The following is a 72089-nucleotide window of genomic DNA, read 5'->3' as shown; positions in this document are numbered from 1 at the left end:
ACCTGATATAAGGTCATAGGTCATAGTTATGTCTGAAAGTAGGACATGTTTTATCCACTTCTGCCCACTGAAGACCGTGTGACTTTTTTAAGGTTTTGTGCTTCATTTTCTCCTAAAATCTAGGCCATAATCATACATGTTTTTGACATTGTGCACTTAACATTACGAAAGACACAATGAGGAACATAGTGGTCTACTTTTACACTTTTACCTTTTTTTTTTTCTATTTATAATTTTTTTTTAAACAAACGGCAAGGATATTTGTCCTATTAACCTTTTGTAAATTGTCATTTCAAATCTGTACATGTCCAAGCACATCTTGTCACAGTTTTCCTTCATAATGAGAGGCAGCAACTTTAAAAAGCGAACGTTTAACAGGTAACTCTTAAGCAGATGTTTTACTTTTTGGTTCAGGCCGACAGGAAACGCATCCCAAAATGCTCTAATCAAATAGAGACAAGCAGATGCAACACACCCATTTTTACTTGATTATCTTGACATGTTAAATTGTCCTTCACATATTGTTATTGATGACCACACAATGACGATGCTCTGTCTCACAGGCCTGGAGTTTCTGTAAACATTCATAATTAACACTTAGATTTAGTTACAATAAGCCACTCCTGTTGTTCATCTGCATTTTCCATCTGCATTTCTTTGTTATTTATAAAGCACAGTTGTAGCAGTGGCATATATTCTATAGCATTGTCTTACTAGTCGGTCAAAAACCTCGAGCACAAAATATCGATGCTATTTAAAAGAAGGGCACACACACTTTTGAGACTTTTAACAGGACTTTTATCCACTTTTAGTCGTATTGAGCTGCAGTTGTCCTCTGTATTTGTAAACCATCTGGGACACATGCGCCTCCACATATAGCTCGTCCTTTGCATTATTTTTAGTCACTGCAGGTGATTGTCTGTGTGTTTTTTGCCCGCGCTCTGCATCTTCTTCCTCGGTGTGAAGGAGGCACATGTGTTCGCGCCATGTGACATACTGTAAATGAGGAGAAAGAGACTGGGATGCTGCTTAATGTAAAGCTCTGTTGTTTAGTGGGAAGTAAAAGGTTTTGACTTTTTAATAAATGTAAGTATGGCTTTGAATAACATCACATAATGCCCCTAAGCTACTCTGTATCCGTGCACAATGAAATGAATGTGACATAAGGCTATGGTGTATTAGGTGGTGAGGAAGAAGTGTCAATGTCCCTTTCACAGCAAAAATAGAATAATAGATAAACTGTATTCCTTATTTTAATTAATTATTTATTTATTTATTCATGTCATTTTGAGTTATTTCCACCAAAGATGATGCATAGGAGTTGTATTGTAACAAGGATGGACTTTAAGTGGACAGTGATTTGTACAGGGATGATACAAAGGCATAATAATTACGGATGTTTACACTGCTTTTCTTTTGTCTTCGACACTAGTATTCAATTTGACTTTAAAACCACGTATCTCAGATGTAAAACTCCAACAATGGAACAATAGATGGATACCTGTGGAGTGTACTTTTGGCTGCAGAAAAAAGCAAATAACGATGAGAGATGGATGTCAGGGACAGCGCCAACTGTCAAGGATTGGATTGAAATAACACATTTTGCTGTGATTTAAACATTTACAAATTTGCTGGACATTGGCACAAATGGGACATAGAAAAGGGAACATATCCCAGACTGACTTTAAATACTATCGGTATTCTTCTTGTTTTTGCCTTTTCACTCTTTGTCTGGTTCTGTTTGCTATAAACACTAAAACAATAAAAAGAAAGAAAGAAAGAAAGTCCATGGCGAACATGAAGATATTTTACTTTGATAAGAACCTGACCATCCATCCTACACCGTTAATAAACTCGATCTGACAAATCAAGGCAATACAATGCGCTTCATCATTCAACTTCATTCAATGTGCCACTACAAATAATGCTAAAAAAACAACATTGAATTTCACTATTGAAAGTGTCTTTTATTTTGTACCACATGGGTATGAACGGGCTCCACCGTTTGTGTTGTGTGATTTTCTTCTGTTAAACTGATTTTTATTGTCTGACTGATCATGCAACTTTAACCAACATCGTTTGGTGAATAATTTACAACGGTTGCATCAAAGTCTGTGAGCTGCCAGTTTAGACATTTCCTTTAAGTGGTTGCCATGTTACAGAGCCAGTATTGATGCTCAGAAAGAGACTAAAGAAGGGATTGCAATTAAAAATATTGACTTGTGGTTTCCTGTTTGCATCCCTGATTTATCTCCCTGCTGTTCTCATGCCACTCGGTTCACCTCTCCCCTTTTACCATACTGCTGCGTTGTGAATAATCCTGCTATTTTGTGTGTACAGCGAGAATACAGGTCCATCAAACATGATTCTTCCAGCACAGGGCCCGACTCGTCCACACACACGCTCCTCTTGTCTCCCTTGATCTCAGTGGGGTCCCGGTCTGATGGACTGAAATATTGATAGGAGGAGACTATGGAGTAAATAAGAAATGGCAGGAGTCGGCGCAGGCTGTGCGAAAAGGAGATCAGCGTTAAGAGTATGATGGGCCAGCGGGACAGTGAGGGCTCCTGCTGCCATGTTAGACCGAAAGAAACCCTGTCTATCCATGCTATTCAGTGTGCACTTTCTGAAACATACGCTATGAGGTCAACTTCTTTAGGTTAGGCAAGCAAAGTTTCCCATTTATTTTGTTTAATTATACAAGAGCACAGTACAAAGTCATACCTTCAGCCAGAAGCACTTCAACGGTAGAAAAAAAAGAGTAGGACAAGACGAGACATAAGGACTGGGTTCACGAGAACAAGACGTGATTTTGAGATAATTTACAATAAATATAATAAGCTCACAATTTGATATATTTTATTCAACATAATATTTTAGTTGTCATTGTAGCGCTACTTTAATGAACTGCAGCTTCTGAAGCTTCAGTAACTCACCAGCGCTTAACAAGATTGTACAATACTGAGGCAAACACATCTTGTGAGATCTTCTCGTCTCATTCCCAGGCGTGATACAAAGGTGTTTGTGTGTTTTAAGCTATGGCAACGGTCCTGACCTCTGACCTTTTATAGTTATTTAAAATACTGTATTTAAAATTGAGTTTCAGACAATGATTCCTTCTTTGATTCATTTAATTTACAATGCATTTGATTTTGAATGAGAGATTTCCTCATAAAAAAATTCAAATCAATAACATTTATTACCTGAACGATTAAATGTTTTGTTCATATTGCCCACTCCTATAGTTCGATGTTAATATGCATTTGTGACTTGTTGTTTGGTAAGGATTGCGAACACATCATATCTCAGACACTGTAAGTGAGACAGACAGATTGTACATGATTAGTTGCTTTAACACTGCATCCCAAATCCTCCTAAATCATCACAGTTGAAAACAAGTTGGAAAGAAAGTGTCATTTCAATGTAATAATACATTGCCTGCCACTCTAGTTATATTTGTCATCGATTGTTTTGGTATGTTTATGTCTAAGTTTACTTGGGCTCTGAGTCATTTAAATCTGAACACGTCTCGTCATATTCAAATTCCATTATTCGCTTCTAAAAGTTACGTCTTATCAATATGTGAACAAGATCGTCTGACCTCGTACATGATGCTCGGCGGGAATGTATAAAGAGGTTTAAATCATTCTGACCCACTTAAAGTCCATAATAAGCAGATTATTATGCAAATGGCTACTCCTTATGCTACACAGCTCTTTGTGTTACTGCAAGAGTCACATTTCAGTTTGCGTCAGGGTTTATGGCCTCGGTTGTGTAAACTGGTTGAGCTGCTGAAGTGGCCGCGTCATCGTTAGAAGTGAAGATGTGTCTTTGATGGTGCGTTCAGGGACCAGGACTTGAGTTGAATTTGCAGGCGAGAGCAGAGTGCGCTGGCTCCCACCTGCAGCGCTCTGACTTTGGGACAAGGCCAGGTGCTCTTTTATACCACGAGTCAGAATATATGCCCAGTACTGTACCCAAAATAGCCCCTCTTTCTCCATAACTTAAGGAGAAGACTATGCTGTGCAGAGGATATGAACTTTATATTGCTCCGTCTAATTTAGTTGAATATTTAATCAAAGCCTTAACCATACTAAGTAAAATGGACTTGAAATCAGAATATTAATATATCTATTTTAGACGTTACTGACTTTTTATGAATATGTTGCCTTGTATTTAGTTTAAATGAAAAATTTAAATAACCAGTAGTGTTTAAAGAAGTCAGTATAGCTTTGTAGTTAGTATAGTAGTAGTATATGAGAATCAGAAACAGAATTTACAAACATAGTAACTTGTTTTGGTGATTCGGTGCAACATAAAACAATGAACAGTGATAAAACAACCTATATAAGTCAAAAAGAAAAACAATTAAAATCTGCTATAGGATTAAAAAAAAAAATGTACAGTTGAATTTCCTCATGTAGTAAAGCAGAAAGTGAACAGTGCGGTGAGTGATTTAATAAAAGTTAAAGTGACAGTATAGTTAAAATCTATGACACAAGTGGATCATTATTTTATATTCTGGACATTTTGAATCGTAATATTGATCTAAAATGACTTAATAAAAAAATAAACAAGTCTGCTGATTTCCAATTGAAAACTGCAGCGCTGACACTTTACTGTTTGTCACCGTAAACATCACAACTAAGTGCTGCTTAGCCAGATCATGCTGCAATGTTCTTTTTCCATTTGTGCTAAAACGACGATGCAACGCAGCAACATGTACCACAGATAAAGAAAGAAGAAAAAAAAACAAGAACATAAAGAACATGTCAGATGTGGTGGGAGTCTGTCAAAACACAGATTTTTGGAGTTATGGCGTTTTGAATGCAGGGGAACAAAGATTAAACATAGTTGCATAATCGGTGATACCAGAAATGACACAAATAAAATAATATCATCCTGAACAATATACTTTTTTTTTTTTTTTTGCTGATTGAATACATCACTTATGGATTTGTTGAAACTTATTTTCCATAATACGTTTGTCTATGGACATAAGGCTGCTGTTTAGATCTTTATTATGGCCAAATATCCTTATTATTGCTTTGAAAATCTAACCCGATCTACTATACCAGCCTGGATATGCAGCGTTACTAAAACTAGAATATTGGTTAGTCATTTGCTTGCTTCATATTACAAACTGAGCCCGTGCCCCCTCCGTCTCTGTCTCTCTCTTCTCTTGTAGTATATGAGTGTAGGTTCTCTCGGGAGCAGCTTAGCCTGGAGTCACATGGCTTGAAGGGCAGAGAGTGAAAAAATGAACGAGGGCAGCGAGAAGGAAAGAATTGATTTTTCCAGTCAGAAAGGCCGTGCCACAAGGAGCCAAGTCCACCCCGGGGCGGACGGCTGAGACGCTGGTGGAAAAGGCCAAACGCTGACCTCAAGAAGCGAGCTTGGGGTTGTTTTCTATTCTGAGATTCAGTGAAGTGGTTGAAGCGTTATTCGGGGGGAAATCTGTTGGCATAGAACAAGTTTGGGTTTTGAGATGCTCAAGACTCAATTTGATAGTACGGTACATTACTGTCCCCATGGGAAATTTGTTTTCTGCAGTTGACCCATTCAATGTCACGGGGAAAACCTGTCAGCAGCAGTGAGCGATCGTAGTGGGGCGCCTTGTCCAGATCCAGAGCTACATTTAATGCACAGGAGTTAGTGAATTTGTTAGTTTAAAGTTTATTTAGGGTTTTTAGCAAACTGATACCCAGACACGTATTAGTAATATACTCATATTCATAATTTACTCATATATACTAGTATTGAAATAAGAAAATAGTCTGAATAGGTAACAATGGTGAAAGCAGTGTTCATTTTCTCAAGAGCTGAGGAAGGCCACAGATTGCAGCCGTTTCATGGTATGATAAAAAATAGAAGTCTGTTCATAAGAAACTAGTTTATAGTTCCTGATCTGGTTTGAGGCTCTCAAGAGAAAACCTCGAGAGAAAATAATTTCTACATCGATTAAAAAGTATTTTTCAGGTCGCCCAGGGAATCTATGCACTGTTGACTTGTCGGTCACATGAATATTTTGGACATTTTACACAAATCAATCTACTTTATAGCATATTTTAGCGGCGAGACGCTTCCCTCATTCTCCCGCTGCATATACAACGGAAGTGCTGATCCGTAGAGACAAAAGTGGGCGGAATAAGGTGAATACAGATTTGCATTATGTCAAAAGGCCAATTCCAAACATTTCCGGTTATAACTTATTTCAATATAGTTGTTACATGTTTTTACTTCATGTTTGTCCATTTTTTTTAATTATTTTTTTCTTAAGACCTTCTCTGTGCACTTAAAGCTGCAGGGCAATTTGAGCGAGAACAGGAAGTACTAGACCTGAAGACACAAACCGGGAAGAAGACGAACCAAAACAAGTTGCCCTGGCTGGTGGCCATGACAGTCGGCAGTTCATGAGGGTTTCCATGGTAACGTGCAGCAGAGCCTCAGCCCTCAGCGTGAGCCCTGCTACAGTCTGCAGAGGAGGAGAGTGGGCAGACCGAGCCAGAGCTTCACTGTTGTTTATCACTTATTATTGTCGTTGTGCAATACCAACGTTCGCTCCGTGACTCATGCAAGTTCAGATGTTTTCAACCAAAAACCTAATTGAAGGAAAATAGCTTGCCACAATTGTCACGAGTCTTCAACATTAATTGTGCCAGTGAGAAATATGTGTCACTGTACATAAATAAAGGCAATTAGCTATCATAATTGTCCACTTTCTAATCTAGTTTAGTCTTTAGTTTGATCCTTTCTGGGTTTTAGTCCTAACTTAGTCCTGAAATTGACTTAGTTTTACATTTGATTTTTGGTTTTGGTCCAGCTTCAGTCCTGGTTTAGTCCTGGTTTCCTTTACTGCCAATTGTCAACAACAGCATTTGTGTCAGTTAAAAGCGGTACCATTCATCACAAGCCTCGTTTCCATTGAGTTACTATGGAGTGGATCGGTATGGTTTGAAAGTGTATCTACTGTCTTGAGTGAACTGGGCCATTTGAGACAGCAAAATGCAGATATAAACAGAACATAGTCATTTCTCACCGACTTAATCTTGTGTTAAAGTGATGTCATGTTTCCCGTGATTGAACTGTTACGTCGAGGCACAACACTCACAATTTTTCCTGTGCATAATGCCTATAACATAAGCCAAACCCAATACCTTTAAAGATGTTAAAAAGAGGTGTAGAGTTTTCATCAAAGCAAACTGTGCAGATAACATGCCTATAATTACACCAATATTAACATTTACATATTATTTTGAATCAACAGTCTCCACCTTTTAATTCTATTCTCTACAGATCATTTGCATTGCTCGTTTTTCTCTCACAATCCGAGGCTTTTTCTCCTTTTTCTGTGCGATTGCCGTCATCGATTCCGTTTAAGCGCTAACGAGGCAAAGAGCCCGTTCACCCAGAAACGGTCTAACTGCATGTGACAGCCACTGCAGAGCGACCCACAGCCACAGCTCTTTGCCCACAGACATATGGATCTCCGCTTCAACCGCGCTATTTATACATCCTCAGAACTGGGAAAAGGCACAGTTTAAAAGGGACGTGGACATAAGGAACTTGTCTGTCAAGGTTCAGAAACGTACTGAATTAGACAAAAGAGGACAAATCTCGACGAGGTGCAAAAGGAGAGAGGGTGACCACTGCTATGGCACTGATCATGTCACGCAATGGAAAAGATATTTAGACATTCTTGGACTAAAACTTAATCGTCTTCAGGGGTAAATGCTCTTTCCATCTCACAATCTAGTTAAGTGAATGTTGCAAATTTACTTCTTGTCTCAATCTTGTCCAGAATCTCATCAAGTAGTCTCGGGTCACTTGTGTCTCAAATTACTGGGTCAAAATGATGCTATTATGTGTTATGATGTGCTCATTTATTTACCTGCATGGTTGTCTACACACACTGCTAGAATCATTTACATACATGTTGTTTTCTGCTGTGTTCTCCTGTCCCCTTAAGCTATGATTTGGATTCATGGCATTCACATTTCCTTAAAAACGAATGTTCTCAGTGTGACAGTGTGTCAACAGAGTGCATAAAAAAGTAAAACATGTTATTCATATACCACAACACTGAAGTTCTTAAGATAAGATATTCCTTTATTGTCCACACATGGGGAAATTTCATTGTTGCAACGCAGGTAGATACAGAGGAAAAGGACAGATAACTTATAGGAAGTGTTAAAAAACACTCTTAAAGGTGGTATGGACAATTTTTTTCAGCAAATTTTTTATCATATTTCCTCGTGGCGTGGATAAATCATTTGTCCTGCCACGTATCAATCATAAAACGCACCTGCCGCTCACCTGCAGCCGCGTGCGGTTCGTCCCCACGTTTCCGCGTGCCTAAGCGCATGGATCTATCATAATATAGTTCCCTCAGTGTACGGGGCAAAATGAAGACGGAGAAAGACAGTTCGAGCTGACTCAGAAGTGGACAGAAATCTACGGGAGACGAGAGATGCGATGCGCTCCGTTGCGCAAATAAACAAACGCACGTGTGTGTTGTATCGGTCCGCACGGGGGAGTGCGCATGCGCACTGTGACGGAGCCAGTCCGTCTTTAACTGGTGTCGGCGCTTATTTGCCGAGCAGCCGCGGGGCCCGTCATGCCCGTGCGCACTTTCCAACACACACTCATACATTCCCCGCTCCCCGCGTTTCCCTCTGTTTCATTCATTCGCATCAGGCGCTACACACGCATCTTTCCCCGCACTCCTCCGTCACTAATCCGCCAAGGGTGCACACTTGCGCGCGTTAGGTTCATTCTAAGCATACACACGCCAATTGTTACCTGTTTTGTCACAAAAGCCGCGCTCCGCCGATGCGTCGCGTTGGGTCGAAACCGAGCCAGGACTTCCTGGAAGTTTAAATGGACGTTGTTCGCGCTGTGGTGCTGACCATGTGACACCGGGTATTTTATGTGTTTATATTGCTTTATTTTGTGTATATAATTAATGATGTATTATGTTGTAGGAAGAGGCCACAACAGTTTATTGTCAGTTTATTTGGGATTTGAATTATCTAGTTATTTTGCTCAGTGGGAGGGGCAAGTGAGGAATAAAGGTGAGCCGCTCTTGGCTGGGGAGGAGTCTGTCTCCAACAACAGAGAAGGTAATAGTGTGCGCAGAGAGAGTAAAAGAGAGAGAGTAAAGGAGAGAGAGTGAAGAGAGAGAGTGAAGAGAGAGAACGAGTTAAAGTTGAACTCATAGTTGGAACTCTGTAAATATATGTTTTTGGATTTTTGGACCTTTTTGCTCACTGTATATATTTTTGCACTGTTGCACTATTTTTGCACTTCGGTTTTGGCACAATAAATCCACCTGAGCACTTGAAATCTGACTTCGCCATTGTTTTGAGAGAGAGCCCCGCTACACGCACTTCCGCCTGCGTTCTCAAATCGACGAAAAATCGTCCATACCGCCTTTAATAGAAGAATTCTTATAAACAAAAACTGTTAGAAACAAACTCCTATAGACAAAACCTCTCATTTCCTAATAAGGAATGAAAGGGGGGAAATAAAAATAAAAATAAAAACAGCTAGTGTAAGACATAACACTAATAATATAATAATAATAAAAATAATAATAATAATAATGGTAAAAATAAACACTCCATTTTCATCAGTTATATGCACATGAATGTGACACTATTGCATGTGAGTACGACAGTAGTAGTTCTTATCATTTCTCTCCAACGGTACAATGTATTCAAGTATCTACATCGTTGTGTTTTGTTGATTTGAGCCTGTTTGAGTAATCCAGCTAATTTGTTTTATCATCTAGTGATAATCTCAAGAACGTGCTTCTCTTGTGTTTTAATTCAGATCTCAAATTGCCCCTCACTAAATAGTAATCAACATCACACCTAGCAGCCATTGTTGTTTGCTTTATTTAACATCTTGACTTGTACCCTTTTCGTTATACAATGCAAAATACCAAGACTTAAGTGCATCAGCGTGTGTGGATTCAATATGTGTGCGTTCTGTTCATCCTGATCCACTGGTTGAGAATCGTCTATCTACTAACTACTTTTGTCTATCTTGTTTTAATAAATCCTCTTGCACATCTATAGCGTGTCTTCTAGTGACTATAAAAGACCTAATGGTGTGTGAGAGAGGTGCTGAGCCTTTGCAGGAGGTGTGATTTATGGCTCCAGTCGCTGTCCCGTCCCGTATCCTTGTGTCTTCATTCAGGTTCTTTGTGTGTGCTGAAATGGAGCATTATGATTTATTGCCTTAGTAACACTATGATATTCGAATACCTTACATTCCAATTCCTACTCCCTTTGCTAATGGCTATGCATAGGTTAGGTAAGTGAATAGGTAAGTGAATAGGTAAGTGAATGCTTGATGAAGATGATGTACATTGTGGGTTTGTTCATCTGTACATGCCATATGAATCATCCACTACGCAGGAAGTATGAAGGCTTGTATGCTTCACACTTCAAGCCCGCAATCTTCTAGTATCTGTTACTTTACCGCCATTGCAGGAATATGGTGATGTTCTTTTTGTTAATGTGACAACAAAATGCCTTGTTTGGTAGTGCGTCAACACGGAGCCCGCTTAGAGTAAGGATGACTGTTTTACCAGGTTTTTCAGTGCAATAAATATAGAAAATGAAATAAAAACCTTTCGTATGATTCTATTTTTTGGCAGAAATGTTATGTACTGTGGCTGAAAGATGTGTTATGTCATGTGTTATGGTCGACTCACCCATCAATGCACTACATGCCAGGGCTGAGTGTTCGGAGGTAAAGTCATTGGATGTCCTTGATTTATAAGACTATTTGCGGCTGCGCTCCTTCATATTTATGCTCCCTTTGTCAGAAAGCTGAAAGCCTCTCTGCTCTGCGTTCATGTGACATTTATCATGCGTTTGTCCCTCGAGTGCGGACTGATATAAGGAGGCGAGCTTTTAGTTATGATGATCCCACAACTTGGACACTCAACAAAGAATGAGAATGCTGTGAATATGTGTTTGTGCCTCTAAATGTAGTTTTCTGGTGATTTTACACTGCTCTTATTCCAGTATCTCTTAAAAAATGTAAAATGCCTTTGTAACTTGTATGTTGTTACGCGTGCTGCTGACCAGGGCACTCTCACAAATTAAATTGTGATCTCAGTTGGTTTTAATCTGGTTGATTAAAAGGCTAATAAATGAATAACAATAATAGTGTACGGTAATGTCTTAAATAGCTTTTAATTTAGAGACCGCTCCTGCTTCAGAGGCTCAAATCAGTCCTCTTGTTGGTATACCACTGTTTGGTTCAGGGATAGTCCAAGGATAGTCCAGTTTTATTTCTGGTTTAGTCTGGACTTTGTTATTTTAAGCCTGTTTTAGACCCATTTTAGGTATAGACAGTTACTTGGTTGTTATGTTTTAGTGATTTTCATCCTACTTTCTTCCTGCTTTCAGTGTTTTGGACCTGGTTTAAGATGAGATGAGTACCTACTGTTTTACTCCTTTTTTCAATCTGGGTCCAGTCCATATTTCAGCTGCTTTAGTTCCTGGTTTGGACCTGAATTAGTCCAGTGTCACTCCGCGTTATATTCCAAGTCCTGTGTGGTCCCACTTTCATCCTATTTCAATCTATATTCAGCAAAGATCCATTTTAACCTGGCGAGATGGTACTGAACATTTTCGTCACTGCTTGTACTGTATGTATGAATGGTTGCCAAAATCTGAGTGTATTTTTCTTTGTTTTTCAGCGAGAAGAGGAAGCTGCAGGTCAACGTGGCCAGTCCCATTCAGTGCAGCATGAATGGGCGAAAGTGCACCATCATCGTCGAAGCCAAAATTAACCAATCACAACCCGACTTCACCAAGAGTCGCGCCGGGTACATACTGTCCGTGCCTGGGAATTAATACAGTTTAATAAAATGCAAGAAAACAACAGCAGATTTCAAACTAGTCTGTGTGCTACAATAATGATTCACTTATGATTCATGTACGTGTGAGAGGTCGATGACGGTGTGACGACAACAGCGCTTTGAGCAAACTCTGCTAACTGAGTCCTTAAATATTTGCCAAATTAAATGGGTTTCGATGCATCGATTCAACATTTTTACATCATGTATGCACTACAAAATCTACCAAAGTTAGTCTGGAGGAAGCTGTGCAGCAATTTCACTGACCAGGCTTGACATTGTAACTATTAATACATTTTAATTGGTGTGTGTTTTACTATCTTGCAACATTTTGTACTCAAAGTTGAAACTTCAACCATAATGATTAAAGCAATTGACTTTAAAGGTGCACCATGTAGATTTCTGTTGGAGGGTTTGCCACCTGCTTATCTCCATGGAGTTATTGCTTTGTCTAATGCAAAATGCATTAGTTCAATGCCATAAAGTGGAATATTCCAAGTAAACCTCTCATCTTTATGTAGACTACCAGGTAGTGGACCCGCCAGCAGAAAAGATCAAATATAATACATTTAAATGTGTCTGAGCATCTCCAAAATTGGTCTATAGTGGTTAAACCCAAAAGGTACAAGGAAGTAACATGGTTGAACAATTGAATAGTAATGACATCTGATATGGGACAGGCGGTCGTAATGTTAGGCCTGATCTGTGACTGCTTAGCGAAAGGTGAGAGGAGATTATGCAGAGCCACTGTCGCATAATGAGAAGCCAAATCAACAAGCTTTGCATATAATCCATGCAAAAGAAGTGTAAGTAGAGCAACAAACCTGAAAAAACCAGCTTGAGAAAAAGGGCTTATTGTAATTGACTTTCTACCTGGATGGTAAACAATGGAAAGAATATATAGTCTTATGTGTTTACAGTCACATATGGGAATTTGACTGTCATTTCTGTTCCTTATTGTAACATTGCAGTCTGGGTTGTGTTGAGCACATCCTTGACTAGATGTAAAATATATATTAATTTAATTTCTGCATATCTATATTTCCTGCTACACTTTAAAAATGTTTCTAATAATGTATTTAGTTGAAATATATATATATGTGCAAAAACTATGTGTATGAGTCACACTTATACTCTTATAATGGATGTACCAGAACAAAATGATGTATGTTGAATGCATATGTTTATATTTGATCCTTATGAGATACTGCCATTGTGTTTGGGGCCAGTTCAATATAATCAGTTTATTTGAATGTGTTGTAGGGTTGTTTCTGTTAATTGAATTGCCTGATAACTTAATCCCATTGCCTGGAAAAGCCTGTCGATTGACATATGTAAACTCTATATTAGAAAGAACAGGGTTTGAGACCAGCTTAGACTAAGGTTTAAAATGGTTCTCCTGTAGAGTCATTACTTGCCACTTAAGCACTTCTGGTTTTGCATGTCACAATATATTATATTTAGCTCTATATTCATCGAAATGTTTATTACAATCTGTTGTTTGAGCACAGACGTTTTTGGATGGTATTTGAGATATTTACTTTTTGTCCACAACATGTTCATTCACCTGACTACAAACGCATATAATTCACCATAGTATAGAACAGCATAAATCCCAACATAGTTAATGTGCAATATATTTATTATATTTTAGTTCCTAGATATTTTTTGAATCATTCACTAGATTGAATTTAACTATGTTAATTAGCAAATGTACTTTTCATGGCTTTTTTCCCCCTGTACAATCATTTGGACGCCAGCCATTATTTACATTTAAATAAGAATCTATCTCAAAAGCAAAAGATTTTCTTGAGTGCCATCTTTCCAAATCTTTTTATCAATGTCCAATATCGTCCACTCCCTCCAGCTGTTCTATAACACTCTGAACATCTTGGCAAGACGTAGTCGCCCAAGGATACAAATCCACTCTCCCTAGCTGTCTGTCCCAGTTGCTATTGCTCCACTACATTAAGGCTAACTTGCTAAGTGCAGGGGCATCCCTAACTGCCCCGAATAAGTCATTTATCTTAATTAGTATATTCACAGATTCAGGTCCACTTTAACCCGCAGCTACACAACCTTGTCCTTTTGTCTGTGTATGAAGGTGTTAAAACGCTGCTGGTAATGGCAGTAATAATAGAGGAATTTGAATGAGGCAAATGTGTATGAGTATGTTTCTGTCCTCTGGCCTAGTTCTGTCCCATAGGCCTCCTCTCCCTCCATCCACCATCATCATTAGACTACACTACATTTCATGTCTCACTTCAGCGCTCCTTGCAGCGCTTTATTTCAGGAAACCAGGGTTGTGGATGAACAAAGGATCACACTCCCTCTTACTTTTCTATAAATCTTTTCATCCCTATATTGTTTTTGTTATTTGGTATTGCGCCTGGTCAGGTCGAGAGGTTTTCTCCATCCTGTTATGAGTTGTTGTTTTGCCCAAAAGGAAGTGGAAACAATAGAGGGAATTAACTAGCAAATCGCTTTTTAAGACTCAGGCTAAAAGTAGGATAAATGTGTTAAATACGCGTCTTAATTTCCATGATATTGATTGGTTAAGGGAACACACAATCCACTAACGGGCTTTTCCTAATTACTCAAGCAAACTGTGCCATTGTTTTTTCCCATCAAATGAAACATACTGTAGTTTTGCTTTTCACTATTTTTAATAGTCAATACCAGCCAAAACAAGTTCATTTTATGTTGATTTTTACAAATATTTCTCAGTTAAAATGATTCATTATGTGCCTAAGTTAAATGGTGTATTTTTGTTTATTTTTCCATGTTGTGTACTACAATTTATAACAACATTGTCATTTTGTTTTGTGCATTATATTTCAATAATCATTTCATTAATAAATCTATTTCAGCAAGCGTCTGTCGTTTCATATTTGAACAGACGCAAGTGTGAAATCTTACACCTTTAAGAAGTGAATGACACTGATGTTTGGTGCGGTTATTTTAATTGCCGTTCATAACAGCTTCTTTGACACGGCCCCACAGTTGGCTTGACATCTCGCCTCTTTTTGCGTCACCGGCCACCTCTAATCCACTTCTGCTGTGTGGTCCCATTCACTGCAGCGAAGGGAAGCCCCACATTTGGTCTGACTAATGCAACACTGTCTGTTTGAGGCATTAAAGCTGAGGTACCTCATCTTCAAACTGTGAGGTATTTAAGTGTCAAAGTCATGCATGATCATTTTGTCCAATAGAAGTGAAGCAGGGTGGATGACCAAAGCACTGCTAATAAGCTCTTATCCCAAAGTGTCACGTTCAAATGCACTTAAAAGATTGCATTGTTAAAAATGTTTTACAATTTGATGCGGGCAGTGGTCTAGTTTTGATACAAACTCTTGCTTTTATAATACACTTTTAGAGTGTAGTGCAGCAACATCCAACTGGCTTAGCACTAACGTGGCTCTGCAATAGAACTAAGAACCAGGTTTATGTTTACTTATGTATTTATGTTCTTATTTAGTTAGTTATTTCAGTGGCTTATGTTTGGAACGGTAACTCCAGATGACTACCTTTGAAACCTTTTCTACCATCTATTTAACTAAAATGCAGATATACCATTTATTAAAAAGGGATCTTGGTTTAGTCATTTTAACCAATCAGAAGACATTTTTGAACATTTCTTTTCATGACAAATTATCTCCCTGCTACAACATGCTACAATTACGTTCTACCTTGAATGTAAATTAGCTTGGAGCTTGGGCTGAAAAATACTTTCGACTTATAACATGAGTATGTGAAGGGACAGATAGGGAAAAAAGCAAAGTGTCAGTTCGGTTGGCATTCTCTCATGAAAATAGTATCTATATTCTCCATAATAGTGTAGTGAATGAATGTGAGTGTATTTTGTCAAACATCAAGATGTTTCAATAAGACATGTGACCAACTAACCGTTAACTAGACTTTATACTGTCTTAGAACCACGAGGATCAGCTCAATCTTAAAGGAGTAAAACATTGTAAAAAACGAAATGAAAACTACATGATAAATTATAATTGACGTGTGGTCAAATGAAGACGCCACCTCAACCTTGAACGTTCAGTGCATTTTATTTTCCATCACAGTACAAAAATAAATAAAATAAGCCCAAATGAACTGAAAAAGAGGTTTAAGTTACAGCAAGAGCTTTTTTTGTCTTTTTCCAAAAACGTATTGAACAGCATCTAACCCCCGTTCCTCCTCCTCTGCTCCGATATCCATAAGAAAAACACTTCACACATTTGTTTCATAAAAGTCGACACATCCACACTCTCACTCACTCACACCTCTTGTCTCTTATTCTAGAAAGTACGTAACAAGATACAGAAAAAAGAATTGATTTTTTTTTATTATTACGTGAATCTTTTTTTAATCATATTTATAGTTGAATTTTTTCAAACAACCATTGAGTGATGTAAGTGTGGAAACTGAAGGATGGCACGTTTCAGTGAATTTGATCTCTTGAACCCATCTTCCTGCTTCTGTCTTAGCCCTTCAAAACTACGCTTCCAATGTCTTCTAATCTAACCAAGCAAACACTGCAATTTTGAAGACAATTGTAGAGAATTGTCTAAAAGTTATAGGACATCATGGGTCTAAACCTGAGCACTAAATCGTTACATTGCGCGACAGGACCAGTTCATAATGTCAAATGTGTATGCTCTTCATGTTTATACAGGGTGACCATCTTTGTTCAGCTCAAGTCCCAATTTTACTGGCGCAACAAGATAAATTTACCTCGATAATTGGATGGCATAAATATTCCTCAGAAGAAATCATCACTTTTTGGGGGTGCTGTCTTTCTGGGTTGAAATATGATGTGATCCATTGCTATTTCAAACTCTATTTACTGTAATTCAAGAGCAGTCTATCCATAAACACATTGCCAAACTTTTACTGCCGTTTGAGGTGGTCACCCTATGTATACAAGTGCACATTATGTCCCATTTCAAACTAATATTTTGCCCAGTGTGATAAAGTTGTATTGTATTTGTTAATTTTCTCTTATTAAAAACTCAGTTCGGATACCGGCAACATTTGCACATTATAATATCGATGCTATGAGAAGCTGCAGTCTCCAAGCCATAAAAATGATCCTCTCTTTTGATACCTAAATGTGCATTACTGCAAATAAACAAGAAACATTTTTCAGCTTTCAAACTTGACTGTGCTTTGTCCTTGATATGGGAGACGGCAGGTTGCCATAGTTCCTCATGTAGGCCAATGTCGCAGGGAAAACTCTGGGTTATTTTAGGATCAAGTCAGTGGTATATGCCTTTGGTGTGATCCGATTCTGGATTTTGTGGGCTATTGTTCATTTTTACAACCTTCATCTTCATTCCCACCAATAGTAGGCACACTTAGCATCCTTATCACAATCCATCAAACTCTTACTTTCTTTCACTTACCATGAATGTGTCCAAAGAATAAATACATAATGGCAATAATATAAGGTGTGTCTTATTACTAGATGAAAATCCCTTCTCAGACCTGATATGGCACTGTTTTAACATTTTCTATGCTGAATTCACATAAATCATTCCAAAATGTACAAATAAATGCGACAGAAATAATCCCCTCGAAAACCAAAGAGTCTATCGTAGCAAGCAAAGCTAAATAAACGTATGTCACTTTTGTTCACAGCATTCTCTAAAAACGCAACTCAAGTAAAAAGTCGCAGATTTTTGGTAAAACTGCATCATGGCACACGTGCAAAAAACATCTTTACATCTTTGAATAAATAAAAAATGAAAGAAGAGCAATAAATAAGCATTCTCCGTGAGGTCAAATTTGGCCTTTTGAGAGAGTGAAACATCCACTTTTTCTAGATGAAAATAAAGGTCTTTCTAGACAGTATGATAATGCATACTGTAAGATCCTTGAGTGGTCAATATAGTCCAACAATGTTTCTGATTATCCATTTGGCCACTATTCTGTCCAGAGCTACAAACAAAGCCATGAAAAACAGTAGATCCCCTTCATTGGTCATCAACTTCTGGGCCAGATATGCTAAAATGTCCCCAAGTTGGATCCATGGATTGACAGAGTAGAACAAGAAGGAGTTGGTAGTCTCAAAGCGGAGATTGGATCATCGCGCAGTGGTCAATCAGGCAATGGCCCTCACCCTCCTGCAGGGGGCAGCACAACAGTCACATGGTCACTGGTCTGGTCCAAGCAGCTCAGTCCACATTCATAGCTGTAGATGTATGTTTTCCCCCTTTTTCTAATCACTATGTATAATATAGATAAATATGTGTGTGTACTAAGAAAAGGACGTACCCAAGTCTGGCATTTTTGACAGTCAAATTGTCTTTAATTTTCATGTTCATTGCTTTGAGACATTTAGAAGAACATTGTAAATACTTTGTTTGTATCTGTATACCCACAGCCAATGTGGAAGCTACATTTCTTTTCTTTTTTTTATTGTAGTTAATTAAAATATAGCTAACTTTAAACTTAATTTAGACCCGATTTCATATGAACTTTATGAAAATGTCTAGTGTTTGGAATCAAAATTACAACAATCTCCATTAGCAAATTCATATCCTCAGTGTTGTAACTTTATAGGAAATGTGAACTTGAATCCATCTCTTCTTCAACAATAACAATAACATCCCAAATATCCGCACAAACCAGTGAAAATGCCAGACTAGCGTACTCCTGCCTACCCCCTGGATAAAGTCACCCTCCCCAGATTACCCCCAAGGCATCCCCTCACCGGTCCAGGCCGATGAGCAGGCGGCTTCTCTCCTCCTCCTTCTGGCTCTCGTTCTTGAGGTCAGCGAACACCTGGGTGAAGTAGTGCGGATCCGAGTTAATTTGCAGCATCTTGGTGCTCATCAGGTTTATTATGGAGAGGCAGCGGTCCCAGAATGTCTCCTTGGATGACTCCACCAGGAAGGGTTTAAGCGGATATGAGATCTCATTGCCCATGTAAGAGTAGGACAAGTAGAGGCAAGTGAGAAGCACGGCTTGCAGCTCATGTTCAGTTGCGACTTCTGAGGATACAACATCGCGGCACAGCATGTAGACGAAGACGACATTGGCCGGTGTGATGAAGCCTTGGTCCTGCCAGCCCTGGAGCAGAAGCGAGCGGTCCACACTGCGCAGCCACAGCACTGGATCAGTGGGAGAGAGGTGTTTGAGTCGATAGCAGCGTCGACACAAGAACTCCCCCAGGCAGCGCAGCAACTCACTGGTGGAAGCTTGGACGATCACCCTTTTGGGGGTCCCTGGTGCCACATTGGAGTTTGTGAGAGGTGCCTTCTTCACTGACGACACTGTGTTATTGGTGTTTTTGTTCAGTGATGGGGTGCTCTGGTCCTGGGTGAAGGTGGACAGGTTAGCACACGACTGGGACTTCTTCAGGTTCTCATTGTTGAGGTGTGTCACATTGTTTTGGTAGGTTTCATTGGGTTGGACCTTCTTGGAACCTTTCTTTTTGGCTGACACTGCCACAATGCGTTTCCATGGCAGGACATTAATGAGCGAGTGGCGCTTCAAGTTCTTGTCTTTGGCATTCTTGCTGTTCTGGACGGCTGTGTAGTGGCCAACTGTAGCAGGGCCATCCTCAAACAGAGCCGCCTTACGGTAGCTGGGGGACAGAGACAGCACAGTTCCCATGGTAACACAGCGGAGGAGGAGGCGTCCAGGGATTTGGAGAAACAAGGAGAACCTGGGGGTCACAGAACCTCGTTCCGTCGTTACAGACTTCTACAGATCATCTAAAGGAGTCCAGGTGATGTCCAGATGTGTCTGCAAACACAGCACAGCACACAAGATAAGAGAACATATAAAGAGCACATACACACATTATCTACATACTGTATATAGCATACATACAGGACATAGTGTCCTTTTCTGTCTGCAGTGCCCTCATTGATGTGTCCAGAAGTGCTCCAGCTGACAAAGCCTTAGGCTTATTACTGATATTGATTTGACTCAGTGAGTGGAGGAATGGATCAGCATATAACTTAACCTAATGAATTCAGACTGTATAGATTCCCCAGTGCTGTGTGCACAGAGCAGGAAACCATCTCACTGTGCCATCTCACTGTAGGCCAATTTGCATACATTACCCGAGCACAGTTTTATATTCACTTACATCAGCCAAACGGATATGGAATTATATGCTAAAACTATAAAGAAGTTATTTATAGAAAATTACATCACCATTACATCCATGCATTTCAATCCCTCTTATAGTGAGCCCATATATATTTCATAAGAAAATCCATATTTCATGGCAATGGCCGCCAAACCAGAGTGAGGGAAGCCCCACCCCCTTGACTAAGATGGAAGCTCATACCGTAAACAACAATCCAGTAGGTACAGGTGAAGGTCGAGATGGGCGTTTAGCGTATTTTACATCCAAGAAAAAGACTAAGGCAAGAGGACTGACCTCATTTGGCCCAAAAAATAGACATTAAAAGACTATTGTGAATGCAAGAGAGGTGTTTTTAATGCTGCAGTGTTTGCGCACAGCCCTGTGCACATTGTACTTTATACTCTTTTGCAGATAGAACACTGATAAATCCTGTTTCATTAAATCAGTAATAATTTTAGTGTTTGAAATTAGAACAGTTTTATTCTTTACACAATAATAGCGCGTGTTTTCTTGAATAAGAGGCTGTGTACATCGGGAACTCTCCAAGGTACCGAAACTGAGATGAGCGTCGAAGCTTCTCTGCACATTAGGCGGTGGCTTTGCCTCGGCTAAAAAAAAAAAACCTTTCCAACAACATTTCATTTAGATTGATCGAGAATATAATAGTTTGTAACGCTGAGGACAATAACGTTATAATAATGGGCCATTGCATCAAATATAAGTGGGGTTCGAGGTGGCAAAATTATACGATCCACAGACTAGCTGAATCCATTAGGATATTCTACTTTTAAAGTCAGTGTTCAAATACTGCCATCATTAAAACGTAGGCCTACGTATTCTTAAAAATGACCCATTTAGAGAGAGCGCCTGGGTTATAAGCTAATGTACTCACCAGATCTGTTGCTTGCGACGAATATAAATGGGCTACGATGATCCTTTCCTCTTGCAATTAAACCAGTTTTCCGTTAAAAAAAATAATTGTAAGGAAATTTAAACCATCTCGGTGGTAGATGGAGCAAAGAAAGGCCTAAATAATCCGTGTGGAGGAGAGAGCACCGCGCCTGTGATGCACAGTGCAGTGCACAGCAGCGGAATGGATGCTCAGATGAAGATGTGATCCTGGTCCTCGCTGCCTCAGATGCGGGTGCAGAGAGTGCTGCTGCTGCTGCTGTGTGTGCGTGAGGCAGAGAGAGGAGCTGACGCAAAGGTGGTGGAGGGGCGCCGCTCTACGCCCTGTTTATGCTCAACACCCTGTGGAGCGCAGGCAGTAGGCAAACCCGGTGAACTCTGAACTATCGGCATCTCGTGCAGTTGAGCAGTTTTTAATTAATGATGTATCTACCATTGTAGTATTGTAGTATACTACCATTGTAGTATTCTCAGGGGGGAATGACCTTTTGGGTCAAAATGACATATCAAATAGGCTATTAATGATTGTATAAGCCCAACGACTATAGCCCAATAAGGGCTATATGAAAGCTAAAAGTTAACAGGTATGGATTATATTACAAATTGTATTAAGCCTGCATTGCAATGTCTTTTAGCATACCGCTGAATTTAGAATGCCATCTAAAAGGCCTAAACCAATAGGTCTAAACTACACTAAATTGTTTAACGTTTTAGGCTAATAAATGATTGACAAATGATCACATGTACCATAACAACACAGTGGGGATTGGACCTAGCCTACTGACCAGAGACTAGAGACTGTAGCCCATGAGATCCGTGCTGTATGTACGGTTCCTACAAATCATTGTCTGCGTGGACTACATTTCCCAGCAGTCTCTGCTGCCAGACAGGCGCACTGACGTCACGGCGCTAAGTAACGTAGTCAGCGTACGTAGTTTTCATTCAGGCAGCGTTTGAATAAGGAAGATGGCGGCTGCAGCAGTGGTTGAGTTTCAGAGAGCACAGTCTCTCATTAGCACGGATCGCAACGCCTCTATCGATATTCTCCACTCAATCGGCAAGTGTTATTTTGTCTTTTAGTATGTCACATAATGTAAAAGGTCAAGGGTTGTTGGAGTGTTTAGGTTTTGACCGGGGCAGTAGCTGCTAGCGCCTCGTCGGTGCCGGTGAAAGCCGTGCTGACTCACTGTACAGCGGACAGGCTTTTACCGCTACTCTGCTACTGGACCAACTTTAGGCCTGCGTGGGGAAAGTCAACGAGTCATATTCTGTGTTTGAAAGTGATCAGTGTGATGATATTATTCTTAACGATGTTGGGTTTGTTCATAATGCCAGCTCTGGTTGACTTAAAGGCCGTTAGCATGGCTCTGCTAACGCTAGCCTGTTGTCACAAGCGTCTGACTGTCCAACTGCTAATATGTTGTCAACAAAATAAACAGCCTTCTGTCATTTGGTAAAATTAACATTTTAGTGTAATGATTTTGAACGTCATGTTACGCAATGGTATGTCCGTTGTTTCTCTCGATAATTAAAACAACTCTGTCCTCAAATTGCCTTGTCACACTAGCCTCCAGTAGCTGTCAATGCCTCACTGCTCGGACGCACTGTTTATGTCCACACAATCTCGACTTATGTCATCAGGTTTTAATTGTTTTTATGGATCCAATTATTGCACTTTAGGTAGACGTCGTCCATTATTGCCAAACTATCATTTCACATAAGTTAAGGGGGTTAATTATTTGTTTTATAAAAACAATCTCTAAACCTGTAATGTCATCATCAGTCCCACCTCAACCCACACTGGAAAACAGCAAATGAACTTAATTAGTTGGACTGCCAGGTTAGATTAAATGTTATTTTTTATATTCTTGATTTTTACCCCCTCATATTGATCTCAACATTTGCTTCAGTTTTATTTTCAAAAAACACTTTGTTTAATGAACATTTAATGTAAAGCAATGTTATCAACACAAAAAATGGTTGCATTTGTTTTTTCCGTAAACAAAACTCTGCTCCAGACCACATGATGAGTGTCAGAGGGTTGGCAGTGGACCTCCAATAAAAAAATATATAAATAAAAAAGAAATATAATTGACGTTTAGACTCTGAATCTCAATCTCTATTAATATTTGCTCATGTGCCCTGCCCTACTTAAACTGTATTTTTTTATTTTTAACTGATGTGCATGTTTTCTATAACAGTGAGAAGAGATGTCCAAGAGAATGATGAGGAAGCTGTTAGGGTTAAAGAACAGAGCATCCTGGAGTTGGGGACACTCCTGGCCAAGACTGGTCAGGCTGCAGGTTTGAATCCTCTTTGAAAAATAAGCCCTAGTGCTGTTGCTGTGTATGGATTTTTTAATGAACTTGAGATGCTCCTTTTTAGAACTCGGAGGCCTGTTGAAGTTTGTCCGGCCTTTCTTGATCTCCATCAGCAAGGCCAAGGCAGCCAGACTGGTGCGCTCTCTGCTCGACCTCTTCCTGGACATGGAGGCCGCTACAGGGCAGGAGGTGGAGCTGTGTCTCGAGTGCATCGAGTGGGCCAAGGCTGAGAAAAGGACCTTCCTACGACAAGCTTTGGAGGTGAGCTGCCTGAATGTGTTTTGTTGGATGGAGGATGCTGTTCTGGCTCATTTAGAGAGGCTGGTGTTAAATTATACTGAGCTATCATGACAAAGCAGCATTTCGCTGAACGGAAGCAAGTTAATGAAGCTTTACTTTTATTTGCAAAGATTTGCTAAACATTTGTTGATTTGATAGTCATTTCAGTCCATCCAAACAGCACAACCTAGTTTTACTCCCTGAATTTGTTTTTTCTTCAGGCTCGACTGATCTCGCTCTATTTTGACACCAAAAGGTATCAAGAGGCATTGGCACTTGGTAGGCTTGATTTATTAACCATTACGATGCTCTTACTGTAGGTATTTAGTATTGGTGTGTGTGGCTATACTTTCTATGCTCTTGGTTCCAGGCTCACAGTTGCTGCAAGAGTTGAAAAAGATGGATGACAAAGCTCTGCTCGTCGAGGTTCAGCTGCTCGAGAGCAAGACGTACCACGCTCTCAGTAACCTTCCCAAGGCCCGCGCTGCCCTCACCTCTGCCAGGACCACCGCCAACGCAATCTACTGTCCACCGAAGCTCCAGGCAGCTCTAGATATGCAGTCAGGTCAGCCCGCTTTGATACTCTGATGGCTTTTGGAGTGATGTGGTTTACTTCGGATGTTAATAGAAGTCTCTGTTGCAGGGATCATCCACGCGGCGGAGGAGAAGGACTGGAAAACTGCCTACTCCTACTTCTTTGAAGCTTTTGAGGGCTATGACTCCATCGACCACCCCAGAGCTGTCACATCACTCAAATACATGCTCCTCTGCAAAATTGTCCTGAACTCGTGAGTTACTGATAAAGAATTTTAGAACAAATGCATTTTGCACGGGTGGATCAAAATCTGATTTCCAATAGCTCCAAAAGTAAAACAAACGCAAACACATTGATGGCTTCATGTAGTGACTCATTGACACTATCCCATCGATCCCCGATATATTACATTGTTTTCCCAGAGATATGAAGTCTCGACCAGGTCATGGTTTTGAGCTGCTGAATTGTCCTATTGAAAGAAAGTTGTCACAAAAGACGAGAGCCATCATTTATGCCTCTGCATGTGCCATGTTTGGTACTTACCCAGGTTTTCAGGAGCAGCACTGACCTTTCCATATTTAAACATGAATTCAAATCTAGTTTGATCCACTACAAACAAATTCTCTCGATCAAATATTTTATTAGACTATTATAATGGTTGGAATATGAAACCCAACCGTGAACACTGCAATTTAATAAACTGATGTTTTTATTTATCGTTTTGTAGACCAGAGGAGGTACAGTCCTTGATCAGTGGTAAACTAGCACTGCGATATGCTGGTCGCCAGGTAAACATCAATTATTCCATTATTAAGGTCACCTTTTCTACAATTCTGTTTAATAATAAAAACATTCTTGTTTATATTTTAGACAGATGCACTGAAATGTATTGCCCAGGCCAGTAAGAACAGATCATTAGCAGACTTTGAAAAGGTGAGCACTTTGTCTGGTGATGAGCTTTGTTTTAGAATTGTGTGTCTGAGTTTGAATCCATTGTCAAGGCACAGTTACATTTGATCTTTTAACCATGTTCCATGTTTCCCAGGCCCTAACAGAGTACAAAGCTGAACTGCGGGACGACCCGATCATCAACACTCACCTGGCCACGCTGTATGACAACCTCCTGGAGAAGAACCTTATTCGAGTCATTGAACCATTTTCCAGAGTACAGGTACTAACAAATTATCCTCTTTCATTTTTGGTGAGCACTTATTTCGTACTTCTAACATTTATTTTACTACACAGATAGAACACATATCCGGTTTAATCAAATTGTCAAAGGTGAATATAACAAATTTGTATATATGCCGGGGAAAGGTAGTTTATTTTCAACATTTTTGTAATAGTTGTGTTGCCCATTTGCGTCTTCATAGGGAGATGTAGAGAGGAAACTATCACAGATGATCCTGGACAAAAAGTTTCATGGTATGTACAGCTTTAAAATTAAGCTGTCTTTTTAAAATCAGCAAAACACCATATTTACCTTTTTTTTTTTTTTTTTTTTTTTTTTTTTTTTTTTTTTTGACATCATTGCAGGGATCCTTGACCAGGGTGAAGGTGTATTGATCATATTTGAAGAACCTCCAGTCGACAAAACATACGAGGCAGCCTTGGAAACAATTCAGAACATGAGCAAAGTTGTGGACTCGCTTTACAACAAAGCCAAGAAGTTAACATAGGTAAAAAAAAAGCCTTGACGTTGATTTGTACATCTTTATTTCTGATACTTAATTCATATCCTTTCCCACACTGAGCAGATGACCATGGCCCGTGTGATGGAGGAACTGTGTGTGTTTGACCAGCGTGTAACATTTTATGACGGGGACGAGGGAGAGCCACAGCGTCCCATGAACTGCAACAAACAGGATTCCCCCATCAAACTCTCTGTCCATCCCGTCTACGGACAATTTCATCACCCGTTTTATTCCTTTTTTTTGGTTTTGATAAGTCTTCAGGATTCTGTAACACTCAGCGGCCACCTCAGGCCATCAGGGAATATTGTACAACCACAATAAAACTATTCAAAGGTTTAAAGAATACATATATCTTTCTCATGAGGTTGATCTTCACTACAACAGTGACAGTCTCACTCTGCTACTGTTGTAAGGAGGAACAGGGCTTTTCACTCATCAATATCTTTTAGAAGCACACTGCTCCATTTTTTGGAAAGTCGGGATACTTCTTTTGGATGTTGAAATTTTGTCTGAAGAGCTCTAGCTCTGGTTCATTTCCATATCAATGCCAACAGTTAAGACCCCACTGTATTTCAGATATGTATTAAACAGTTTGTTTCGGATTTTGTGTTTTTTATTTTTAATTTTTGAAACAAAATCTGACTGGTTGCCACATGTCCTGCCCCTGCTTGTGTAAGTTTATAAAAGAAACAGGATGCCATGTCACCACTAGTGCCACTTTTAGGCACTAGCTTTGCCTCTTGGTGAAATTTTGCACAAAAGGGCAGAGGTGAAGGTGGTGAACCTCTGAGCTTTTGTCAAATATTCCCAAGTGCAATTCATCGTTAGTTCCTAGCACTAGTGTGGTATGCTAGTAACCAAACCGTTTGTATGGTATTGATTTGGTTTTCTTTTATTTTGGTTTTGTTTCTCTTCTAAAGGCATTTTCAAAATAAATATTTTGTATTTTAATGACTGGTCCTCTGTTCTTTAGTACTGAATATATAGCTTATCAAAGGGTGAGGCACAAACGTGCCAAGGTTTGCGCGAGACATTAGGAGAAATGTGTGTACATTAAGCATAACTCGTGTTTTGAACAGAAAAATACCCAAGGTTCATTTCTTAAAACGAGCAGCAGAAGAGTGTGGGCCTCCATGCAGTGAAGCCTTATGTTTTAGAGGCTAAGCTAAAGCAAAATGAAGGAAGTTTTACAGCACCACACTTCCAACATCAGCGGCTTTTAACAATGTAAACATGATATGCACTATGCAACATAATAATGAGCCTCATCCTGTTTAAAGCCTTATGTGTTAATTATCTTGAGGGAACGAGTTAATTTATGATGTATATTATCAGGTATGGCTGGTGACCTCTTGGAGGCGCTCTTAAATATACCAGAAGAACAATTGAACGAAAGGATAAAAGATACTGGAATACAAGACGCAATGACTCTAAAATCAAAGATGAGTTACGACTATATATTGGCCACACTTGTTTTGGACGGTATTTGAGCAAAAGACATTTGATTAGAATTCTACAAACGCAACTACATCATGTCATCAGTATGCTAACTTTGGTGAGATCGTTTTACCTTCATACTTAATCAACTGGAAGAGCCGAGGTTATCGGTGGACGTATGCTGTGTTTCTGTGGTCTCAGGAACTCATCCCCAGCATAAACTAATGATTGATTTTGGTGTCACGGTCCATTGTGTCCTGCATTCTAGTATCTTTTATCCCGCCTTTCAATTGTTCTTTTTGTGGTAGATTTTAATTTTTTTATTTTTTTACATGGGAACGTGATAACGTCTCGTGGCCACGTGAAAATATAATATTTTGCTTATGTCACCTGGGGGGCTCCGTACCAAGAGTGAATGGAATATTTTTTTGTCATGACATCCTGACTTTAGATAATCAACATTATTTCTAATGGAAACTTGGAATTAGAAGCGGGCAATATATAGAAGTGTAGATATTGTGAATGTTTAGCAACATTTGAATATTGAGTATATTGTTCATAGTAAAACAATGCTTTGGAGCTGATTAAAAATATAAATATATATTTTATGTTAATAAGGCGACAAGTAAGAGCTTCTCAAAGTGTGGGGCGTGCCCGTTCGGGGGGCACCGGGCCGTGCCAAGGGGGGCGCGAGACATTTTGTGAAATATGCAGACATTACTTGTGGCAGACGTTTTGAGCAACAGAAAAACGCCTTGAGTGGAACAGCACACCTCTGATCCCCCTCACAGATGTTTGACTCTGTCCTTCCTCGGTCTCTCCTCTCTCCCTCCTCTGTCACTCTTCTGTCCCTCCTCTGTTGTCTCTCCTCTGTCTCTCCTCTCTCCCTCCTCTGCCACTCTTCTGTCCCTCCTCTGTTGTCTCTCCTCTGCCATTCTTCTGTCCCTCCTCTGTTGTCTCTCCTCTGTCACTCTTCTGTCCCTCCTCTGTTGTCTCTCCTCTGTCACTCTTCTGTCCCTCCTCTGTCGTCTCTCCTCTGTCCCTCCTCTGTCTCTTCTCTCTCCCTCCTCTGTCACTGTTCTGTCCCTCCTCTGTTGTCTCTCCTCTGTCCCTCTTCTGTCCCTCCTCTGTCGTCTCTCCTCTGTCCCTCCTCTGTCTCTCCTCCCTCCCTCCTCTGTCCCTCCTCTGTCCCTCCTCTGTCTCTCCTCTCTCCCTCCTCTGTCTCTCTTCTGTCCCTCCTCTGTCGTCTCTCCTCTGTCCCTCCTCTGTCTCTCCTCTCTCCCTCCTCTGTCGTCTCTCCTCTGTCCCTCCTCTATCTCTCCTCTCTCCCTCCTCTGTCTCTCTTCTGTCCCTCCTCTGTCGTCTCTCCTCTGTCCCTCCTCTCTCTCCTCTGTCCCCCCCTCTGTCTCTCCTCTGTCCATCTTTTGTCTTCTGTTTGTCTTCTGTTTCTCCTCTGTCTCTCCTCTTTCTCTCCTCTCTCCCTCCTGTGTCCCTCCTGTCTCTCCTCTGTCTCTCCTCTGTCTCTACTCTGTCTCTACTCTGTCCCTCCTGTCTCTCCTCTGTCTCTCCTCTCTCCCTCGTGTGTCCCTCCTGTCTCTCCTCTGTCTCTCCTCTGTCTCTCCTCTGTCTCTCCTCTCTCCCTCCTGTGTCCCTCCTGTCTCTCCTCTGTCTCTCCTATGTCTCTACTCTGTCTCTACTCTGTCCCTCCTGTCTCTCCTCTGTCTCTCCTCTCTCCCTCCTCTGTCCCTCCTGTCTCTCCTCTGTCTCTACTCTGTCTCTACTCTGTCTCTCCTCTCTCCCTCCTCTGTCCCTCCTGTCTCTCCTCTGTTTCTCCTCTGTCTCTACTCTGTCTCTCCTCTCTCCCTCCTGTGTCCCTCCTGGCTCTCCTCTGTCTCTACTCTGTCTCTACTCTGTCCCTCCTGTCTCTCCTCTGTCTCTCCTCTCTCCCTCCTCTGTCCCTCCTGTCTCTCCTCTGTCTCTCCTCTCTCCCTCCTGTGTCCCTCCTGTCTCTCCTCTGTCTCTCCTCTGTCTCTCCTCTGTCTCTACTCTGTCTCTCCTCTGTCTCTCCTCTGTCTCTACTCTGTCTCTCCTCTGTCTCTCCTCTGTCTCTACTCTGTCTCTCCTCTCTCCCTCCTCTGTCCCTCCTGTCTCTCCTCTGTGTCTCCTCTGTCTCTCCTCTGTCTCTCCTCTGTCTCTACTCTGTCTCTCCTCTCTCCCTCCTCTGTCCCTCCTGTCTCTCCCCTGTCTCTACTCTGTCTCTCCTCTGTCTCTCCTCTGTCTCTACTCTGTCTCTCCTCTGTCTCTCCTCTGGCTCTCCTCTGTCTCTACTCTGTCTCTACTCTGTCTCTCCTCTGTCTCTCCTCTGTCTCTCCTCTGTCTCTCCTTTCTCCCTCCTCTGTCCCTCCTGTCTCTCCTCTGTCTCTCCTCTCTCCCTCCTGTCTCTCCTCTGTCTCTACTCTGTCTCTCCTCTGTCTCTCCTCTGTCTCTCCTCTGTCTCTACTCTGTCTCTCCTCTGTCTCTACTCTGTCTCTCCTCTGTCTCTACTCTGTCTCTCCTCTCTCGCTCCTCTGTCCCTCCTGTCTCTCCTCTGTGTCTCCTCTGTCTCTCCTCTGTCTCTACTCTGTCTCTCCTCTCTCCCTCCTCTGTCCCTCCTGTCTCTCCTCTGTCTCTACTCTGTCTCTCCTCTGTCTCTACTCTGTCTCTCCTCTGTCCCTCTTTAAGTTTGATAACTTCCTTTGGACCGGAAGCAAGATTGAGATGAAATCTTCTTGAGAGTCAAGGGAAAAGACGTGAAGTTAAGTAAGCTACGGTTAACGGCGAAAACATAGAAAAAAAACATGTTGAAATGTATAAAAACCTAAAGATTAAGCTACAGTCGACAGGGGAACAAGATTTGTATGATTAATGAATGTATTATTAAAAAATGTAAATGTTTTTTTTCCAAACGTATGGAAAACAGTTATGCTAATGTAAAGAGCTTGTACCAGTGATTTGATGGACAAAATGGTAATTATTCTGTATTTGTTCTTGCCTTGCTCTGACTGGTTGAATGAGACACAATGGAAACAATAAAAATGTATTTAACCATCAGTCCAGGCCTTCTCAATTCAACTGGACTCTACACTCCCCTTCTTCTTATTCTTCTTCTGGTACTTTTAATTGTGGTTGGCAGCCAACTGAAACAGTGCATTTACTGCCACCTACTGTAGTTGTACGTACAACTTCTTCTTCAAATAGAGAAAGAGAGAGCGAAAGACCCTGAACTACGCTACACTCCCCTTTTAAGAAAAGGCGCTACACTCTCCTTTTTTGAAGCAAACTTTTGAAGTTGCTCTGCTACTGTTGTAATTGTGTGACTTTTTAATGGCAGTTCGCAGCCGAAAGGTGCATTTACCGCCACCCACTGGATTGAGTGTTGACAAAAGATCAATGGAAACTATAATATTAAAAAGGGGTTGAAGTGTAACACTACAAAGACGTTATTAACTCTTTAATTCTCTCTTTCACATGCTGCACAGTGAATGAGCTCATGTTCTGGTTCTTGACCGTGATTACATAAACTGGTAGGATGTTTGCATATCCTATTCAGTGACTTATTGAGTCCAGTGTGGCCTATTCTCATGTGGGTAAAGGCTCTATCTTCCCCGGTGATTCCGCCCATGGGTCTCTATGCGCCCACACTCTGTCCAGTATCACCAAGCTTCCAATTATCCTGCCAAAGTTTACACACACAGCTATTAATAATAGATTTGACTTCAGATTCATTTATTTCAACAATCACATCAATTGATGGCAGTTTTATGGAAGAGGCAAATCAACCATTTCATTACATGAAGGAGACCCTCACACCTTTCCCGGACAGAGAATATCAAACAGAAGATGCTATACAGAATACCCTGTCTGCAATCAGATTTTCCATATTCAATGCTTTGCAGTGCAGAGAGGCTGTCAGAAGCAATCACAATGTTGTGTCACTGTAAAGTAGATTCAGCCCATTCAATCACTAATTGTATCGCCATAAGTTCCGTGGTGAACACAGAGAGATGATCTGTTAACCTCTTCTTCTTCTTCTTCTTTGGTTGTTGTTGTTGTTGTTGTTGTTTGCGCGGCGCGTGGCCGGCACAAAAATAACATGGCAGTTTCGGCAGCGCGCCGCGGCTCTGCAGACACTCCCTAATTTTAAAATGAAACGCATCCATGTAGTTCCAGTAAATGCAAGATGGTTAATAATTTTAAAGCAAATTTATATATTTAAACTAACTTTTACCCTTTTTACCATGGTGTTTCCTCATTAGGTCCCTCAAAGTTGTATTGTTTGTTTGAGTAATAATATATTGTCCTGCAAATGAGGATCCAGTGCTCAGAAAATTCCTGTTTTCACCTACCCCTTATCCCCACCCACGTCGCTGTACTTAGTTGTGATTATTTGACAAATCCAGACTCCATCTGACATGTGCTAAGAAATGTCAAGTATCAGTTGAATAGTCAAGTCAATGAAGCCGTTACTATTTTCAAACAGTTTTATATCAATATCGCTGTTTACAATGAAACAAAAATGTAAAATGATGATCTACCTGTGTTATAGTTCAATACTAGTACCTGTAAATCTAGAATAATACATCTTCTTTAGAACCCTGCTGTGGGTACCCCTGCTTTTTTCCCTTCAAAAGTGAAAATATTTAGTTTTGAATTGTTAATCGCCGACGGCAACAGTACTACATTTTTTATAATTTTGAAACCCATGGATTGAATTGAATGTCTATCTATCCAAAACTGTATATAAACATCTATTCCTGTTTCAGACATGTGGTCGTTTGCACTGGTGCACAGACGTTTGTTTTCACGTTGAAGACACATCCCAGTATGACATCTGGCTCTATTGGATTCAGTTTGCCACAGGTCAGTGTTTATTCTTAGGCCGTGGCGCGGTGAAATGGCCCAGCAGTTTCAGGAGCCGCAGCACAAAATGACATGATAGTTTCGGCCGCGCGCCGCAGCTCTGTAGACACTCCCTTATTCTTATTACAAAACAGCAAATTTGTATTTAATTTGTTGACTTTAATTTGCATACTAAAATCTCCCTCCACTACCTTCTGGACAGTTTGTGCTTTTTATGTTTTTTCTGCTGATCTTAACTGTGGGCGTTTCGCATGGACTGTGTGTGTCACTGCTTTTCCTCTCACTTTACTGTCTCTGGCTGCTCTTCCTTCGTCTACAACAGCATCCAGGTACTACTGTAACCTCAGCAAACTGGTCTTTTTACACAGAGTTACTATTAGACTGACACAAAGTTTATTCATCCGCAAAGGAAATGGCTTGGACACAAGTTGCTGAATTATAAGGCTGCAACAATTTAGTTCAATGATTGTGACTACTTGACTTTTTAAATAATTGTGGACCATTTGAATTATTTATTTAATGTTTCCTGGACTCAACAGACTTTAAGGGTGTGTTCACACTTGTCCTGGTTTGTACCTGGTTTTGGGCCTGGAATAGTCCTACTCTAGTCCAGTTTAAGTCCTATTTTTGATGTGTTTTTAGTATGTGAACGCACCCTAAAAGACCATTTATAAAAGACAGTTGCATTATCTAATCAAATTGAAAGAAAAATGTCGGATTTTCATCAATAATACACTTAATTTGTGAATCTTGAAACTTTCAGTTCAAATGTTCTTATACCTCTTTTCTGGTAAAATAATCATTAGTTGCAGCCACAATCTTGATAATAAAGAGCAAATAGTGTGAGCACTGGGCAGTCATACAAATATGAATAATTACTGCTGCTACAGGGTTTGTTTGTGTGAAAATAGATCTTATTCAAGCTGCAGTGTTACGTTCTCTCTTCAGATGGTTTGTTTTTTGTCATGATATTCAGATAATTATCAGAGACGAAGATGACTTTGAACAGACACGTGCAGCAAAAGGTTGAACTTTGTCGTCTGGTCTCACTCTCTAAACGTTGCACAAATTTGATCTTTTTTTCTTCAGACACGCGTTTAATTGTTGTTTTTCTCATTATATTTGGCAACTTAACTGTAATAGTTAAAACAAGTATTACATTATTATTAAATTTTCGTATGTGAATTATTCAGCTTTTAATTCATATTCATAAAGCATTTTTTGTTCATATTTCTATTGAACAGTTTTTAAATGTATTCATAGGAAAAATGCGTATGACTAAATAAATACTTGAAAATGATGGCCATAAAATAAAGACAAATATACATATTCTTTGTAAATACTAAAGCAGATTTAATTAACCAATTTGGATGCTTTTACTGTTAGTTACCTTTTCATATTTAGCAATATATAATGTGCAATGGCTGAAGCCATTGCGAGTGCCTGCGTTCTTGCATAAAAGTACTACATGTGTGTGAGTAGTACTGGTAGTTTGTTGAAGTGTGAAGATAAGATAAGATAAGATATTCCTTTATTGTCCCACATGGGGAAATTTCATTGGTGCAACGCAGGTAGATACAGAGATAGATACAGAAGAACAGATCACTTATAGGAAGTCTGAAAAACACTTTCAGTAGAAGATCTCCTATAAACAAATAAAAACTCCCATAGACAAATAAATAAATACATAAATAAATACCATTGCATGTGATCACGACAGTAATTGCACATGAATATGTGTCACGACAGCACATAGATTGCACATGAATTTCACAGTAATTGCACATGAATTGCACATGAATTCCAACAGCAATTGCACATATGACAGAATTGCACATGGTTAGGTCAGTATTGCGAGTGTTCAGTACTAACAGTGTTTGTTATAAAGTCTGACAGCAGCAGGAAGGAAAGACCTACGGAACCTTTCCTTCACACATCGAGGGTGGATCAGTCTCTCACTGAAGCTGCTCTCCAGAGCAGAGAGAGTGTCCTGCAGGGGGTGACACTCATGGTCCAGCATAGATGTGAATCTAGCCAGGACCCTCCTGTCCCCCACCTCCTGCACCGAGTCCAGAGCACAGCCCAGGACGGAGCTGGACTTCTTGATGACTCTGTCCAGCCTCTTCCTCTCCCTCTCTGTGATGCTGCTGCTCCAGCAGGCCACACCGTACAGGAGGGCTGATGCCACCACAGAGTCGTAGAAGGTCTTCAGGAGTGGCCCTGTCACTCCAAAAGACCTGAGTCTCCTCAGGAGGTAGAGCCGACTCTGGCTCTTCCTGTACAGTGCGTCTGTGTTATGAGTCCAGTCCAGTTTGTGGTTCAGATGAACACCCAGGTACTTGTATGAGTCCACTCTCTCAATGTCCCGTCCCTGGATGTTCACTGGTGAGGGGGCAGTGGGGTGGCGTCTGCGGAAATCCACCACCATCTCCTTGGTCTTCCCCGCGTTGATGAGGAGGTGGTTCCGCTGACACCAGTCCACAAAGTCCTGCGCCAGTCCTCTGTACTCCTCGTCATCGTCGTCCGTGATGAGTCCGATGATGGCAGAGTCGTCAGAGAACTTCTGCAGGACACAGCTGTCCGTGTCATGTCTGAAGTCTGCAGTGTAAAGGGTGAAGAGAAAGGGCCCGAGGACAGTGCCCTGGGGCGCCCCCACACTGCAGGTCCGAGTGTCAGACACAAACTGGGGTCGGTCTGTGAGGTAGTCCAGGATCCACTCTGCCAGGTCATACTCCACACCAGCCGTCTCCAGCTTGTCCCTCAGGAGCAGCGGCTGGATGGTGTTGAAGGCGCTGGAAAGATAGAAGAACAGAATCCTCACAGAGCTGCCAGGCTTTTCCAGGTGAGAGAGAGAGCGGTGCAGCAGGGAGATGACGGCGTCCTCCACTCCGATGCCAGACCGATATGCAAACTGCAGCGGGTCCATGGCTGAGCTCACGGTGGAGCGGAGGTGGTCCAGGACTAGCCGCTCCAGTGTCTTCATCAGGTGGGACGTGAGAGCCACTGGCCTGAAGCTGTTGAGGTCTTTGGGGCGCGGTGTCTTAGGCACAGGTACCAGACAGGAGGTCTTCCAGACCTGTGGTACCACCCTCAGCTTCAGGCTCATGTTGAAGACATGCTCCATAACTCCACACAGTTCATCTGCGCAGGACTTAAGGAGCCTGGGGCTGATGCCATCAGGTCCTGCTGCCTTCCTCACTTTAATCCTCTTCAGCTCACTCCTCACCTGTGCTGCTGTGACAGTCAGTGGTTGGCAGGGGGACCGTGTGCTGGGGGGATGGGTGAGTCCAGGCGAAGTGGGGAGCTGATGGTCCGGGGCAGATAAGCGAAGAGGAACAGATGCAGGGCATTGTCCAGCTGTGGAAGAGGGAGCATGCAGCTGTGCAGGGGGAGGGGCGGGTGACCGATCAAACCTCAAGAAGTGAGCATTTAAATCATTCACCCACTGTAGATCCCCCTCTGTCTGGGCAGGGGGGGTTTTGAAGCCCGAGATGGTTTTCAGGCTCCCTGAATGTTCTTTTGCTGCAGCTGCTCCTCCATCCTCCTCTTGTAGCCGGCCTCAGCCTGCCTGATCTTCCTCCTCAGCTCCTTCTGCACAGTCCTCAGCTCCTCCTTGTTCCCTGACCTGAAGGCTCTCTTCTTCTCCTTCAGCAGAGCCTTCAGTTCACGGTTAATCCATGGCTTGTTGTTTGGAAAACACCGCACCGTCCGGGAGGGAACAATGTTCTCAAAACAGAAGTTGATGTAGTCCGTGATGGACTCTGTGATGGTGTTGATGTCCTCCCCATGTGGATCATAAAGCTCAGTCCAGACAGTGGTGCTGAAGCAGTCCCTCAGAGCCTCCTCGCTCTCAGCAGACCACATCCTCACCAGGCTGCCTGCGCACGATGGGTTCATACACAGGCCCCAGATGTACAAGGTTGTGGTCCGAGCTGCCCAGGGGAGGGAGGGGGGAAGAGGAATAAGCCTCCTTGGTGTTGGCAAAAAACAAGTCCAATGTTCTATTCTCTCTGGTGGGGCAGGTAACATACTGGGTGTATGTTGGTAGAACAGAAGAGGGAGAAGCGTGGTTAAAGTCACCAGAGACGAGGAAGAGAGCCTGTGGGTGCTGTGTTTGCAGCCTACAAGTGCAGGAGAGCAGTGCTTCCCAAGCATTTTCAGCATTGGCAGACGGGGCCACATAGACTGCGATCAAAATCACATGTGAGAACTCCCGGGGCAGATAATATGGCCTCATGCCAATAGCCATAAGTTCAATATCCTTGTTACATAGCTGCTCCTTCACTGTGTAGTGTTCGGGTTTGGACCAGCTCGTGTTCACATACACCGCCAGACCTCCACCTCTTTTCTTCCCGCATTCTCTCGTTCTGTCCGCCCGCAGCAGATGAAAATTGTCCAAACCTACAATAGAGTCTGGCATTTCTGCTGTTGACCAGGTCTCTGTGAAAATCAAGACGCTGCTGTCCCTATAAATCCTCTGGGACCGCATGAGGCTCGCTATTTCCGTCATTTTATTTTGAAGGGACCTCACGTTACCCATGACTACGGCGGGAACCGACTTCCTGTTTGTCCCTCTCTTCTCTCGGAGTTTACGTCCAGCCCGTCTGCTTCGTTGCGTTTTCCTTAGGATGTCCGCCGGGATAACGTGACGATCTCCGGGTAAGACGACTGTTCTCCGCAGTTTCATTAGTTCCTCCTTTGTGTAAACGCGGTACGGCGCCGGCCGGGGGGCGGGGCCGGAGCCGGGGGACTCAGAGCCAAGACACATCGCAACGACACAAATAAAGTCAAAACAAGTTAATTTAAAGCGATTCCAGTGCGTGTCCCCATCGTTTTTGAAGTTCCTCTTTCATATAAACGTGTACCGACGACACGCCGTACTTTAGCGCGGCCGGAGGGCGCGGGGGGGGGGCTGGTGGGCTCGCTCGGAGCTAGCTCACGTCAGAACAACACAACGAAAAGCGCTCAAATCCAGCCGAAAAAAGTCAAAAACAGTTGAATTAAAAAAACTATTCCAGCGCGTGTCCCTATCGTACAGTAAAATAGAAAAAATATACTAACTATATTTACAAAATATAGGAGATAAAGCACAATAAGTGTGAGAAAGAAGAGAGAGCGTTTATACCGGGCTGCTAGCTGTACCAGCGCCTTATGACGTATCATGAAGTTGTGTAAAGTAGTTTAATTGTGTAAAATTGCTGAATTTGTTTAAATGTCCTGCATGTGTGTAAAAGTACTATATGTGTGTGGTACTTTTACTAGTACTACACTAGTGTAAGAGCCTCGGTGACCTGGCTGCACCCCCTCCTCCCTGTAGAGACGCTAATGCTAACGCTTATTAGCATTAGCGTTAGCATTAGCAATTTACTTTTGCTAATACTGAAAAAAGTACAAGATGTACAAATGTCAAAAGCAATAGCCCCTAAGACGGTGAAAGCAATCGTAAAGAGGTATAACTTGTTGAAATTGGTGAAAGTGTTGAGGAGTTGAAACGCATCAAAAATCCTGATGTGGAAAAATAAATGGGAATACAAGAACATAGTGTCTGCTTTATGACGCAGACACTCAATTATAAATATTGCTTTGTTTGTTGACAGAGAAAATGGGCAGTACTTTCAGTTGGACAAGCTGTAGAAGGTAAAAACATACATCTACATTCATTTAATACTTTTGCTGATACATGATGAGAAATAAAAGGAACTTTGAGGTTGTTTTAAATGTACAACATTATTTACTTTGGGCTGTGCTTTGTCAAAATGTTTAGCACGTATACTATACTATATAACACATTTTCAAAGGTTTTCTTTCAGTTCTCACATTGAAATGTTCTTCAGAGTTTGTGCAGCACTTTGAGCGATGCCATAATAAAACCAGTGGGTAGCGATGTTGCGCATCTGTCTGAGAAGTTATTCTTTAGACTTTATTCTTTAGACTTTATTATTCAGACTTTCTTCTTCTTCTTCTTCTTCTTCTTCTTCTTCTTCTTCTTCTTCTTCTTCTTCTTCTTCTTCTTCTTCTTCTTCTTCTTCTTCTTCTTCTTCTTCTTCTTCTTCTTCTTCTTCGGTGTTTTATGGCAGTTGTATCCAAGTGTTACATTACCACCAGACTTTATTCTTTAGACTTAAAGGTGGTATGGACGATTTTTTTATCATATTTCCTCGTGGCGTGGATAAATCATTTGTCCTGCCACGTATCAATCATAAAACGCACCTACCGCTCACCTGCAGCCGCGTCAGGCTCGTCCTCACGTTTCCGCATGCCTAAGCGCATGGATCTATCATAATATAGTTCCCTCAGTGTATGGGCCAAAATGAAGAAGGAGAAAGACAGTTCGAGCTGACGCGGAAGTGGACAGAAATCTACGGGAGACGAGAGATGCGATGCGCTCCGTTGCGCTAATAAACAAACGCACGTGTGTGTTGTATCAGTCCGCACGGGGGAGTGCGCATGGGCACTTCCGCCTGCGTTCTCAAATCGCCGAAATGTTGTTGTTGTTGTTGTTGTTGTTTTATGGCGGTTGGCATCCGAGTGTTGCATTACCGCCAGACTTTATTCCTCAGACTTTTCGCAGTCCTCAGACTCTGTCGTAGTCCGTAAAAGTACTCCTTCCATTGCTTTGGTGTTACAAAGCCCATGAGGTCATGATATGTCTTTGTGACTAGAATAGTTGTTGTTGTTTCAGAGACCGGTGACCCGGTCTGGGAGGGACGGGAGATGGCGGAGGAGAGTGGATCGGTGGTCGAAGACGTTCTGGACGGCGTGGAGGAGCAGCCTTTTCTGGCTGCACGTGCCCGGAAACGTAAAAAGTCCCTTAGCTCGTCCGAGGGTTCTGGGAATGAGCAGCAGGATGAGGCTGAAGCTATTGATATCCGGGGTGAGAGCAGAGACTGTAAGGTGATCATAAAGCTTGCACAGGATAGTGCATCCTTTAAGGAGTGGAATTCAGTGGCATTGTCAAAGAGCCTAACTGTAGCTGTGGGAGTGATCAAGAGTGCGAGTGTCCTTAGAGATGGCTCGCTGCTGGTCGTGTGCAAGGACGCGGCTCAGCAACGGAAGGCGATTGGAACTGAACGTCTGGGTGGAAAGGACATTCTTGTGTCTGATGCTGAAAGAAACATGGTCAGAGGAGTTATCGTAGGCGTCCCTACGGCGACGTCTGTGGATGAAGTTAAGGAGAATTTGACTGGAGCTAAGGTGCTGGACGCTAGGCGGTTGAAGGTGACCCGGTCTGGGGTAAGATGTGACAGCTTGTCGGTAATGGTAACACTTGAAGGGAGGTGCCTGCCTAGTAAGGTGTTCATTGGGTTCATGTGCCATGACGTTAGGCCATATGTTCCACCGCCCCTGCGTTGCTTTAAGTGCCAGCGCTTTGGGCATATTGCAGCGGTCTGTAGAGGGAGGCAAAGATGTGGTAAATGTGCAGGAGATCACGAGTATGGGAAGTGTGGCGTGGGAGCAAAACTGAAGTGCTGTAACTGTGGGGAAGAACATAGCTCTGCCTTCGGGGGATGCAGGTTTAGCAAAAGAGCTGCTGAGGTGCATAAAATAAAGGTCTCTCAAGGTATATCCTATGCAGATGCAGTCAAGAAAGTTTCAAGTAATGAGTTTAGAGTATATACAGAGAGAGGAGCCAGCACTGCTCCCAGCCAGGGCGAAATGAGAAAGGCCAGCGTGGCTCCCAAGAGGTGTGAGGGTTTCAAGAGTGGAGGTCCCGTTCCGGAATTAATGAGAGTGCCCTGGTTGTGGATAGAGAGGATTTTGTGCTCTTTATGGTGGATGTTGTGGGCTGTGCTGCTCAGACTCGGGGCAGAACTGAAAGGATCAGGATCATTGCTGAAGCTGCGGGGAGATTCCTTGGAGCAAGGGAGCTTGATTGGGCAGATATGGAGGACAGGCTGGGGGCGCTGAATGGGAGTCGGAGTGGTGGGGGTCTGCTTTTGGGGAGTCGGAGTGATCGGAGTGACGAGATGGGGGTGGGGGTGGTCTCCTGTCCTCGTCCAGTCTCGTAGACGCACGGCTACCAAGCAGCGACATCAGTGGAAATATTAAAGCCTATAGAATGAAGCCTAAAGAATAAAGCTGTACGGTGGAAGCACCGAACGTCAAAGAAGGAGAGGAAGATGAAGAAGAGTCTCCCTGGAATAAAGCCGGTTGTTGTTGTTGTTGTTGTTGTTGTTTACTTGAAGATCAAAGGACTAGACAACATTACAGTAGTTATTTTTCTTAAGGCTTTGATTGTTGACAAATTTGGATAATGATGATTTTTATCTCATTTCAATTTTGAAGCTCAAGTTAGTATTTTTTAGTATATTTGTACTGTTTACTGTTTTTACTGTTCTTAAATATCTTTACAGACAAAAAATAAATTGTTGATTTCATCTCTGTTACAAATGTATTTTACTCTTTTGTTGATCAATTATTTACTCAAAAATAGGGATGGGCCATGATAACAAAAATGTATGAATTTCTCATTACTCATCACTACATTTTTGATTATCCTAATTTCAATCACAGTCACAAAAATGTGTCAAAATGTGCCTTTAAATGTGTTAGTGGAGATCTAATTATCAGATCAATTTAACGTGTTTATAATCAATCACAAAAGTGCTGAAATATCACCTTATACCGTCCAATCACTTTTTTAATTCTTGTAGCATTTTTTTAATGAGAAATTATATACACATATATATTTAGTGTATATACACACACACACACATACAGTACAGACCAACATTTTGGACACACCTTCTCATTCAAAGAGTTTTCTTTATTTTCATAACAATGAAAATTGTAGATTCACACTGAAGGCATCAAAACTTTGAATTAACACATGTGGAATTATATACTGAAACAACTGAAAATATTATATTCTAGGTTCTTCAAAGTGACCACCTTTAGCTTTGATTACTGCTTCGCACACTCTTGGCACTCTCTTGATGAGCTTCAAGAGGTAGTTTCAGTCTTGAAGGAATTCCCAGAGACGCTTAGCACTTGTTGGCCCTTTTGCCTTCACTCTGTGTGTCCAAACTTTTGGTCTGTACTGCATATATGTGTGTGTGTGATTCGTTTTCTTAGGATTGACTACATTACATGCTAATCCATTCATAACATCAGAAACAAGATGATAAGTTAGCCAATATAAATATACAACATTTAACGACAAGATACACGGAAAACATCTAAGTAGAATTAAATAAGTAATGGGTTTCAAACAATAACAATGGTCCACCCTCACTATTAAGTAATTAAAATCTACATATTATGTCTCTTGAAAGAAAAGAAAAAAATCTAAACAAAAAGGAATAATTTGCCTGAAAAAAAAAACATGACTATATAGTTACTAGCCCTCCAGTCTCTGTTAAGATTAAACCAATAGAAAAGCATGTTACAGCTTTTTACTTATGTTGTTTTATGTCTTTCTAGTGGCAAACTACAGGTTCGACAAGTCCAAACAGTGTATAAGCACGATGACCATGGAAATCGACTTCCTGCAAAAGAATAAAGCAGATCATAACACCGACAAAATGAACAACAAATTTATCCAACACTTCAACAACAAGGCCTTCAGCGTCGGCCAGCAGGTATCTGTCCATTTACTATCACCAAGAAAGAAACGCAAAACCTCTGTGTTACATTATTGTTTAAAAGTTTTTGCTTTATTTAACTGTGTTTTTCTATAGTTGACGTTTAGTTATTGTGACAAGCTGTTTAGCCTAATCGTGAAGGATATGGAGACAACGGACCCGAGTATGTTCAAAGGAAATAAAGCTTCAGACGACATGAAAAAAGTATGAATTTCTAATATTTCTTCTTGTGTTAAAGGTGCCATAACATGCTTTTTTCACGTTTCGTAGTCTATCCTAAGTGTATAATTGATGATAATAAGGGTTGTGCAACACCCTTAACATAATAGTTAAGAAATATCACCCAGACCTTGGACCCCCTCACCAACCCGGAAATGCAAACGGCTTGGTTTGATATTCGCCCCCACCCTTGCGAAGGGGTGATGGTGACGTGCCTGGGGTTATGACGCGGTCTTGTAGACACCCCCCGTCAGTTTGGAGATTCGCTGAAAGGAGATAGTCTGTAATATAGCTAAAAACTGCGGGAATCAATCAAAAAAACACGTTGGGTACATATATGAAGCACAAATAGCAATGTAAGAAGATTAAAAGCTCTGAAAAGTCGATTTTGCATGTTATGGGACCTTTAAAGATTTTAGATTACAAATATAGTTTGGATTTAACATGAACAGGCCTAAATGTGTTGTCATTAATGGTTTGCTTTTTAATTAGATCGACATTGGTTTGTTGGTTGGAAACAGTCAGGTGATTTTTGAGAAGTCGGAAGCCTCTTCAATAACACTTACTGTTGAGTTCATTGTTAACACTTTAATTCATTGTTGAGCTGTTTTAAAAAAATGAAAAAATAATTTGAGTCAAGAATTATTAAGTTTGGCACAGTTTCCATTGTGAATGAATTTGAGATTGAACGCTTGTCTCTATGAACGTGAGCTTTATTTACTGTAGTACTTCACGATTACCACAACAGGGGGCATTTTATTCTTTTTACTTTGGACTGAACCAGTAATTCAACAAACACTTTATTTGTCTCATATGATTTTAGGAGCAATGGGTGTTTTAAAAAAATAAGTTAAACTAGCTTACTTTCTAAATGAGTTGTGTTTGTGTTTTCAGGTAGATCAAAGACGCGTGAATCTCGACAGTCTATTATCAGCCCAGACTGGAACTTTGAGGAGATGGGAATCGGAGGACTGGACAAGGAGTTTTCAGACATTTTTCGTAGAGCGTTTGCCTCCCGTGTCTTTCCTCCAGAGATTGTAGAACAAATGGGTGAGTTTTTGTTTTGTTTTATTCTTTTATGTTTACACGGTGGTTAGCGCTCTTGCCTCCCAAGAAGGAGATGATGGGTTCGATTCCTGGACCAGACCAACATCACATGATTTCACTGGGTGGAGTCTGCATGTCCTCCCCGTGTTACCGTGGGTTCTCTCTGGGTCCTCTGGCTTCCTCCCACCATCCAAAGACATGTATGTGTTAGGTAAAATTGGCAACTCTAAATTGGCCCTAGTGAATGAATGTGAGAGTGAAGTGAGAGTGACTGGTTATCTGTGTGTCTGTGTCTATGTCTGTTGGCCCTGCGACGAGTTGGCCACTGTCCAGGGTTAATAATAGAAACAGGTCTGTTGGCTTCCTGTTTTATTGTTGACAAATGTCCATGTTACGTTTTTCAACCTGTCTGAATGTTTTAAATGATCACAAGGAAGTACATAAAAGTGGACAGAGATAGATGGTGGGTGAAAACTTAGAATTTGTGATAACTCATACCTCCACCTCATCACAGGATTACTTAAACATGCATGAATCGATCAAAATACAACTTTGAGTAAGCAAATGATGAGGGAACACTCTCAACAAGGTTAACAACTCATGAACATTGATTTCCCATAATGTGTCTTCTTGAAAAATCAAGATTTACTTCACAGTGAATTTTACATTTTTAAAGATGTCCAGTTACATAAACAATTGAGAATAGGTTGAGATATTAGTTTGTAGAGGTCGAAATTAGAAGTTTAGGAGGTTTTATCCATATAAAACTCCACACCATGGAGACAGATATTGTTGTAGGGGACATTTGATCGCCTTTAAACAATAGTGATTTGCTCTGATAATTTAAAGCTAACTTGCTCCTTGGGGCCCGTGGCGGTTTCCAGCAGAGTTTGAAATGCCCTTTGACCTTTGCTCATACAGCAAGAGCAGCCTGTGGCACTGACCAGCTGCCAACTGTAATGAGATCTCTGCTGTGATTGTGCATCAGGCTAAAGGGAAAGTTACAACTGGCTTCATCAATGAACAAAACGGCCCCGCCCCAAAGTGTAGTGACTTCTCACTCTGTCATCTCATGTGTTTCTCATGTGTTTCTCATACAAATGAGTACTGCGTCGTGGCACTGTGGGCCCACAGAGGAAGGCTAAGGTGCAGTATCATTAGGGCCCTGAATTTATAAAAAAATATAATAATAAAAAAAAAGGTTGGTTATAGTATAATGATTAAGGTTATGGTTAAGATTTTGCATGTACACACTTTATTATGAATCACTTACAAAAATATGGAAACGTATAAGATGATGGGTGTATGTAAAATGAAATGACTTACCTTTTACTTACCCTTAGCTTTTGGAATTTAACTAGAGTATATCCCACAAAATTGGGGTAATGTTCGCACAGCTCCATGTTCACACAGCTCCACCAGGACTGCTGCACAAGAGCTTTATAGTTTGTGTCTTCTTTGTGAACAGTGTAAGTTCTCCGTTTTGGGAAACTAAGCTTCATTTAATAACTTTCACTTCTTTACCTGCAGCAGTTAGTTTTCTTTTCCCACACACACCTGTCGGCTGGATACTTCTCCTTCGTCAGGCCCAAATGGCAGTTCAGATGGTTATCTGTCTCCTCTCAATTAGCTTGGCTAAATGTCATTAAACAGGTGCAAAAGGCCAGTGACAAGACTGACAGTAAACCTGGGAGCTCGAGGATTGTTTCTTGTCTTAGTCTGTGGTTTATGTTTATGTGTCCAAAAGAAAGTTAATAAATGCTGGTGTTTTTTGCTTTGGGTAAATTTTGTGCTTGTGTTATGGGCTCGCGTAGTAATAAAGAAGCATTATTTGTCTCCAGGTGGCAAGCATGTAAAGGGCATCCTGCTGTATGGGCCCCCCAGCTGTGGTAAAACACTCATGGCGCGGCAGATCGGTAAAATGCTCAACGCTCGAGAGCCCAAGATTGTCAACGGCCCCGAAATCTTCAACAAGTACCTGGGACAGTCGGAGGCCAATGTCCGCAAACTGTTTGCAGAAGCAGAAGAGGAACAAAAATGAGTGAGTGGACACATTTTTTTATAGATCTCTTGTGCTTGTTTAGTTCTACTTGTCCAATAGTGCCAGTGTTCTTATTTTCTCTAAAAGATCTGATTAAATAAATACATAAAACAAAAAAAATAATGACACTAGGTGGGCAAGGTAAGGTAAGTTTATTTGAACAGCCCAATTTGTACACAAGGCAATTCAAAGTGCTTCTCTTTGTTTATGTGGGCCAAAGACGATGATTTCAGTCTTGTCTGAGTTCAGCTGGAGAAAGTTGTTTGCATCCACACACTGATCTGTTGGATACAGCTACAGAGTGAATCCACTGGTCCATATTTACTTGTCATCAGTGAAACATAGATTTGAGTGTTGTGTGAATTTGTCTGCGTATCAATTGACCTAACGGCAGCATGTAGAGGTTGAACAGAAGGGGTCCCAGGATTGACATTTGGGGCACCCCACAGATTAGGGGCATGTGGTCTGAGACACTGGTCTTCTCCTTGAACCAACACCTTAACGTGGTGGAGGGGTTTGAGCGCCCGAATGATCCCAGGAGCTATGTTGACTGTGGCTTTAAGCCCCTGGTAGGGTCTTCCAAGGCAAACAGGTCCTTGGTGATGGGTCAGACAAAGAGCTGTTCAGAAGCCCTTTATGATGAGTACTACAACAAGGCCAGTTACGTCGCCCCGCGTTACCAGGGCCCCATCCTGGAGTCAGGCCTGGGGTGGGTGCTCGACGGCGAGCGTCTGGTGGCCCGGCCAGGCACAGCCTGAACGAGCGACGTGGGGCCGCCCTCCCGTGGGCCCACCACCTGCAGGAGGATCCGTATGGGGGAGAAGTCGCCTTTGTGTGGGGGACAGGTCTCTCATTGTTGTGGCGGCCTACGGGCCAAACAGCACTGCAGAGTACCCGGCCTTCTTGGAGTCCTTGGGAGGTGTACTGGACAGTGCACCGACCAGGGACTCTGTTGTTCTACTAGGGGACTTCAATGCCCACGTGGGCAATGACAGTGACACCTGGAGAGGGGTGATCGGGAAGAACGGCTTCCCCGATCTGAATCCGAGCGGTGTTCAGTTCTTGGACTTCTGTGCTAGCCACGGATTGTCCATAACAAACACCATGTTCAAGCACAAAGGTGTCCATCAGTGTACGTGGCACCAGGACACACCCTAGGCCGGAGATCAATGATCGACTTTGTTGTCGTGTCACCTGACCTCTGTGAAGAGAGGGGCAGAGCTGTCAACTGATCACCACCTGGTGGTGAGTTGGATCCGCTGGACAGACTTGGCAGACCCTAGCGCATTGTGAGGGTCTGTTGGGAACATCTTGCGGAGCCCTCTGTCAATAGGCTATTCAACTCGCACCTCCGGGAGAGCTTCTCCCATGTCCCGGGAGAGGCTGGGGACATTGAGTCAGAGTGGACCATGTTCTCTACCTCCATTGTCGATGCGGCTACTCGGAGCTATGGTCGCAAGGTCTCCGGTGCCTGTCGCGGCGGCAACCCCCGAACCCGGTGATCGTCAAAGTGTCATCTTTTTTTTCAAATTCACTTCGTATGTGACTTCTCTTCACTGCCTTTTCACATGTTTTGCAGCTTCTTCGGCTGTTCTGTTGCCTTGTGTGACCTTTGATACCTCATTTATGTGTAGCACATTTAGCTATTGCTATTTATTTTTTATTCATTTCTTCTGGCAGTATTGTAACTTCTTCTTAAGTCATTGTCTCCCTTTTCCAATAGTTTCTGTAACAATTTGATAGAGTCTGTACGGCACATTTCCTCATTCTGTGAATAATGATGATGTCATCCACATCTTGAATGATTTCACTTTTTAGATTCTTGTTCAATTTCAACCAGATTTTCTTTCAGAATTCGCTTGAAAAATTGTAGACTCCGTTTTAGTTCCATGAGAAGTCTTTCATCAACCATAATCTTATGAATCGTTGTTCATCATTCCTCTTTATTCAGTTTTCAAAGCACTTCTTGATCTTGCTCTCTTTGATCTTCTTTCTTTTTCTGATATAGCTCCACTTGGTGAGCTATGTGGTCTGAGTAAACACTATTTGTCATGCTTCCAAGGCCAACCACTTCTGCCAGTTTATTTCTTACTGGTATCGGCAAGCCTTTCTGAATTTTACCCCGCAAAATGGATTGTTCCATTTGATTCAACTCTGGATTGATGTCCCAATGAGCAGAAACCACATTCCTTTAGTTTAATATACCTCACCTCCTTAATCCCGAAGAGGAAGAAGAGACCGGGGACTCAGAGGCTGACTTGTCCATTACCCAAGCTGAAGTTACTGAGGTTGTTCAAACTTCTCAGTGGCAGTGCTCCGGGGGTGGATGAGATCCGGCCTGAGTACCTAAAGTCTCTGGATGTTGTAGGACTGTCTTGGCTGACACGTCTCAGCAACATCGCGCGGCGGTCGGGACTCTGCCTCTGGACTGGCAGACCGGGGTGGTGGTCCCTCTGTTCAAGAAGGCGGACCGGAGGGTGTGTTCCAACTACAGAGGGATCACACTCCTCAGCCTCCCCGGTAAGGTCTAGTCCAGGGTACTAGAGAGGAGAACCCGACCGATAGTTGAACCTGGGATTCAGGAGGAGCAGAGTGTTTTTTGTCGTGGTCGTGGAACACTGGACCAGCTCTAAACTCTCCCATCGGGTGCTCAAGGGTTCATGGGTTTGCCCATCAAGTTTGCCCAACCAATCCACGTGTGCTTTGTGGATCTGGAGAAGGCTTTCGACCGAAGGATGGAACGTGAGATTGACAGTCGCTGCATTGGACTGTGAAGAAGGAGCTGATTTACTGGTCAATCTACATTCCTACCCTCACCTATGTTCATGAGCTTTGGGTAATGACCAAAAGGACAAGATCGCGGATACAAGCGGTCAAAATGAGTTTCCTCCGCCAGGTGGCTGGGTGCTCCCTTGGAGATAGGCGTGAGAAGCTCAGTCACAAGGGGGGAGCTTGGAGTACGAGAGGCGCTAGCTGAGGTGGCTCGGCCATCTGTTTTGGATGCCTCCTGGACGCCTCCCTGGGGAGGTGTTTCGGACATGTCCCACCGGGAAGAGGCCCCGTGGAAGACCCAGGACACGTTGGAGGGACGATGTCTCTCGGCTGGCCTGTGAACGCCTCAGGATCCCCCCGGAGGAGTTGGATGAAGTGTCTGGGGAGAGGGAAGTCTGGGAGTCTCTGCTTAGACTGCTGCCTCCGCGACCCGGCCCCAGATAAGCGGAAGAAGATGGATGGATGGTCTGAGACACATTTACAGTACTTCCTGTTTTTCAGATAGGATCATAACCAATTTAGGGCAGTGCCAGTGATGCCCACCCAGTCCTCCAGTCTCTGTAAGAGGATCCCATGATAGACAGTGTCAAAAGCACCACTCAGATCAGAACAGAATTAAGAGGCTTTGCCCGTTTCAGTGTTCAGGTGTATGTAATTTGTCACCTTGAAGTCTCAGTGCCGCATCAGGTCTAAAACCTGACTGGAAAACATCAAATGAGTTGTTTATTAAGAGGAAATCCGTGAAGTGTTGGTAAACAATTTTTCAAGGACTTGGAAAATGGCAGATTAGAAATAGGGCGATAATTACTCAGTACAGCATCAAGACTGCTCATCTTTAGGAGAGGCTTTATGAATACTGTTTTCAAAGTTCTTGGGAATGTTCCAGATTAAAGTGACATGAGTCACTTAGTGAGTGGCGCTAACAAACTGTTCAGCACTGACTAGAAATCTGGTGGGTAACACATCGAGGCACTATGTAGATGAACTCAGACTGGTTATGATCTCCTGGACAATTTTGTCAGTTACAGGTGCAAGGTGAGTTAGCTCTAAGTGTCCAGGTGGTTTTTAGGGTTATTTTTTGCGTTGTGGTAGAAAAATATTCGATTGTAGTCATCTGGACTCAGGTTTTCTTTTTAAAATGATTAGATGTTAGGTGTCAGGAGGTCTCGCCTGGTGGGCAGGGCCAACCCAGAGAAGGATATATATCTGAGTTCCCGGTCTTGATTCGCAGATTGAGAATGATGAAACATCATATAGTCCAGATGACTACAACTGAATCTTTTTCTACAATAGAACACTCGTGGACAAATGAGGGATTACACCGACATTTGCATTGTGGAACTTATAGTATTCATAAGACAACGTTACAAGAAATAAGACGTTTTGACCATCCATATCTTTAACCCGTGGAATACGGGGGAGAAACGACAGAGGAACAAGCCTCCAGTTCACACACTGGACAGCCCACCACTCTGAGCGCTCTGCCAGTCTCCTCCGTCCAACCTCCCTTTTATTAAGGACCATACCCTAGTTACACATTAACCAACTGCTCCAAAGTGGAAAAGGTCACAGGTACAGGTCACATACAGGACAGCTGGCCCACGCTTTTAATACATTTCAGCACTTTAAACTGTTGACATAGACAGTTGGTAGTGAAGTTAACAAGTTAGTTAGTCCTGTCGTTGCAAAGCGAGTAAGGAATTTCCATTTGTTTTCGTCTTTCATGAGAAACTGCTCCGTCTGCAAACAGCTCACACACTGTTCAAGCATAATATACATGATACATTAGTAAGATAAAATATATAAATCCAACAAATATCCATCCCTCTCTTCCTCTTTCTTTTTCTCTCTTTTCTCTCTCTCTCTCCTTTTTTTTAAAGCAACACAACAACAACAACAACAACAACAACAACAACAACAACATAGTTCTACATAAAATTAGGTTGCACATGTACAATTTCTCTCTGTAAATCTCTTTTTGAACCTGGAGTTTTGACTTGCGCCCTTTCCGTTCAGCCCAGCGGCACTCCCTTCATAAATTCTCCTTGGCGCCTTCTGCTTATTTTTAACCATTTTTGCCTTCATAGGGGTAATTGTGTCCAGAACATTCAAAACACTAGATGTAACAGAGTTCAACAAATCATTTACATTAGAACATGAAACATGAACATGAAATTTATAATTTCCATAAACAGTGCAGTTATGTGTCTCCTCCGAACAACTGCCGGTGGTTTGTGAAAAACAGACAGGTCAAAGAAGACAGAGGAATATCGATTAACACCCTTTGTAATTAGAAGATCTAGAGTGCGCCCTCTGCTGTGGGTGGGGCCACTCACATGCTGAGTAAGACCAAAGGACAGCAACAAGATCTTATGATCAACATGAACATTGAAATCGCCTGTAATGACCAAAACATCAAAGTCTGTGCATACAAATGAAAGCGTCTCAGTAAAATCATCAATAAAACTTTGGCAGTGCTGAGGAGGCTTGCATAAAACAATGAAGAGAATGGCTGTAGACTGTTTTAGCTCCATTTTAAAGGACATATGCTCAAATGATGAAAACACCCCAAAGGACAACCTGTGGGTAACTATTTTATCCCTAAAAACTGCACAGAGACCTCTACATTTTTTGTTTTCTCGTGTTTCAGATTCAAACTTGAGCAGATTATATTAGAACTAAATTTCCTGTGTTTTTGTCAATCTGGATAATCTCATTACAAAACCTAAATTAAAACAAATTTTAAAACATTTCAAAAACTAATTTCTTTGACTAAGCTGCTCTGTAGCCAGATGCAGCTGTAATAACTTTGGATAAATGTGTGTGGATGACCAGTTTCTACATTGATTCCCAGCACGACGGTCAGTGGAGGCTCACTCTACACCACCTAATGAGGGGCTGACTGCTCTGACCTCCTCCTGAACATGGCACACACTGAATCCAGACACACAGCTCCACACCTGCTTTAAATGCTGCGTGTCGCACTAACAGGGCGAAAGATGCAGCGATAACAGCCCCAACCCTCTGCTCTGTCATTTATGCCCCCTGTTGATAATGAAGTCAGGGCCGGAGAAGCGTTTTGTAACTTCTTTTCAGCTCAGAATGGGAGATATATGTTGTATAAATGAATAGGCAAATCTAAAATCTGATTAAAATGTCAAACCCTCTGTGTGTCCAACAACTCGGTGCCAACAGCGGCCTCCACATCATAATATTTGACGAGATCGACGCCATCTGTAAGCAGCGTGGCAACATGGCCCACAGCACGGGGATCAATGACACTGTCGTCAATCAGCTGCTGTCGAAGATTGATGGAGTGGAACAGCTCAACAACATCCTTGTTATTGGTATGAACCCACACACTGTACATAAAGTGTCATTATGTATTCATTTTTTTGCCAGACATGTAATAATGTATTTATTTGTTATCTGCAATTTATTAAATTTGAACTCGAGATAAAGATTCAGTCATCTCTCATCAGGGTCAAGGTCAAACTTTAATTCTCAGTGTTTTGTATCGAGAGCTGCAGTAATGCTGCAATTAATGATTATTTTACTCATCGATTACTCAAGCGATTATTCTTGTGATTAATCAATTAGATTAGTTTAGATTGAAGTCTCTAAATGTGTTATTTTTAGGTCATTACAATTACAATCAAAAATATAGCCGCAAGCGGCAATGATCGGCCCTCGCCAAGTCGCAGCCACGCCGCAAGAGGAGGGGGCGCTAACGCGCCCCAATTGTCCTTTTATTACGCCTACTGCTGAATCTCCCCTTTGTTTTACCATTCAAAAAGCAATTTTATTTTGAATTCTTGGCAAAATGTGCAGCTTTGCTGCACAGACACCGTGACTGTTTGAATAAAAATGTGGAAAACTTTTACCCTTGAAGATGAGTCTCACCAAATTTCAGGTTAATAGGGCTAACGCCCTGGGAGGAGTTTGTGAAAGTATAAAGTGTAAACATGTTCTGGCGATTTCCCCATTGGAATAACATGGGAGGTTTTGGTCATCGCTACGGCAAAGCCATAACAATTATGACATGGGTCTCATTGACTTTTTTGATCGGGATGCCAAAATTGAGTTGTGTGTCAAATTTCATATAATTTCGCAAAACTAAACATTTAACCTCCATATAAAATCTGTAGGGGGCGCTGTGGCGCCAAATTAATTTATTTCACTTCAAGTAGGTTTAGGGCAAAGAGTTTAACAACTGATTCTAATTTGACGCAACTTTATCTGGGCAAACAGCAGGAAATTTAAAATTTGTGAAATTTCTGAAATTCTAGCTGCAGTTTGCGGCTTCGCCGCTCAGAGACCGTGACAGGTATCAATGATGTCCCACTCCTCAGTAGCATTTTCACAAAATTTCAGCTTTTTAGGGCAAACGCCCTGGGACGAGTTCGTAAAAGTACGACGTTTGGAAAAACTCCCGAGTCATGCTTAGCCATTTTTGAAGCAATATGGCCGACATTTGGTTGGGCGGACGGCGTTGCCGTAATAATATTTTTTACTTCTCTTGTCACCATCTACCTCTGCGCCAAATTTCATGATTCTACGATCAGATTTTTTTGGGGTCATTTCCTATTTCTCAATGCATTTTTGGTACATTTGGGGGCACTGACGCGCAATTTTTTTAAATTTTAGAAAAGAGAGATAGCCAGAATGTAGAGAGGCACGATTTTTAGAGGTGTGCAAATTTTTTTGACTTTTCGTCAATGTTCACTGGGTGAAAAATAGGAGGGTTGGTCCCGAGAAGAAAGAAAGAAGAAGAATATTCCGATGCGAAAACAATGTTTCCCATTTTTCAAATCTCATAAACTATACATTTTCGGCTACCTCATGGTGTGGGTCCCTGGTCACTGAAGGGTACTTTCGTTAATTTTGAGTGGGCTCCGCCCACTTTGTGTTTTTGGCCCTCTATACAGTAATAATGTTATTTTTTTTGCATTACATGCTTATATGCACGGAACATGCAAGAGATGGGGAACATATCCGTGAGCTACTTAGCGCAAACAAGTGCTTTATATGTAAAGTGCTGGTTTGCTTTATAAGTGCTTTATATGTAAAGCGCTCGTTTAGTGCGCACTTTTGCACGGGCATCGCCCGTTTACAACAGTAATGTTCCATTTTCCTACGGCCTTACGGAATTAATAGGCCTCTCGCTAGCTTGTGGCGCTCGGGCCTAACTAAATGTTATTAGGCCCGAGCGCCACAAGCTGGCGAGAGGCCTATTAATCTCGTTAGGCCGTGCCGTTCGTGCAGTGCGCACGAAATCGAGCGTACTTCCAAACACTCACTAACGCACTCCTTCACTCACGCACGCCCCGTGCATACTAATTAGTAGTAGGAAAATGGAACATTACCGTTGTAAACGGGCAAAGCCCGTGCAAAAGTGCGCACTAAACGAACACCCATATAAAGCACTCATTTACGCTAAGTAGCTCACGAATATGTTCCCCATCTCTTGCATGTTCCGTGCATATAAGCATGTAATGCAAAAATTTAACATTATTACTGTTTAGAGGGCCAAAAACACAAAGTGGGCGGAGCCCACTCAAAATTAACGAAAGTACCCGTCAGTGACCAGGGACCCACACCATGAGGTAGGAAAGCGCGAGCGCTTTCCGAAAATGTATAGTTTATGATATTTGAAAAATGGGAAACATTGTTTTCGCTTCAGAATATTATTATTTCTTCTTCTTCTTTCTTTCTTCTCGGGACCAACCCCCCTATTTTTCACCCAGTGAACATTGACGAAAAGTCACAAAAATTTGCACACCTCTAAAAATCGTGCCTCTCTACATTCTGGCTATTTCCCTTTTCTAAAATAAAAAAATTGGCGCATCAGCGCCCCCAAATGTACCAAAAATGCATTGAGATAGGAAATTACCCCAAAAAAATCTGATTGTAGAATCATGAAATTTGGCGCAGAGGTAGATGGTGACAAGAGAAGTAAAAAATATTATTACGGCAACGCCGTTCACCCAACCAAATGCCGGCCATATTGGTTCAAAAATGGCTAAGCATGACTCGGGAGTTTTTCCAAACGTCGTACTTTTACGAACTCCTCCCAGGGCGTTGGCTCTAAAAAGCTGAAATTTGGTGAAAATGCTACTGAGGAGTGGGACATCAAAAGTTATTCAAATTACATTGATACCTGTCACGGTCTCTGAGCGGCGAAGCCGCAAACTTTAGCTAGAATTTCAGAAATCTCCCAAATTTAACATTTCTGCCGTTTGTGCAGATAAAGTCCGAATTGCGTCAAATTACAATCAGTTGTTAAACTCTTTGCCCTAAACCTACTTGAAGTGAAATTAATTAATTTGGCGCCACAGCGCCCCCTACAGATTTTATATGGAGGTTAAATGTTTAGTTTTGCGAAATTATCTGAAATTTGACACAAAACTCAATTTTGGCATCCCCATCAAAAAAGTCAATGAGACCCATGTCATAATTGTTACGGCTTTGCTGTACCGAAACCTCCCATGTTATTCCAATGGGGAAATCGCCAGAACATGTTTACACTTTAGACTTTCACCAACTCCTCCCAGGGCGTTAGCCCTATTAACGTGAAATTTGGTGAGACTCATCTTCAGGGGTGGACCATCAAAAGTTATCCACATTTTTATTCAAAGAGTCACGGTGTCTGTGCGGCAAAGCTGCACATTTTGCCAAGAATTCAAAATAAAATTGCTTTTTGATGGTAAAACAAAGGGGAGAAGATGTGACAGCGTCACAGATTCAGCAGTAGGCGTAATAAAAGGACAATTGGGGCGCGTTAGCGCCCCCTCCTCTTGCGGCGTGGCGGCGGTGTGGTGGCGGCGTGGCGAGGGCCGATCATTGCCGCTTGCGGCTATATTTTTGATTTATTATCATAAAACTTCTTATCTCCTCACATGGCATCTTTTTCAGTCTACGTATAGTTCAGAAATCACTTATTTTATTTCCAAGTTATAAGTTTATCTCAATAATCGATTAGTTGCGATTAATCAATTAACTTGTTTCAGCCCTAGACTACAGTGTACTCTGTCTGTAAAAGTGTGTTGTTTGGAACAGAGTTCAGGCTTTGGAAGAAGAAATTTGACTCTTTTTCTGTCACGTTCATGTTTAAAAAAGGCCATATGTGTAATATATAGAAAGAGTGAAATGTCTGAACATCTGCTCCCCTCACTATCTCTCAAAATCTTTCCCACAGGAATGACCAACAGGCCTGACCTGATAGACGAGGCCCTGCTCCGACCTGGGAGGCTGGAGGTGAAGATGGAAATTGGTATGAACGTGATGCAGTGCTCAGACCACTAATCCACAAACAACCTAAATCTAACAGAGGAGTAAAAGAGAGCCAGTCTAATTATTCTGTCACATGCAGGATTACCCGATGAGAACGGCCGTGTTCAGGTCCTTCACATCCAAACGGCAAAGATGCGGCAGCACAACCGATTTGGAGCTGATGTGGACATCCAGGAGTTGGCTGTCGAAACAAAAAACTTCACTGGTGCTGAATTAGCGCGTCTAGTGAGAGCAGCAACGTCCATTGCCACATGCAGGCACGTTCAGGTAAGAACTAAAGAGAAATATGGTCTGTTTACCCCAGATAAGTCTTAAGGCGCTGGTTTTGGTACAGCTGGCAGCCCGGTGTAAACGCTCTCTCTTCTTTCTCACACTTATTGTGCTTTATCTCCTATATTTTGTAAATATAGTTAGTATATTTTTTTCTATTTTACTGTACGATAGGGACACGCGCTGGAATAGTTTTTTAATTCAACTGTTTTTGACTTTTTTCGGCTGGATTTGAGCGTTTTTCGTTGCGTTCGTTGTGTTGTTGTGACGTGAGCTAGCTCCGAGCGAGCCCACCAGCCCCCCCCTGCGCCCTCCGGCCGCGCTAAAGTACGGCGTGTCGTCTGTACACGTTTATGTACACGTTTATATGAAAGAGGAACTTCACGAACGATCGGGACACGCACTGGAATCGCTTTAAATTAACTTGTTTTGACTTTATTCGGCTGGATTGAGTGTTTTCGTCGTGTCGTTGCGATGTGTTTTGGCTCTGAGTCCCCCGGCCCCGCCCCCCGGCTCCGGCCCCGCCCCCAGGCTCCGGCCCCGCCCCCCGGCTCCGGCCCCGCCCCCCGGCCGGCGCCATACCGCGTTTCCACAAAGGAAGAACTGATGAAACTGCGGAGAACAGTCGTCTTATCCGGAGATCGTCACGTTATACCGTCGCAATACTGACCTAACCTAATACTGATGTGCAATTGCTGTTGGAATTCATGTGCAATTCATGTGCAATTACTGTGAAATTCATGTGCTATCTATGTGCTGTCGTGACACATATTCATGTGCAATTACTGTCGGCATCACATGCAATGGTATTTATTTATTTATTTGTCTATGGGAGTTTTTCTTTATTTTGTAGGAGATCTTCTAATGAAAGTGTTTTTCAGACTTCCTATAAGTGATCTGTTCTTCTGTATCTACCTCTGTATCTACCTGCGTTGCACCAATGAAATTTCCCCATGTGGGACAATAAAGGAATATCTTATCTTATCTTATAAACCCTGTTTCTTCCTTTTCATAGACGCCCAATTCCTTTAAACTTCATAATTGTGTACATTGATGGCTCCTGTTCCTATCTATCCCATGTTGGGCTGAAACAAGTTAATCCATGTCCATGTTCTTATCTGGACATGATCTTGCTTCCAAAACATGCCATGTGCTCAGAAAATATGTTTTATGACTCAGACAGAGCTGTCATTATATCAAAATGAGACATGAATGTAGTTTTTTTTGTTGAAAAACCTGTTTTGTCCGTAAATATATTAATCAGGATGAAAGTTGGTTAAAGCTCTAATTTCCTGACCTTTTGCTATGTAAAATAATTGATTCATCAAAATATTTTTTTGCTAGATTAATCGATTTGTCAAATAAATGTTGCCCTAATTCCAAATTAACCTGATTTGACCTGACCCAATGCCTATCATTATTGGATATGAATGAAACTCCACAGGTCAAACTGTTGTCTAATTCCTACATGGATGATTGATGTGTCTGTGTTTGATAATGTAAATAGTGTATATATTTCTAATTTCTATGTAAAATGCTTGCTTTTTTTTTTCATTCAAGGTTTTAGGCCGACTGTAACAGCTGTCATGGGATTACAAATGAAAAAAAAGGCTTTTGGCTAATTCTGGCAAATTTACAGAGATGTTTATTAGTATGCACTTTCCCTGAAATAAATAAATATATATATTTATATTCGTGGGCCACACACCTGGTGGGCACTGGCTCCTGTGCCAGGTTGAGGAGCCACCCAGGTGACAGGAGAACAGAGGGGCGTGTATGTCCTCTGTAAAGTGTTTTATCAAGTGCGTAGGTCCAGATCCACAGCTCCACAGGACACACAGATACGGTGAAGTTCTCTTCTGTAAAGTGCTGTGGCCTGTGGACTCTTATTGCAGGGTGATGATATGTGATGGACAGAGCCTTACACACGTCTGAATGTGGTGATGTTGTTCCTGTCCCTCTCCCCGAGGGACCACAGTTTCCTCTTGACACGTTTGAAACGACAGAATCATTTAATGAACCACAGTCACTGAGTTCAGTCACTAATACAAGGTAAGTCTGATTTGTTGACATTCTTCTTGCTTGTGTTTGTTAGGTGAGCAGCACAGTGGAGGTGAACATGGACATGATATGGAATCTACAGGTCTGCAGGACGGACTTCATGAGCCCGCTGAAGAATAACATCAAACCTGTAAGTTACACTGCTGCACTCTCATACATGTGAAATACACTCATCATTTATTTATAGAACAAACTAGAACTGTAAAGGCAAACATTGTTGCAGTTATTTTGAATATAACAGAAGTTTGGAACCAACCAAGAAGACTACGTGAGCTACATCATGAATGGCATAATTGTGTGGGGAGATCTTGTGTCTGCGGTCTTAGAGGACGGGAAGCTGCTAGTGCAGCAGACAAAGAACAGCGACCGCACTCCTCTAGTGTCTGTGCTTTTGGAAGGTAACGCACAAACTTTACTTCACAAAAGCACAAGACTTAATGTCCAACTACTCTGCTGGTCAAACACATTTAGAGGAGATAAAAAAGATGTTCTTAATTATTAGTAGTTTATCTTATACAGGCCCACCCAACAGTGGTAAAACTGCCCTGGCAGCGAAGATATCAGAGGAGTCTGAGTTCCCCTTTATAAAGATCTGTTCCCCGGACAAGATGATTGGACATTCTGAGATCGCTAAATGTCAAGCCATTAAAAAGGTAAAAATGCTCTCCAAAAATTAGAGTGTATTTTCTTTTTTTTTTAAACTAATTAAGTGGTCCATCTTCTCTTTGTTTTAGATCTTTGACGATGCATACAAATCACAGCTGTGTTGTTTTGGATGACATTGAACTATTGCTGGGTAAATAATCGTTTCTACCAATTACCAGTCTGCCCGTTTCAGATTGAAGTCACTGAAACTTGTATTTTTCCTCTTTAGACTATTTCCCCATTGGACCAAGTGTTTCAAACTTGGTGCGTCAGACGTTACTGGTACTCCTGAAGAAACCCGCACCAAAGGTACACAAACTATTTGTACCGTTGTAATAGGGTGAAGGTCGCGTGTCCTTAAGGCTTGAGTTCTAAAGGCAAAAAAGATAACAATTCTTAAAGATATTTAGGGGTTGCAACTCGTCATTTAAAAAAAAGATACTCAGAACTTTTTTATCTGGCTACAACAAACAAGTAAACGCTTACACGTTTTGGCATGAAGTTTGTTTTTGTGTGTTTCATGAAATAAAAATCTATTATGAGGAAGAAAATGGTTAAAAGAACAAGACGTAAGATTTTCATTTTACATTTAATAAACAAGTCTTCTGTGTGTTTCCAGGCACAAGGTAAACATGCTCAAATCTAATATAGCTTTTACTGATAACACTTGTCCATTATGTGCAATGATTTTGTAACTAAGAATACATCAGCGTTACAAGTTGTTTATTTTATAATTTAGTGTTTTAGTTTCTGGTCAGAAAGCAGAATGAGCCTCACATGACTCATTCCCAGTGTCAAAGCTCGTGTGTTTAAACCCATGTGTCTTTCTCTGATCTGTTTCAGGGTCATAAACTGATGATAATTGGCAGAACAAGTCGTAAACATGTTCTTCAGGAAATGGAGATGCTCGACGCGTTCAGTAGAACCATCCACATCCCCAACATCTCCAGAGGAGAGCAGCTCATCAAGGCCCTGGAGGTAAATCTGACTGCAGTATTTATAATGTGAACTTCTAATATAAAGACTGAATAGATAAAAGTGAAAACTATATAACCGTGTGTGTTGATGTCTTGGTTTTATGTTGTCTTCAGGAGCTTGGCAGTTTCAGTGACCGAGAGCGAGCCAGCATAGCAAAAGCAGTGACGGGTCAACGCATGTCGATTGGGATTAAAAAACTGCTCATGGTCATTGAAATGGCTGTACAGGTATGATAACAAAATACTGATGTATCATAAGTCATTTTATCCCTACAACTTTGATTTAGGAATTAACTATTTTGAAGCCTATAATTCCTAATAAAATTCCAAACCAACACTTAAACCAAACCAAACCAAACCAAACCAACACCGGACAAAATAAATTTTGTCCGGTGCTAGAAGTCTTTAGTAAAAACACATTTCATCCATTTTTCCAGAGTTCAGTGTCCTTGCAATGAATCATGTCAACTGTGGAAACAAAAATAAAAGAAATAAAGAATATAAATATATATATAATAATAAAGAACTCAAAATTACTGCATATTATTGGCTCCTTATACGTTATGCTGTATGTGTATAAATAAGAGGTTATAAAAGGTGTTCAGACATCTACAGTAGTTTCCTTTTATTTGAAAGAGTTGGGAATTTATTCATTTTATCATCCGGGTAATAACCTGATACTAACTCATCCATATTGAACAATAGTTCCCTTTCTATTGTATTTTCCCCGTCTGATGCTTATGGTAGAAAAACTTAACTGGTCCATCAGTTAACAAAGATTGCAGTTTCAGGTAGAACTGCAGTATATACATTTCTAGATGTTTCCCCTGCAACAACCAACATTCTGGAATTCTGTCCATAAAGAAAAATAAATACATTTTGACTTTTTTTCAGATGGATCCTGAATCCAGAGTAGCCACGTTTTTAAGTCTCCTAAAACAAGAAAACTCCCTGCGCATGCATGAGCTTGGGGGGATCCTCCCACCACATGCCGGGCCCGACTGCTCGGCGTGAGCTGGGAGGCTCTGCGCAGTTGGCCTCCAGTCGTCTCTTGAGAGCTCCAGGGGGGTCCCGCAGGGGAGGCGCTGGTGTGGCACCGGGCCGCACACAGAAACCCGCAGTACTTGTCCTGGGATCATCCATGGTGAGATGTGCTTGTGGAAAAGGGCTACACCTCCTGTCATCCTAGTGCCCTCGTGCAGGACATAAACCCCACCGCTCCAAACATCCTGTGTCATCATCGTCTGTGTATTCTGTGGTCGTTCATCCATCCATCCATTTTCTACCGCTTTATCCGGGGCCGGGTCGCGGGGCAGCAGTCTAACCAGGGACTCCCAGACTTCCCTCTCCCCAGACACTTCCTCCAACGCCTTCGGGGGGATCCCGAGGCGTTCCCAGACCAGCCGAGAGACATAGTCTCTCCAGCGTGTCCTGGGTCTTCCTCGGGGCCTCTTCCTGGTGGGACATGCCTGAAACATGTTGTGGAAAAAATATAATCTGGCCCTTTACTTTTTAACTTTCAATCCTATTTCTAATCAGATTTAGTTCTAACAGCCTGACAACCCCTTTTGGCCTGGAAATTTACATGTCCGGACTCCCTGGAGTGGCTTGGAAGTCCCACGTTATGTTTCACACTAGGCAAGACATGTGAATTGAATTAATGCAAATGTTATGTACTGTCTCCTTCCTGAAACCACTGTTTCTTTGATGTCCCATTTGCTCCTTCTGTGTGTGTGTGGTCATGTGACCATCTGTGATTTAAGGCAGGGGACAGACGTGGGACGGAAGGATTTGGGAGACAGACATTTTGCGAAGCAGGCAAGAGACAGACGCGTGGACTCGGCCTTCTATGAGAATGGCCGAGTCCACACGAGTTTCTTTCTGATTCAGCCACAAGATTAAACAGTTTACTTTTGAAACGAGACAACTTGCTTCTTTGTCTTAAGTAGAGATTTTTGCCACCACAATTTGGCGTTGTTGGCAAACTCCCTCGACCGGCAATTCCAATTTCCAGGGACCGTGTGATTCAGCAATTTTGCCACCTAAGCCTCGTACCTCCACTTCTGAGACGTGAGGGCTGCATCACAGGGGCCCTGGAGAAAGGACTCCGGCGCTGGGTGAAAAGGACCTTGTGTGTAAGTTGTTTTGTTTTGATTTTTGTATTTCAATTGTAAAACTAGGATACATATATGAAGACAATTGGGTTTGAGCTGTGTGAATGGCTTAAAGACATGTTCTAAATAGAACATGTCTTCTAGTTTAACTGTAACTCAAAAAATAAAAGAACTGTGTGCAAATATAATCTGTAAGATAGCCACCTAGCCACAACGGGTAACGTGTTTTCGGAGTCCAACTCCATTTTTATTTTTTATTTTTTAAATTTTGTATTTAAACAAATTTTTGGGTTAGAGCTGTGTGGATGAGTTAGGGCTTTGTTTTAAACTGTGATTAAACAAAGCTCTAATTCTAACTGTAACTCAGAAACAAAGATATAATGATTGAGTTAGAGCTGTGTGAATGAATTAGCACTTTGTTTTAAACTCTGTTATTAAACAAAGCTCTAATTCTAACTGTAACTTCAACAAATAGAGCTGTGTGCGAATAATGATTGAGTTAGAGCTGTGTGAATGAGTTAGCGCTTTGTTTGAAACTGTGATTAAACAAAGCTCTAATTCTAACTGTAACTCCAAAATATTAGAGCTGTGTGCTAGATTACGACGCCAATCCTAATTCGAGTTGGATTGGAATCTTAATTTTAACTCTAACATTTTTATTTATTGATTTTTTTGTAATTTTGTTTTAGCCCGTTGTGTGCGCTGTTAGAAATCTGCTATGTGCCGTTCTTCTTCTAAAAAAAAAAAAAAAAAAAAGGGGGGGAAATAAGATTGTTTTCAAGCTTCAAGCATTGTGTACCCTAAAACCGAAACTGTTGTGTTTAAGTTCTATAAGTTTATGTATTTTTCGTAAGATCCTTTGTTTGTGATAATTCCACCAAAAAAACTGTAGCCAGTGGTAGACCCTGCAGAAAAGATGCTGGATACTGTTTGAATGAGTTTGAGATATATTGAGTTGATGTTAAAAAAGGAGATACTGAATACATTTGTGATTTTTGGATTTTTTATAATTATTTGATGAAATATTGAATGTATGCAATATAGTTTTGGGAAACTGTAATAATGTGAACAAGAGAGAGCGAAAATCCTTGTCCACATAACACACACACACACAAACATCCGCACCTCCACTTACAACATAACACACACAACAACAAAAAGAACAAATTACTGTGTGCAGAATTTTCTCTTTACACAGAGTGGACCTGTCGGCGCCGCTGGGTTCATCCTCCTTCTCAGTCAGTCTACCCGTCAAAACAACTGAAGAAAACTACACTGGAGCCACTTCGTTCAGAGAAGCAGAGGATCATACAAGAAACGCTGGACACGCCGTGCGAGGCGTCCACTGTTTGAGCAAAACTCAAAGACCCGAGCCAGAATATTGTCCAAAATATTGAACTAACTTGTGTGCGCGGCATTGGGCAACCAACGCTCAACGAACTGTACAGGCACACACGCCATTATGACACTCTATACAGTAGCAGTAGCAGCAGTAGCAGCAACAGCAACAGCAGCCACAGATGGTCACATGACCACACACACACAGAAGGAGCAAATGGGACATCAAAGAAACAGTGGTTTCAGGAAGGAGACAGTACATAACATTTGCATTAATTCAATTCACATGTCTTGCCTAGTGTGAAACATAACGTGGGACTTCCAAGCCACTCCAGGAGGTCCGGACATGTAAATTTCCAGGCCAAAAGGGGTTGTCAGGCTGTTAGAACTAAATCTGATTAGAAATAGGATTGAAAGTTAAAAAGTAAAGGGCCAGGTTATATTTTTTCCACAACAGACCTCTCCCGTGATAATTTAGGAAACTCGCTTTCCTAATTAATCACAATCAGAAAGAAAAAATAAAATATCACTACGTCAATACACCATAAATAAGCTCCTGTTTGGAAGAGTAAAAAATTAAAAAAAAAAATTCCAAAGTCTATCTTAAAGTTGTACACAGGCATAGGATCCATGGAGGAAACCAACAAACAAAATAAAATGAAACAATAAACAAAACATAAAACTTCAGCAGTTGAAAGACAAATGGTCATTGTACAAACAACATAAGATTGCGAGATGAAGTAAACCAATCAAAGTTATGTAGAAACCAGATCACAATATAGAAATATTACAGTATGAAAATAAGAAGTCAAAAAGTAAAAGGATAATAAAAAGATAAGTAAAATGAAAACCAACAACAATGTAATCATGTACGTCATAAGGCGCTGGTACAGCTGGCAGCCCGGTGTAAACGCTCTCTCTTCTTTCTCACACTTATTGTGCTTTATCTCCTATATTTTGTAAATATAGTTAGTATATTTTTTCTATTTTACTGTACGATAGGGACACGCGCTGGAATAGTTTTTTAATTCAACTGTTTTTGACTTTTTTCGGCTAGATTTGAGCGTTTTTCGTTGCGTTCGTTGTGTTGTTGTGACGTGAGCTAGCTCCGAGCTAGCCCACCAGCCCCCCCCCCCCGCGCCCTCCGGCCGCGCTAAAGTACGGCGTGTCGTCGGTACACGTTTATGTACACGTTTATATGAAAGAGGAACTTCACGAACGATCGGGACACGCACTGGAATCGCTTTAAATTAACTTGTTTTGACTTTATTCGGCTGGATTGAGTGTTTTCGTCGTGTCGTTGCGATGTGTCTTGGCTCTGAGTCCCCCGGCTCCGGCCCCGCTCCCCGGCCGGCGCCGTACCGCGTTTACACAAAGGAGGAACTCATGAAACTGCGGAGAACAGTCGTCTTACCCGGAGATCGTCACGTTATCTCGTCGCAATACTGACCTAACCTAATACTGATGTGCAATTACTGTGAAATTCATGTGCAATCTATGTGCTGTCGTGACACATATTCATGTGCAATTACTGTCGTGATCACATGCAATGGTATTTATTTATTTGTCTATGGGAGTTTTTATTTATTTATAGGAGATCTTCTACTGAAAGTGTTTTTCAGACTTCCTATAAGTGATCTGTTCTTCTGTATCTACCTCTGTATCTACCTGCGTTGCACCAATGAAATTTCCCCATGTGGGACAATAAAGGAGGAATATCTTATCTTATGTTCACTGTCAAAAATAAAGGATAGAAATAAAAAAAATCAGGTTTTATGGCTCGTTAGTGTGATGCTTTACTGTCTATATAGCTCTTTGGCAGATAGATTCGTCATCGGAGTCGCTAACATAATCCGGGTCACAGGGCGGGTTGGTCCTGTCGGATTCTATTGTATGGGCAGACAAAAATTGAGTGGAGACCATCTTACTGATCGCGCTTTGTAAACATGGGCTCACACAGGCGAACAGAATCAGAATGACTACTATAACGATCGCAAAGGCTATGAAACCATAATGTCAAAAGAATCAGGGCAAAAACAAACCCAATAGCGTAAATCGCGATTCTAAAGTTCAATGTTCTGATTTTAGATTCAATCTTCTCATCCAGTAGGGTCCATTTAGAGCTCTGTGTGTCCAAGGTTCCCACCTCACGCGGAGGGTGGGACATGTTTGTCTGGAGACATGAATGTGTGTTTGTGTGAGTGTAAATGGGTGCAGATGAAAAGCAGCGCTCAGGCTTGCACTTTTATCTTGTCTTGGGCTTGTCTTTGTGTTGTTCAGGCTGTGGTTTCTGTGGCGAGCTGGGACTCTTTCCCCTCTCAGTCAGATCTGGTGATTCCATGCTGCTGTCGTGTCCAAATTGTCCATACTGGAAATGCACACCCCTCTGTACGTTACGTGCGCCACATTTGCGTCTTTGGCTTTGTTGGCTCTGCTGCTGCTGCTACTGCTGCTGCTGCTGCTACTGCTGCTACTGCTGCTACTGCTGCTACTGCTACTGCATAGAGTGTCATAATGGCGTGTGTGCCTGTACAGTTCGTTGAGCGTTGGTTGCCCAATGCCGCGCACACAAGTTAGTTCAATATTTTGGACAATGTTCTGGCTCGGGTCTTTGAGTTTCGCTCAAACAGTGGACGCCTCGCACGGCGTGTCCAGCGTTTCTTGTATGATCCTCTGCTTCTCTGATGGAGCCATCAGGACAACATCGTCTGCAAACAGCAGAGATGAGATCCTGTGGTCCCCCAAACCGGACACCCTCCGACCCCTGACTGCGCCTAGAAATTCTGTCCATAAAAAGTATGAACGGTTTAAAATCTGAGAAAGTTAAACTGTGTGTAATTTCAGGTCCACTGCCAGCGCCCTGATTTGGAGATGTGAAGTTCAGTCGCCTCAGACAGTTGCATGTTTGGCTTAAATCATACTGTGGAGCCAAGCAAATTCCATTTGTGGACAATTTTGCAGATTTTTTATAACGACTTGAACTGTTTAAACGTGATCGACTTCTAAATATGTATGGATCTCGTCTTCTCTCTTTTAACATCAACCTCACTCTTTTATCTGCAGCAGTCAATGTGTGTATGATAACTTCAAATACTCATGGACCTCTCAAGATACCAGTCAGGATTACAAGGAACATTAGTGTCAGGGCCTCAAGCTGCCCAACACTCTATTGCTCCAATGCAAATGGGAAAGGAATCAGGTGACAATTGTGTAGTCGATAATAAATGGAACAGTCAAAACAGACTGAAAAAACGACAAATCATATTTAATCAACATTAAACCTATTAAAAGCCAGCCCATATCAAATACTCAGTCCAGATGACTACAACGTAACCTTTTTCTACAATCAATCCGATAATGTTCTTAACACAGACTTAAATATATCAACATTAAAAAATAAAAATAAAAAATAAAGTACATCTCAGACATGTTAGTGCCATATGAACCATCTCGGACTCTGAGGACCTCAGGGACTGGTCTCCTGCTGGTGCCCAGAGTCTGGACTAAACAAGGACCGGCCTCCTGCTGGTGCCAGAGTCAGGACTAAACATGGACCGGCCTCCTGCTGGTGCCAGAGTCAGGACTAAACATGGACCGGCCTCCTGCTGGTGCCCAGACTCAGGACTAAACATGGACCAGCCTCCTGCTGGTGCCCAGACTCAGGACTAAACATGGACCAGCCTCCTGCTGGTGCCAGAGTCAGGACTAAACATGGACCGGCCTCCTGCTGGTGCCAGAGTCAGGACTAAACATGGACCGGCCTCCTGCTGGTGCCAGAGTCAGGACCAAACATGGACAGGCCTCCTGCTGGTGCCAGAGTCAGGACTAAACATGGACTGGCCTCCTGCTGGTGCCAGAGTCAGGACTAAACATGGACCAGCCTCCTGCTGGTGCCAGAGTCAGGACTAAACATGGACCAGCCTCCTGCTGGTGCCAGAGTCAGGACCAAACATGGACAGGCCTCCTGCTGGTGCCCAGAGTCAGGACTAAACATGGACCAGCCTCCTGCTGGTGCCCAGAGTCAGGACTAAACATGGACCAGCCTCCTGCTGGTGCCCAGAGTCAGGACTAAACATGGACCAGCCTCCTGCTGGTGCCCAGAGTCAGGACTAAACATGGACAGGCCTCCTGCTGGTGCCCAGAGTCAGGACTAAACATGGACAGGCCTCCTGCTGGTGCCCAGAGTCAGGACTAAACATGGACCAGCCTCCTGCTGGTGCCAGAGTCAGGACTAAACATGGACCAGCCTCCTGCTGGTGCCAGAGTCAGGACTAAACATGGACAGGCCTCCTGCTGGTGCCCAGAGTCAGGACTAAACATGGACCAGCCTCCTGCTGGTGCCCAGAGTCAGGACTAAACATGGGGAATCTGCGTTTCAGTTTTATACAGCAAAAATCTGGTCCAGTCTTCCTGAAGATGTAAGACAGGCCTCTACTCTGGAAATGTTAAAATCTAAGCTCAAATTTTTTATTATTTTTTAAGCTGTGCATATGAATGAAAAAATGTCTTTGCACTATTCTATTTTTTGTCTTAAACTGTTTTGTGACTTCTGTCATGTCTGTGTTATTTTAATGCATTTTTTACTGTTGTGTGAAGCACTTTGAATTGCCTTGTGTATGAATTGTGCTCTTTAAATAAACTTTCCTTGTCTAGATTATTATTAACTTGATGTGTATTCTAATTGATTGTATTTATATATTATGGCACTTTTCTGTACAGCACTTTCAGTGCACTTTCAATATTCAGTCCAAATTTCTGTTCACGCAAAATCACTATTGTGGCAGTTTAAATAAGGCTAAAAAAGATATTTTGCTCAGTTCAATGATGGCGAATGGACTTCAGAATAAAGAATTTTTAATCTAGAAATTTTAGAATATTTTTTTTGCCACAACTAAGAAATTAATTGCAAGTCAGATTTCTCAAGTCTTTTTCCTTTTGAAATCTTTGAACTTTTCTGCTATTAACAACAGTGTAATTGAGGGGAAACCGCTTCAGCTTTTGAAAAACACAGGTACTTTAGTAACTACTATAACTCTTAAATCTTGATCTCGCCAGTCAGTCAGTGGGTATTGGGGCTTACAGTTAAGATTGAGATGTGTTTTCTGCTGTCTTCCTTGCTAAAATACACCAACATGGCAGGACAGTGTTTAGCAGTGTCTTTATTTTCACGTGTGCGCTATCTGTGCGCACTGATCAAATGCGCTGTACAGAAACAACTCATATAGTAAGTACATTTTATTTGTATAGCAAATGCTTCACAAAAACACAGAATAAAACAATAAAAACACACAGAACTTACAGTGAGCAATACACAAATCAGTCAAATCAGTCCCTAAAAAATGGCAAAAGCATTTCCACAAAGCGTGTTGCAGCAATACAGAATATTCCAAAACCAATAACTAAGAAACAATTTATGTAATTGCTGGGAATGTTTTCACATTGTCGACTTTATTTAATTATTCTGTAATGGAGTTTCCTTTAAGTGCACTCATTCATGGTAAAGACCTTAGGACTAATGACAAACTGACATGGACAGAGGAAGCAGACACAGCTTTCTGTGAGTTGAAAATGGCCTTACAGAAGATGGCAACTCTGGGGTTACCAACTAGACCTTTCACACAGACTGTCGACAAACGAAACGGCTGCATGACTTCTCTCCTGCTACAGTTGCACGGGGGCTCCCTGCGACCTGTTGCTTACTTTTCTGCTAAAGGCTAAAAGGCTAATCCGTAACCATTTTTGCTGTATGTTTTGTGTCTCATGTTGCATCCATCCCAGATTCCCTCAACGCTTTGCCACGTTTGGTTTGGTCTGATTACCTAAAAAAAAATTCAGGCAGATGGCGCTGATTTCACATGGCCATGACCATGCATTGAAGGGGATATGATAAATGTTTTGGGACACAATTGGTTCACAAAAGGTTTTAACATTTATGCCCAAAAGTTTTGTCAATGCTTGGTCCCATCACTTGGAGGCGTCTCCATGCAAACATGCCTCCAGCAACACAGTGGTCAAAGCTCTGACCACAGAGTACCACGCTGGGGCATAGCGTCCCATAAGGAATTGGATGCACTGTTCTCCCAAAGGCAGCTGAAGCTGTCCTTCACAACTTCAAACCAGGGGACTGGATCCTGGTCCGAGAGCCAAGGCGCAAGCACTGGAGGTCGAAACGCTGGTTGGGACCATTCCAAGTTCTTCTCATCACCGACACCGCAGTGAGAGTCGCAGAACGGGGCACCTGGATTCACGCATCACACTGTTGAACCATCTTCAGCTCACTTGTGGAGCTTGACAACAACACGGCTGTCTATTTAACTGTGTGTCAGACACAAGGGCTGACCACTGAGGACGTCGTGGGACCTTTGAATTGCAACAATCTCAAGTGCGAGAGAGTGGGGGCCAGAGCAGGTCGTAAGGCTCGACCCGCACCCACTGATCTGGTTCTCCGAGCATGTGGCACTTTGCCAAACCCCAGCACAGTTTAAAGCTCCACTTTTCTCTGCAGCGTTTGGTAATCATATCTACACGAACACGGTCTTCATTTTCCTCATGGCTCCCAGGCCACACCTGGTTCCTCTTTTGGAGAGGAGCCCCTCGGAGCCCAAGAGCTCTAACCCAATCGACAGGAGCACCAGCAGGTCTTTGAATTGTTGTTGTTGTTGTTGCAGTTGCCATAGCATGGTTAATACCTAACACTGCTCTGCCAAACTTGATAAGTCTAAAAGAACAAAGTTTAGACTGTAATACTCGCACTCTGCATAATCATGACACACCCCAAGCTGAGACATACATTACATACATTCGCAATCACTCCACTGTCCATGCACTAAATTACTGGTATTGACACGCTAAATGGCACTTCAGAATTGCAATGTGCTCAATCTGATAACCGTCTCAAAGGGAGGAGTCAAGCCAAGTTTGTTGTACATACATTCCCGCTAATGATGAGGATGGAGGAGCAATCCAACATGGACTCGCAAATTTGACTAAACTCCATATTCTCATGGAGTCAGAAACTGTGTCCAACCCTCACTCTTCGTCTGTGTTCAACTGGTTTCTGTCCTCCTGGCATGACAGACTTATCAATTTTGCTATCATTATGGTAGTGATCTTAATCCTATTCTCCTGTGTGATCCCATGCTTACACAGGATGATTAGTAAGACAGTTTCTGCCGTCTATTCTAATGACAGGACCTAACACGATCACTCCACCTGGTGATCCTGATTATGTTAATAATCACAGGGGATGAAGGCCCACAAAAAACATTGCTTGTTTCCTATTTTTTACTGAGCCTGTTAAAGGAATGGAATTTTATGCCACTTGTATCTTCTCTCCTGTATGTTTCTTCTGTGGTTTTTGCTACTGTCTGTTGTTGTCTGCTGTTTGAATCATCTTTCAATCTCTGTCTTTTTCATTGTGAAGCACTTTGGATATTAAATGTGCCATAAAAATTACTTACTTACTATATCTTGGTATCAACTGTACTGGTCAAAGGCATAAGAAATAAAGCTGCAGGGAAATACCTTGGAACTAAAGGCCATGAGTGGGCAGAGATGGAAAACGCGCTGTGTGGGAATCAGGGCGCAATGCGGGGGAGTCAGGAAGGAGACGTTCCTGGGGGAGTCAGAGTGGGGAAGCTCCCTGTTTGCGGTCAGGTTCCGGGAGCTCATGATGGCAGTCGTTGGAGGAAGAAGAAGAAGAAGACCTCATGTGCTTGGAACTCGTGGGCTTGTCACTCACGCGCTTTGAACTCGTGGGCTTTGAACTCCTGTGCTTCTGAAGAATAAAGTCTAAAGTCTAAGACGTACAAGGGTTGGAAGAAGTAATGAAGTCTAAATGGTGAAAGTCTAACTACAGTAGGTGGCGGTAATGTAACACTTGGATATCAACCGCCATAAAACACCAAAGAAGAAGAAGGTTAACTACAACAACAACAACAATACCCATAGAAGAAGAACAACTACAGAAGAAGAATAAAGTCTAAAGTCTAAGACGTAGAACAATAGTGGGTGGCGGTAATGTAACACTTGGATACCAACTGCCATAAAACACAGAAGAAGAAGAAGAAGAAGACATACAACTACAGTAGGTAGCTGTGAATGTACCTTTTCAGGCTGCCAACTGCCATTAAAAGCAACTCAACAACAACAACAATTCTGGTTAAGGTCTGCGAGGTAGGCTAGGACTCTGGATTAAAGTCTGCAGCCAGACACTCTTGGCGTTTTCAGCTCCTGTCAGTGGATCTTACACTTGAACAAGAGGGAATAAAAGTGCAAGAATGGCCTCTAGGGTAAGTAAAACATCACACTAAATGTATTCTATAACATTCTTAGATTATGTGATTATAATAGGGTAAATATTTTGGCAGAGAAAGTGTAATCTGAATGAAGTAAAGAGAAAATAAAATATAGAAAGGAAATGACTTATTTTTTACTTCTAAAATCCTCACATTTAGTTCTCACAATTAAGATTTGACCTGAATAATCTTGTTATCAATGAATCGATGACATCCTGATTTGTTTAGATAATTAACATTATTTGTAATGTCGCTTAGAATTAAAGATGGGCATTATATCAAAATGTAAATAATATTGTGAATGTTACACAAAATTTGAACACAGAGAAAATCATGGTAAAAATGCTTCAAAAGGTTCTTCCCGGTGGTCAAGGGGTTAAGACACAGCACACATATGTCAGGCTCTAAGTGTAGCAGTGTCGAATCCGGACTCAGACGATTTACTCCGTGTCCTTTGGCCTACGGGCCAAAAAAAAGTCTTGAAAATAAAAAAATAAATGAAAAAAGCTTTAAAAAGATAGTATTGAGATTGAATTGAGGACAAAACAAAACATTTGACAATTCATTCATCCGATTAGTTGTTGACAAGATTTTGTCCTGTTTGCTTTTCATTTACAGAAGATGAAAGTGGCTGAATGCCCGACTGATGAACTGTCACTGACGAACTGTGCTGTCGTCAACGAGAAAGAGCAAAAGTTGGAGCCGTGAGTGTCGCAATATTAACACTACACATTTGACTTATTTAAATGAAAAACATCCATGTAGTTCCAGTAAGTCACCACCAGATGCTGCTGGTCTACTTCACCCTTTAAATCCTGTGTAAAGAAGACGCAAACCTGTAAAAAGACCCAGTCAGGATTTGGCATTAATAATAAAACAATACCATCCTAAACTAGATAATGTGCAATGGCTGGAGCCATTGCAAGTGTCTGCATTCTTGCGTAAAAGTGCTACATGTGCTTGGTAAAGACTTTATTCTTGTTAGGCTCAAGCCATGGAATGGAATGTTCATTCCATGGAATGCTCGAGTCTATTGTTTTTCCCCTGGTTTCTTATTCCTGTTATTCCTATTCTTCATGTTCATATACTGGCATTTTTGACCCCCTGAACATCGATGAAAGTCACACACGGGGACATATACGCAATTGGCTCGGCCCGAACTTGAATAAAATGGAGCTTGCCACGTGGATCCACACAGCGCCGTGCCCCCAGGGGAAAAACAATAGACTCGAGCGTTCCACTTTCTTTTTTCAAAATCGTACTTGTCCTAGGCTTTTTGTCCGATCGAGCTCAAAACAACACTTTTTGCATCTAGAGACATTGAAAATGAATAAAAATCCCCAAAAATTAAAACATTCCTTATATCCTTCCTTATATA

At 41.8% G+C, this 72089-nt stretch overlaps 2 protein-coding genes and 1 pseudogene across 4 annotated transcripts; 2 read left to right on the top strand and 1 right to left on the bottom strand.

Annotated features, from left to right (window-relative positions):
- Positions 1-15923: 15923 nt before the first annotated feature.
- On the bottom strand, positions 15924-21165 carry cdk5r1b (cyclin dependent kinase 5, regulatory subunit 1b (p35)). Of its 2 annotated transcripts, XM_072455645.1 has the most exons (3): positions 20872-21157; positions 18591-19627; positions 15924-18000 (listed from the first exon to the last, which is right to left on the bottom strand). In XM_072455645.1, exons 2-3 carry the CDS (start codon positions 19493-19495, stop codon positions 17979-17981), a joined length of 927 nt encoding a protein of 308 aa, XP_072311746.1. In that variant the 5' UTR covers positions 19496-19627; positions 20872-21157; the 3' UTR covers positions 15924-17978. The 2 variants fall into 2 exon arrangements, with proteins under 2 accessions (XP_072311746.1, XP_072311747.1); XM_072455646.1 differs by lacking the exon at positions 15924-18000 and having other exon boundaries at positions 18587-19627; positions 20872-21165.
- A 626-nt stretch (positions 21166-21791) lies between these two features.
- On the top strand, positions 21792-26668 carry psmd11b (proteasome 26S subunit, non-ATPase 11b). Of its 2 annotated transcripts, none has more exons than XM_072455682.1 (13): positions 21792-21945; positions 23090-23191; positions 23274-23470; positions 23710-23767; positions 23859-24053; positions 24132-24276; positions 24751-24811; positions 24894-24956; positions 25069-25194; positions 25269-25304; positions 25397-25448; positions 25560-25702; positions 25781-26668. In XM_072455682.1, the coding sequence occupies exons 1-12, from the start codon at positions 21855-21857 to the stop codon at positions 25700-25702; spliced, it is 1269 nt and encodes a 422-aa protein (XP_072311783.1). In that variant the 5' UTR covers positions 21792-21854; the 3' UTR covers positions 25781-26668. The 2 variants fall into 2 exon arrangements, with proteins under 2 accessions (XP_072311783.1, XP_072311784.1); XM_072455683.1 differs by having other exon boundaries at positions 21813-21949; positions 23094-23191.
- Positions 26669-27038: 370 nt separating this feature from the next.
- LOC140369509 (vesicle-fusing ATPase-like) lies at positions 27039-59976 on the top strand (annotated as a pseudogene).
- The last annotated feature ends 12113 nt before the right edge of the window (positions 59977-72089 follow it).

Source organism: Eucyclogobius newberryi, unplaced genomic scaffold, assembly GCF_026437365.1.
Source record: "Eucyclogobius newberryi isolate DKJ021-1_F unplaced genomic scaffold, fEucNew1.0.hap1 SCAF_20, whole genome shotgun sequence".
NCBI classification, from domain to species: Eukaryota; Metazoa; Chordata; class Actinopteri; order Gobiiformes; family Gobiidae; genus Eucyclogobius; species Eucyclogobius newberryi.
The sequence above is the reverse complement of the archived record's forward strand: the minus strand, read 5'-3'. Positions and strand labels throughout refer to the sequence as shown.

Excerpts from the sequence above, each read along its gene's own strand:
- cdk5r1b (XM_072455645.1), bottom strand. The coding sequence starts at position 19,495 with ATGGGAACTGTGCTGTCTCTGTCCCCCAGCTACCGTAAGGCGGCTCTG. Across the intron at positions 18,001-18,590 it reads CTGCTCATCGGCCTGGACCG|GAGGGTGAGGGCCATTGCCT; the intron begins GTGAGGGGATGC and ends TGCCCCCTGCAG.
- psmd11b (XM_072455682.1), top strand. The coding sequence starts at position 21,855 with ATGGCGGCTGCAGCAGTGGTTGAGTTTCAGAGAGCACAGTCTCTCATT. Across the intron at positions 24,277-24,750 it reads TGCAAAATTGTCCTGAACTC|ACCAGAGGAGGTACAGTCCT; the intron begins GTGAGTTACTGA and ends ATCGTTTTGTAG. Across the intron at positions 25,305-25,396 it reads GTTTAATCAAATTGTCAAAG|GGAGATGTAGAGAGGAAACT; the intron begins GTGAATATAACA and ends GCGTCTTCATAG.